The 72,089-nt window shown below is 36.3% G+C and overlaps 1 protein-coding gene across 1 annotated transcript; it reads left to right on the top strand.

Moving 5' to 3' along the window:
• Positions 1 to 30,943: 30,943 nt before the first annotated feature.
• LOC122734609 (desmocollin-2-like) lies at positions 30,944 to 70,704 on the top strand. Its single transcript, XM_043975557.1, is given in 19 exon segments — positions 30,944 to 31,012; positions 37,082 to 37,166; positions 41,572 to 41,771; positions 42,045 to 42,164; positions 44,905 to 45,060; positions 45,930 to 46,074; positions 51,226 to 51,392; positions 54,951 to 55,085; positions 55,895 to 56,073; positions 57,509 to 57,521; positions 57,765 to 58,024; positions 58,159 to 58,301; positions 60,114 to 60,163; positions 60,165 to 60,263; positions 60,265 to 60,343; positions 62,390 to 62,626; positions 63,131 to 63,255; positions 68,355 to 68,612; positions 69,468 to 70,704. Coding segments are annotated over 19 exon segments (2,718 nt in total). The 3' UTR covers positions 69,666 to 70,704.
• The last annotated feature ends 1,385 nt before the right edge of the window (positions 70,705 to 72,089 follow it).

Raw genomic sequence — 72,089 nt, 5'->3', positions numbered from 1 at the left:
TGAGTTATTGTTATTATTATTCTATCTATAAACATTAATTTAAATGTTGGTACTTCAAATATGAGCTCCTTGCCCAGTGACCAACACATGATTGTGCTACTAAAGAAACTGATTCATATCGGTCTTGACATTCTCTCTATAAATGAAATCAGAAGGCAAAGGAAACTAAGTGGGAGGGTGACTCATAGATTTTCATGGAGTCAAATGGAGTTGGTTTTCATCATGTATCCAAAGGCAACAGGAAACTTCATTTTATGAGTCAATTGGATGTCTTATTGTGGTATTCATGGCATGCATTTGCAAAATGAATGTGATGAATGAAGATACTTACTGCTTATTCAGCAATGTCTGTTACAGAGGATGAAGGAGAAAATTTTTCATTTATTTATTTATTTAATTTCTTTGGCGAGGCAATGAGGGTTAAGTGACTTGCCCAGGGTCACACAGCTGGTGTCAAGTGTCTGAAGCTGGATTTGAACTCAGGTCCTTCTGAATTCAGGGCTGGTGCTTTATCCACTGTGCCACCTAGCTGCCCACAGGGAGAACATTTTGATAAAGAACTCAATAAGATCCTGCAAATTAAGTCAACATATATTTTAAGATTCAGTGACTACAACACAGAGGGGGAGGATTGGGGAAAGTAGTGAAAATATATTGCATAACATGGTTTAATAGTAGGGAGCAAGAGAGTACAAAGACTTGTAGAATACACTAAAGGCATATTTCTATATGGTGTGAATTTATTATTCAAGAAAAAAATTAGTAGGCAGTAAGCATGGTGAGCACCAAATATTCATAGGACAATGCATCTAGAACTAGAAGAGATCTGAGTCTTTCTAGTTTAATCCCTTCATTTTACAGATGAAGAAACTGAGATCTGAGGTAGTAAAATGACTTGGCCTGGTCACACAGATAGCATCAGAGACAGGATTTGAATCTGGGTCCTCTGAGTATAAGCCCAATATTCTTTCTACTGTTCCATATTTATTTCTATATTATGATGGAGTTGTGATTTCTTCAGTGTAGATACTGTCTCTAACAGTGTGAATCCATCTCTACCTGCTCATCCTATGAGTTTTATCTATATCTTTCCATGAATCTTCCAAAATATGTCCATTCCTCATGCTGTAGGCATTCCTCTAGATGTCTAGATATAGTAGGGTTACCATCTAATTATGTCCTGCTATTGCTATGTTGGGAGAGCTAGGTGGTGCAATGGATAAAATACAGTGCTTGAAGTCAGGAAGACTCATCTTTATGAGTTCAAATTTGACCTCAGCACTAGCTATGTGACCATAGGCAAGTTTCTTAACCCTGTTTGCCTCAGTTTCCTCATCTTTAAGTAAGCTGAAGAAGGAAATGAAAGAAGAGTTGACACAACTGAAAAATGTCTGAATTGCTATGTGACTAGTTCATCTTGTTTTCTGGTTATATGTTTCTTGTATCCCACCTTTTGGAGCACTTCTCAAGAATAATTCCTATTTTTCATTCTTTTTCATTCTCATAATGGCTGCTTTAGTTCAGGTCCCAATTAACTTATGCCAACCTTCCCTCCTTCAATCTTTTCTTTCTCATTTCTCCTTTATACTTCTGACAGATTAATCTCTCTAAAAACTATTTTCACTGTGTCCCTTCATAGCTTAAGGGGCCATAATGAATCTCTACTGACTAATAATGAAATCTAAATTCTTCTGCCTAAATTTCAAGGCCTGGAATCCCCCTGTCTTACTTACTCCTCTCCCTGATTAAACTTTAGTTCCATAAATTTATAGAAAAAAGAACATATTCCTACTATTCCAAGACTCTCTTCCTCTAAACATTTTAGTCACATCTGACTCTTTGTGACCCCATTTGGAGTTTTCTTAGCAAAGATATTGGAGTGGTTTGCCATTTCCTTCTCCGGCTCTTTTTTTTTTTTTTTTTTTGCGGGGCAATGGGGGTTAAGTGACTTGCCCAGGGTCACATGGCTAGTAAGTGTTAAGTGTCTGAGGCCGGATTTGAACTCAGGTCTTCCTGAATCCAGGGCCAGTGCTCTATCCACTGTGCCACCTAGCTGCCCCTTCTCCAGCTCATTTTATAGATCAGGAAACTGAAGCAAATAGGGTTAAGTGATTTGCCCAGGGTCATAGCTTGTAAGTGTCTGAGACCACATTTAACTCAGGAAGATGAGTCTTCCTGGCTCTAGGCCTTGCGCTCTCTATCCACTGAATCACCTAGTTATCCCTATAGACATTGGTACATTTTTATAATCTGAGTAGGATTAAATTAATCCAATTCCTTCAGTATGGAATAATTGTTATTTCTTGGAATTTAGTATTTGGTAGTGTTCTGAGGGCTTATGGGCATTTGCTCAGGAACCGAGAATGATAGCTTTAAAAAAATTATTTCTTTATTGTTAATTAGTTCTAGAATTGTTTCCTCATAACTTCATTTATGAAATGCATTCTGATACCATGAAAAGCCCCTAAAATGCCTAAAGCACTGATTTAATAGATACATAAATATTGGTAGTTTTGGTTGTGTCATGTGACAAGCAAGGTGATCTCTTGTATGGATTCCTAGTGTGATGCATATTTACCCATTCAAGGAGCAAAAATTTTACTGTTTTATATCATGGGCATTAAGAGGATGTATTAACATAATTATTTTCAGATGTTACAAAATATCAAGAGATATATTGCTATAGTAAAGAGAAAGCTAACCTTGAAGTTACGAAAACTTGGTTTCAAGTCTTACCTGTAACTCATGCTGGTTGTTAGGATATGTAAGTCCCCTAACCTTTTAACTTCCCAGGCAATTCTTTAAGTTGTGATTAGGTGGGGCAGCTAGGTGGCACAGTGGATAGAGCATCAGCCCTGGAGTCAGGAGGACCTGAGTTCAGATCTGGCCTTAGACACTTAACACTTACTAGCTGTGTGACCCTAGGCAAGTCAACCCCAATTGCCTCACCAAAAAAAAGAAAAAAGTTGTGATTAGGTGCCAATCTGTATTGGTAGAGGCAGGTTTTCTAACTGAGAACTCCCTGTAGTAATGGAATTAGAGGTCTAGATGAAAAAACAATGCCCCCCCAAATGAATAATTAGTAGTAATGATAATGTCTCATATTGCGAATATTTCAAAATCCCTATAGTTCCAGAGATATACGATAGTTATTTCAGGCCTAGTACTAAAATCCTAAAGCTGAGAAAACCACAGAATTATGAAGTTTCTAAAATTAGTGGGTCACAAAGAACATTTCAGAAATATATTGATATCTATTAATTGCATAATTTTTATTTTGGAGAGATCTGAGCATTTGCAAGGATCTGAGAAACTGTGTCGTCATCCATCTTGTTTATCACATCATGTCGATACCTATTAAAGACAGCACTACCCCCAAGATGAGTGGCCATAAAGTTCGACTAGAAGCAATCATGTAGCAGTTGAGTCTCAAGGAGAGAAGAAATCAAATAAAGGTGATTGCCCTCATTTTACTTCATTATTAGTAACAAAGGAAGCATTTGATTCACAGAAACTCAAAACTGGGACTCCATGTATTCTAGTTCAATCAATACCAAGACTATGATCCAGTCTAAAACATTCCTAGTTTATTAGTTGTCTAGTATCTGTTTTAATACCTCACTCTTCATGAGATGGAACTCACTACTTTATGAGATGGAACATTCTATTTTTGGACAGTTCTAATTGTCAGGAAGCAGTCAGGGATTAAGAATGTGCATTTATTTCCAGAAAGATTAAAAAGTAAAGAAAGGCTGGCTGAATTATTACCTGATGATAAAAGGTATTGCTTTAACGTATATCTAGCTTTTTCTTTTAATGAAGCAAACAAAAGAGTATTTATTAAGAGAACCTACCATGTTTCAAGCACTGTGCTAGAGGCTTGGGATACAAAGAAAAAAAAGAGACAATCCCTAACCCAACACAGTTTATGCTGGAATGGGGGTGATATGTTTATAGAAAATAAATACAAATTGGGTAGGGGTGGAGTTCTTAACAATCAGGGAATCAGGAAAAGTCTCATGTAGAAGATGGTATTTCAAGAAAGAAGGGGTTCTAACAGGCAGAGGTGAGGAGGGAAAATATTCCTGGTATGGAGAATAGCCATTGTAAAGGCACAGAGATGAGAGAAAGGAGTATCATGGTAAGAATAGCAAAATAGCAAAAAGGCAAATACAACTCTAAAAATCTATCAAAATATTTTCTAATGCAGTGTTTCTTCAGAATGTGTGCTACCCATTGCACACATCTATACAACATTTGTTCTTCTCCATATTATTCACTATCAACTTAGTTTAAAGAAATTAAAATTAGAAAAGGGGACAAAGTATTTCCATAAAAATTTGTATATTTTGAGCTGTTTTTATAAGCTAGAATCATTTAATGATATGTCTTGCTGTTATTTAGGTGCTCATTTATCAAAAGTTGGAGTGGGAAGAGAAAAAAAGTCTTAACTATATACATATACTTCACACTATTCACATTTGCTTTATTTCTCTCATTCTTCCCACTTATTCATCATAGAATCTTTGATGTTGAAAGTAGCTCAAAAGTCGTTTAGTTTAATTCCTATCTGAAGCATGCATCCCCTCTATGATATTCTCAAACTATTCAAAATAATGGGTCTTTAGTTCATATGAACTGTTATTATATTTTAAAATTTGAATTTATACAGTTGATTTTTTTTTGTTTTTATACATGCAAGATTTTACCTTTGTCCTCATTAAATTTCATTTTATTAGATTATGCTCATAGTTACAACTTACTGAGATTTTTTTTTGTATTCCAGTTCTGTATCCCTCTCAACTTCACATACTTGCAAATTTATGTGAACAAAAGAGACAATGATCTTATTAACCAAATTACCCATTTATAGGATTATTAGCTCATAAATCTAGAGATGGAGGGGACCTCAGAAGCCATTTAGTTCAGACATCTCATTTTACAAATGGGTAAACTTTTCCGAGAAGTTTGCCACAGATCATTCACATAAGGTTGAACCTGTGTCCTCTGACATTAGATATTAATCACATTAGTCACAATACACATTTTATTATCTACTATGTGCTAGGAACTGTGTTAAGAACTGGGTATACAGAGAAAAGCAAAATATAATCCCCTTTCTCAAGGAGCTCACAATCCAGTGGGGGAGACAACACGTAAACAACTATGTACAAACCAGCTACATACTCACTAGAGGCAATAATCAATGTAAGGAAGATACTAGAATTAAGAGGGATTGGAAAAGGCTTTCTATACAAAGTGGCGTTTTAGGTGAAACCTCAAGGAAACCAGAGGAGCCAGGAGTCAGAAATGAGGAAGGATAGCATTCCAAGAATGTGAGAAAGTCAGTGAAAATAAAATGCCCAGAATTGGAACATGGAATGTCTTGTTTAAAGAACATCAAGGAGGCAAGTATTTCTGGATCACGTGTATTCACGTCAGGGGAAGAGAAAGCTATATGAAGAATGGAAAGGTGGAGGGTAAGGGGTGGGGGGCAGGCTATGAGGAGCTTTGAATGCCAAACAGAGAATTTTATATGTAGTCCTGCAGATGATAGGGAGCCACAAGAAGGGAGGGTGGCCTGACTGAAACTTCATTTTAGGAAAATTACTTTAGTGGCTGAATGGTAGACTGGAGTGGGCATCCGTGGGGTAAGCAGACCAACCAGTAGGCTATTGTAATACTCCAGGCATGAGGAAATGAGCATCTGCACCAGGGTGGTGGAAATATCAGAGGAGAGAAGGGTATCTGAGAGATATTACAAAGGTCTTGTGAACACATTAGATACAGGGCAGGTGAGAGAGAGTTGAGGAGTCAAGGATAACATCTAGATTGCTAGCCTTTGGGACTGGGAGGATGGTGGTATCCAATAGTAAGAGGGAAGTTTGGAAGAAGGAAAATGGGGGAAAAGATAATAAGCTCACTTTTGAACATAATAAAATATTTACTTAACATAATTTGAGATGTCTAATAAGGAGTTGGAGATACAAGAGTAGAGGTCAGCAAAGAGTGCTTTGATTTATTTGAGAATAATCAGTGTAGAGTTGACAATTGAATCCATTGGAGATAATGAGATCACCAAATGAAATAGTGTATAGAGAGAAAATCCTAGTCTCAGTGGAGCTAGAAGATGGAAGGAATGGGAAAGAAAAGATATAAGATCAAATCAAATTTGTTGCCTATAGAGCAGGCATTCTAGAGGATAAAGTGGAAGGGGTGAATATTTTTGGATTGGAACATAAGAGTTTAAGGGGGCACAGGTTGAGGGGAATGAGAATAAGGAATTGGGCATTGAGGCTTGGGAAATGAGGTTTAAATGATGACCTACAGAATTTCAGCAGCACTGGGATGGGAAGTTTGTTCATTATTAAAGGAAAATATTTTATCAATTACTCAGTTCCTTATTTTGGGATATTTTTATCTCCCCATTAGAGAAAGATACATAGATTTAATTTACTGCTACTTTAGAAAGTATTGTTAAAAACTTCTGTGATTCTCATGATTGCAATTACACAGGAAAGCAGAACAACAGGAGGGTGGCTCTAGGATACCATGGACTATATTCCTCAGGATCTGAAACTCTGTTGTGTTTCAGAATGGGGTGCAGATAAAATGTCCCAGATGCTAACTTTCATGCAGCTTGACTGTCATTGTGTCCCTCCCTCCAGGTTCATGTATGTTTCACCTTCTTTCCTTAGATAGGGTTTCACCAATTAGCTTGCCCCTTTGCTCCCCGCTCCATGTGGGTGGTGGTAGTGGTGTAAATACCCCTAGCTACAATCTGCCTACCTTTATCCAAGCCATCAAGAACATAGATCAGAGAATGTTAAAGTTTGAAGGAAGCATCTAAGTCAATGCCTTCATTTTATAGATGAAGAAATGGTAGCCAGAGAGGTCAGTGGTCTTGACCTCTTTGGTAGAAAGAGGTAGATTTAGATAGCATTGAACAAATCATTTCATCTCTAATTTGTAAAATTAGGTGGTAGAACCAGTGATCTCTAATATTCCTTCTATCTCTGAGTCTATTCATTCTGCATGACTTCTAAACCAGCTGTAATATTTTCTGTGGTTGTTATTTTTGTCATTGTTGACACATTTTCAGTACTTAGCACAGTGACTGGCACATAGTCAGCCTTCAAATGCTTTATCCATCTTTGTTAACCCTATCAAACTCATTTGTATGGAATCTTTCTAATTTGTAGTCATCATTCTATCACTTCCTTTGTGCTTCCAATACTGCCCCTTTAATAAATTATTTAAAATTTTATTCTAGTACTTTTTAAGGACTTGGTATCAAGTTTAATGCCCTCGAGTTTTTAGAGTTTGCTTTTTTCCTTTTTTTAAGATTGTAGCAAAATGTATCCATCCCTAGGGCTGCAACACCTTTCATACCCTTCACAGTTCCTTACAGATCTGAAACAGCTGTTCAGGGATTAAATTTTCCAGTTCTTTCAGTACCCTGAGATGGAATTATCTAGGTCAGGAGAATTGAACTGATTGAGGGCAATGAGGAGATCTCTTACTCTCTCTTTAGTTAACTTAGGTTTCAATGCCCTCCTAACTTTTTGTTGTTGTTGGTTCATTTTGTTTCATCCTATCTTGCCTGAGGAACACTATCCTTGATAGAAAAAAAAACGAAGCAAAATAGAGATTGAGAAGCTCTTCTTTCTCTCTGTCACCCATTACCATTGTTTTATCCACTCCAAGAAGGGCCTATCTCTTTCTTGTTTTCCATACCCTGCATGTCACTATAAAGGCCTCTTTTGTTGTAGATAAGTGTTTTTTAAAAGCTTCACTTCATACTGGGCTTTAGTGCTCCTGACATAATCTTTACACGATTTCACCACTTTTGTATGAGTTCTTCACTTGCTTATTTTGAACACGAACTTGTAAAATTTGAACTCCTTGGAAAGTTTTCCTTATTGGGACCTTATTGGTCCCTTTGAGTATTTGCCCAATTTCTTCCTCATTTAGGATAATTTTAATTTAATTGTTAAAATGATTTTAAGAGCTTTTCTACACACCTCAACCTGATGCCACTTTTAGAGGGACTTCACCTATTTTTTCCTCTAAACTTTGTAAAATTCACTGTTTTCAACTACAGGGTACATATTTTAATATTTTAACTTTGTCCAGCAATATATCTGTCACCGACTCCAAAAGTAAATAATAGTTTTCCCATAGGGTTCCTTTCCAGTGAAGGAGAATCTACTACAGCCCAACTCCATTTCCCTCCTAGCCACCTCTATTCATTAGGCAGCTTTTCCTCATTTCAGACTTCAATCTACTTCTCTCTAAATTCTACTTCTCTTGGCAGAACAAATCTAAGCCCTTTCCCACATGATAGACCTTTACCCAATTGAAGGTAGCTATCATATTTTCTCTTTTTTCTTCCATCCTCAGATGCTTCAATCAATTCTCACTTAGCACAAACTCAAAAGATTTTCATTATCCCCTGTTACCCTTCTCTGGACACTCTCTACCTTATAATAATAACATCAAGCACTTACATAGCATTGTAAGGTTTCCAAAGTGCCTTACAAACATTATCTCATTTTATTATCAAATAAACCCTGAGAGTTAGAAGTTCTTATTAGCAACATTTTATGGATGAGGAAACTCAGAAACTAGGAACAGTTTACATGGCTTGCCCAAGGTCACACAGCTAGTATGTGTTTAAAGCAGGATTTTAACCCAGATCTTGACTCCAGGTCCAGGACTCTTTCTGCCAGCTAGATGCCTTCCTTATCAATGTGCTTTCTAAAATGAAATGTCCCAAACTAAACTCTGAACATAATATATAAGATGTAGTCTGTACAGGGCAGGGTACAGTAAAATTTATGTATTATTATTTTTATGTATTATTATTTTTATTAATTATACAGCTATGTCATGAGGTAAATAGAGCTCTGAACCTGGAGTCAGGAAGACTTGAGTTCAAATCCTGCCTCAGGTATGTACTAGCTGTGTAACTCTGGACAATCTCTTAATTTTTGCCTGCTTCAGTTTCCTCCTCTGTAAAATAAAGATAATAGTATGTATTTCCCAGTATTGTTGCGATGTTAAAATGAGATATTATGTGTAAAACAATTTGCAAACATTAAAGTACTATACAAATGCAAGTTATTTTTATTATTGTTGTTGTCATTATTTTTATTGATTTCTTGCTTATTCTTGGATACTATGACTCCCTTAAAACAGCCTAAGATCTCATTAGCTTTCCTGGTTGCTCTGTTACATTGTTAAATCAGATTAAATTTGTAGTCCACTAGAACACCAAGATCTTTCCAGACAAATTGCAATTTAGTCATGCTTCTTCCATCTTTTGCTTGAAAATTTTATTTTTGAGGCCAATTTGGACTTCATATCTACTTAAACTTAATAAGTTTCATCTATGATTTTGCCTGGTGCTTTAGTTTGCCATGATCTACTTTTTTAGATTCTGAATTTATCATCATGTATGTTAGAAGATTAGTGTCATCAGTAAATTTGAAAAGTCTATGATCTCTGACTTTATCCAATTAAATTATTGAAAATGGTAAACAACATAGATCCCTGGAACACTTCACTAGAGACTTCCTAACCATTTGACAGTGAACTATTAATAACTATTTCCTTAGGTCCAACCATTTAACTAGTTTTTAATCAATCTAATTGTACTATTATTTACATATTTTTCTTCACTTTTTTTGTTGTTGTTTGTTTTGGGTTTTTTGGTTTTTTTTTGGTGAGGCAGTTTGGGTTAAGTGACTTGCCCAGGGTCACACAGCTAGTAAGTGTCAAGTGTCTGAGGCTGGATTTGAACTCAGGTCCTCTTGAATCCAGGGCCAGTGCTCTATCCATTGTGCCACCTAGTGACCCCTTCTCTTCACTTTTTAAAAACAAGAACACCATGAAAAATTTTATCAAAAATTTTTCTAATATGCAGACAATCTAATTTTACAGTATTCCTTTGACCCACCAGTTTAATAACTTTATCAGAAAAAGAAATGCAATTAATCTTGATGAATCCATGTTGACTCTTTGTGATCACTTCTTCCTTCATTCATTTGCTTTAATATGTTCTAGAATTTTACTAGGATTGTAAATCAAGCTCACTGGCTTATAGTTTATAAATTCTATTCTCTTTCCTTTTTTAAAAAAATTAGCATAACACTTGCCTTTCTCCAGCCCTGTTGTTCTTCTCCTTTATCTCCATCTCTACCTCTACTTTTCTATCTTTCAAAGATCACTGAAAGGGGCTCAGTTATCACAACACCTTTTAGTATGTAAGGATATAGTTGATTTGGGCCAAAACTACTCCAGGGCATGTAGGTGCTCTTACTATCTCCCTACTTATCTACTTATGTATCTACTCCTTACTTACCTTATTAAGTACTTTCCTTACTTATCCACTTACATGTCCACCCCTTATTATCCATTATATGTCATTTTCAATTTCAAAACTCACACTCAGAAGTGAAATTGGAATTGAGCTGTATTGCCTTCTGTCATCAGTTTTCATTCTAGTCACCCCAGTCAATGGTCCTATCCCCTTCTTTTATCTTCCTCTTTTCTCTAGCATAGCTCCTCCTCCATCTGAGATCCTTATCCTAGGTATAGGGAATGTCACTCTTGTTTTATGTGACCTTCTCCCACTGTATAGAATAGCAAGACAGGCTACTCATAGGAAGTGAGAGAGAAGTGATGAACAGAAGTTATAAGAAATGATAGCAAAGTAGATATGCTACAAACAAAGCCATTGCAGTTAAAGAGACTAAAAGTAGATGTAACATATCTATCTCACTCACTGAAAACTTGAAGAACTCAAGGTCAAAGGTCAGAGGGACCCTAACAAGGTAAGATGGCAAGAAAAGTAAAAAGAGCATCTCATCATGCCTATTCTGGTCTTCCATCTTCCCCTTGTTCAAAGAAAATAAACTAATTGTGTTGAGAAACAGTTTGAGGTCCTAAAGAGGACACCAAAAAGAAAAATAATATCAGCCTTAAATAATTCCAGTGGGCCTCAGAATTTAATCCATCTCCCATGTTGTCAAAGGTCTCAGGTCTCAAGTTCCTGAGTCTTTATATAATGACTAGTTTTACTGTATAAGTAAGGCAAATATTGTTTGCAATTTGGGTTTTATTGTCTACATTCTTTTATGGGCTTGAAGGAAAAGTAACTACAGGGGATTAAATAAACCAACCATTACTGCCTTTCCTAGAACTCTTGGGTTTAAAGCAGCCTCTGAACTCCTATGGGGCAAAAGATCTCTGAAACTAGGAGAAGTTGTGGGTTCATGGGTGAGTGGTAAATGTTTTATTATGTGTGGTTTTTATTGTTTTAATTGATTGCTTTTATTACTTTTATTGTTTTATTGACAAATGTAAAAGCACTACATGGCTCTGAATGTTTTCTCTATCCTTATGGAGAGGCACTCCCATTATGCCAGGAACGTGGGGATAGGGTTCAGTAAAGTATATCAAAGACAAGTAAAGAGGCAGGATTTTGAAGATAGGGTGGGAGCTAGACAAACAATTCTGATTGGGTAAATCCACACTAAAATGCCCTTTAAAAATACTAAGGCTTGGGGGCAGCTAGGCGGCACATTGGATAGAACACCGGCCCTGAAGTCAGGAAGACCTGAGTTCAGATCCGGCCTCAGACACTTAACACTTACTAGCTATGTGACCCTAGGCAAGTCACTTAACCCCAAATGCCTCACCAAAAAAAAAAAAAAAGTACTAAGGCTTCGTGACCACCTTCAAAAAAGTAGAGCTGAGAGGTAGAAGATGGACCACTCTCTAAGGACCATAGAGAATTTAGCCCTTCCCTGAACTTATGTTAAAAGGGTGATACTCTACATCCATTAGAATGTGGCAGGGACTTGCTGGGCTGTGATCCTGTGGAAAGGGATCAGGTAAATCACTAACAGCACCACTAGTTGGTTTAATAGATTTATTAGGAGGTTATTGCAATAGTCTGGACAAGAGGTGATATATATTAGGGCAATGAGTAGTGCTGCTAGTCACTTACCTAACCCTAGGCCATAGGAACGATCACAGCTGGGAAATCCCACCTTCCTGGTGGCTATTATGGTACTTCTGCTCTGTTAATCAGAAGAACTAGGGAAAAAACCAAGCTGTCTAGTGCCCAGAATCCAGAAGACCTTCTCTCTAAATCATAGGTTCCCTTTTTTGCTTTTGTACTCTGGAGACTTATGTATCCTGCCCAGAATAATTATTTCAAATAAACAGAATAAAAGGCATAGGATTACCAAGAAAACCAATGATATTGAAATGTAATTACATATATATATATATATATATATATATATATGTGTGTGTGTGTGTGTGTGTGTGTATGTGTGTGTATGTGTGTGTACATAGATATAGACAGACATAGAGACACATCTATCTATATATGTCTGTTTGTACATACACATACACATACACTTACACATACACATACATGTACACATACATATACATATGTTTAAATTACATGGACCCTAGGTGAAGACCCCTGTTGTATTTATATGCTGAGAGACAGCATAGACTTTGTACCTAGAGAGCCTAAGTAGGAGTTGGGAAATCCAGGTTCAGATTCCCAACCCTGACACACACTGGTGGTATTTCTGATTTGATCTTTTAACCTCTCAAAGCCTGAAGTAATCTCCACGACTCTGAGTTGTAGAATAATTGATGATTTGCAGGGTTAGAGAAAATTTCCACAGAAACACTTACAAAAACATATCTCTAGATCAAAGACTATCCCCTCCTTCCATAGGATCCCAGTCCCTTAGCTTCTTATGACACATCTGGGGGAGGGGGATGAGGAGTGGAGAGAGTTTTTCCTCTGGATTCAGGAAATCTGAGAAGTTGCTGCCATACTGAGAGCTAGAGTAATGTTAGGGAGACAATTTCTCCCTTTCATCTACTGCTTTATTTGGGTGGGGGCACAGCAGAGCTTCTTATAGTTTATTTCTCAAATACAAAAGCAGGGATTTGGCTTTGCATTTTTCTGTAATTTGATTAAAAGAAAAAAATTGAAAAAAGTGAAAAATAACATACTTCAATACACCAATATCAGTTCTTTTTTTGGAGGTGGATAGTATGTTTCACCAATAATCTTTGGGGATTGTTTTGGATTATTGTATTGTTGAGAAAAGTCAAGTCATTCACAGTTCTTCATCAAACAATATTGCTGTTTCTGTGTATAGTGTTCTCTTGGTTCTACTCACTTCCCAGTACATCATTTCATATATTTCTTTCCAAGCTTTTTTGAAGTCATCCTGTTTGTCATTTCTTACTGAACAGTAATATTCCATTACCATCATATACCACAGTTTGTTTAGCCATTCCACAATTGATGGACATTCCTTTGATTTCCAATTTTTAGCCACCACAAAAAGAACTGCTATAAATATTTTTGTACAAATAGGTCTTTTTCTCTTTTGGGGGATGTCTTTGGGATATAAACAAAGTAGTGGTATTGCTGGATCAAAAGGTATACACAATTCTATAGCCCTTTGGGCAGAGTTCCAAATTGCTTTCCAGAATGATTGAATCTTTTCACAACTCCACCAACACTGGATTAGCATCCCAGTTTTCCCACAATCTCTCCAACAACCAATATTTTCCATTCTTGTTATATCTGCCATTCTAATAGGTATAAGGTGACATCTCAAAGTTGTTTGGTTTTTTTTTTCAATTTTTTATAAAGATTTTTTTTTAAGTGAGGCAATTGGGGTTAAGTGACTTGCCCAGGGTCACACAGCTAGTACATGTTAAGTGTCTGAGGCCGGATTTGAACTCAGGTACTCCTGACTCCAGGGCCGGTGCTCTATCCACTGCGCTACCTAGCTGCCTCAAAGTTGTTTTAATTTGCATTTTTCTGATCAATAATGATCTAGAGCATTTTTTCATATGGTTACTGATAACTTTGATTTCTTTGTAGACTGCTTGAAAGATGTCTCCATGTACTTAAATTGAGTTAGCTTTCAGGCATCCTTTAGGTTCAACCAGCGTTAAAGCCTATTTCTTATGGGACAGCCAACTTTCTACACTGTAGTCCTTTACCTCCTCCAGTAAGTAATAATAATAGTGAGTATTTCTATAAAGCTTTAAGGTTTCTAAAATGCTTAACAAACATCTCATTTTATTCTCTTAATAACCATGGTAAATGCTATTATTTCCATTTTATAGATGAGGAAACTGAGGCAGACTGAGGTGACTTGCCCAAGCTCAAACAGTTAGCAACTGTTTGAGGCTAAATTTGAACTCAGACCTTCCTGACTCTAGATACAAGCCTCTATCCACTGTGCCACCTAGCTGCCCCAGTAAATAATCAGTTTTGGGCTTGCTCTTGACCACATAGTCCAGCTCTTCCTTGGATCTTTCAGTGATGTTCAGTTTCCTCCTGGGTGTCTCTGAAATCTATCCCTGTCATTATTTCCCAGGACCACATGACCTTGGGACAAGAATTCAGGTCAGACAAGCTCTTGGATCTGCTAGCAACAGACACATCACTCCTGTCTGCCACTTCCCGCTTTTTCTTCCTTTCCCATCTTTCCTCCTTTTTGGAAGGAGTCCAATGACAAATTCCATAAATAGTGCTGTTGTCTACTTTGGGAATATAAGGTCTTCAGAAGATAATCAAATTATATGCTCTTGGAGCATATAAGTTTATATTATTGCCCAACTGGACTTTTCTCTCTCAGGGTTCCTTGACCTTGCACATACTGTTCCCTTTCACCATTATTTCTTGTCATCAATTTCCCACTTACTTTGGAAATGGACCATTGGAATAGTCTTTCCTAAAAGGTCACATGGACACACAAGGGACAAATATGTAAAGATAGGGAGGGAAAAATGGAGGGGTTTTTTCATATCTGTACTTGAGAGATGGTGCAGTGGGGAGTTTTAAAATTTTAGCTTTTCATTTCCAATGGTTTTCAATAAGTGTACTCTGATGTATAATGTGAGTATGTATATTTAAGTCATGTTGAGTTAAGAAGGATATTCAAATCTTAATGGGAGGTAGGGACCCCAAACCAATTTTTAAAAAATTATGAAATGTTGTATGATCGTGATTTTAATATTATGAACACTAGTAATCTAGGCAAGTTCTGGGATGCAGGGAGTGCTGCAAAGAGATTCAGGCAGAAAACCGGTGTTTATGATTGTCTGGGGCTGGTTGCCCAAATTAAAAATAACAAAAACCACCTGGTCCCATTTGTTGAGTTCACAATCTGAAGGACTATACCAGACCTCACGTCTAGGAAGCACATGAGCATTGATAATTCACCCACTTCTTTTCCTTCTTCCAGTGTCCACCTAAGGGGGAGATACACTGATATAGAGGAAAACCACCCAGTTGCAATAGAAACCTCCCTTACATTATATTTAAGATATTGTAATAAAGTAGTTTCATCTATAATTTGTCACTAAATGACCATTCTTTATCTATTTGTAGGTCTTGTTATTAGTGCTGAATATGTATTTTTTTAAATTGCTTATATAACATGATTGACTCTGGCCCCACCTTTTCAAGGCCAGGCCTGTTATATTTTTCCCTCAGGTTCTCTGGTGTGTGTGTGTGTGTGTGTGTGTGTGTTTACTCTGTCAAATGTTTCCATCCCCCATTGGCTGTGTTCCCCTTATTTCTAGGGACTTAGCTTTTCAAAACTCCAAAGATCAGAGACTAAGTTCTCTTTACTAGAGGATGTGAGTAAAGGGATTGCCAGGATCCCAAAGAAGCAAATGAAGCAGAAAGTATAGCTAAAGATAATAAGCTCTTTTGAACTCCTGTACAGACAAACAACCTCCTACTAAGTGAGAGATTAGCTGACTGGAACCAGCAATAGAAATGCTCTATGTATAGAAACTATCTTGGACGCACAAGACCCATATTACACTTGTGATCATCATTTTTATAAGTGTATCAGCACCAAAATCTAAATTCCAAACAAGGCAATGAAATGCCTCAACTCATTTAGTTTAAAAAAGTTGACCATACCAAATTATTGTGTGATTCTGCAAGAGGTTTCCAATTTCTCCTTTACAACTTACTGATCCTTGGAGGTCTTCATCAGCTCATTGTAATGATTTCCTTAAATGGGAATTTTTGTTAATATATCCTTCCAAGTTTTGTTTTTAAAGCAAATTCTTTTGTTTTCAAGCCATATGGTTCTATTTACAGGATATATCCTGGGCTGGGAAGGGGGGGGAGAGGGGAGAAAAGGGTAGACAATGCTATTTTTTTTTTTTTTTGGTGAGGCAATTGGGGTTAAGTGACTTGCCCAGGGTCACATAGCTAGTGTCAAGTGTCTGAGGCCAGATTTGAACTCAGGTTCTCCTGACTCCAGGGCAGGTGCTCTATCTACTGTGTCACCTAGCTGCCCCCAGAAGACATTTTTAAAAATAGCATTATCTGGGGCAGCTAGGTGGCACAGTGGATAAAGCACTGGCCCTGGATTAAGGAGGACCTGAGTTCAAATCGGCCTCAGAAACTTGAAACTTACTAGCTGTGTGACCCTGAGCAAGTCACTTAACTCTCATTGTCCTGCCCCCCCCCCAAAAAGTCTTCTGTATATTTTTTCTAGCTTTAACATTTTTCTTTGCTGTCTTTTAATTGAAAGCAATAGACAACAATATATTGCTTTGATTTCTTGATACTTGGAAAATTTCTTCTTTAGTTATCAGTTTTAGTTTGACAATTATATACCTTGGTAAATCATAATTCAGATGTGTCTGCGCTATGTCTTATGCATTTGCCAAAATAAAGTACTGAAGAAGAGAAAGGTAATTTAAAACAGTTCTAAGGTTTCATTTTATACCCATCTGATTCACCAAAATTTAAAAAATGAAAGTGGTAGGTGTTGGAGGAGCTATAATGTTCGCTGTTGGTGGAGGTATGTATTGGTTAAATCATTTAGAAAAGCAGTTTAGAATTATACCAGAAAAATCGCCAAACAAATTTTTCCTCCTCTGCCCCTCAGTGATGACATTACAAGGCATATATCCTGAAGAGGGAAAGATTCTATATTTATGAAAATATTTAGAGCAGCACTTTTTTGTGGTAGCAAAGAACTGGAAGAGGAATGGGTACTGATTTATTTGGGAATTGCTGATCAAATTGTGGTATATGAATATATTGTGATATTTCATTACAATAAATTATGAATATGAGTAATCTGAAGAAATTGAATAAAACTTATATGAATAAATACATAATAAAGCAAGCAGAACCAGGAGAATAATTTACACAATCACCACAATAATAAAATGGGGGTGGGAAATGAAACCATGGTGATGAGAAGATGGCAGCAGGCTAGGATACAGAGAATTTGAGATTCCTTTAAAAAAACAAACAAACACCACAGAGGTTTGAGATGTATTTCCCTGCCCCTGCAACAAGAGATAGAAAGAGTCACTTCTAGAATCTCCCACCCAACCTGGAAAATCCATAGAGGACCTTGGAATCCTGAAGAAATATTGGGATAGACATGGTACAAAATAGAGGGGGAAAAGCAGACGGCAGAGTTTAAATGACTCCTAAAACTTTCAGAAAGGTCTAGCCTTCCCTGCTGGAGTTTCTCAGCATAGCTAGCCGCTCATTCCAGCTCAAGAATCATGGTTTTCTAGGTGGGACTAAGCAAACCAATTGGTCTGAGATAAATAGCTGAAGCTGACCTAAGCCTGACCTCAGTCTAGCAGAGAGAATAGCTTCTGGGTGTCTGAGGTAGGGTCTAGCATGACACCATTGTCCTTAGCCTGGCTGTAGAAGAAAAGTCCTAAGTAAAATTATGAACGATCCTTAAAATCAGTGTTAGGAACTCAGCACAGGAAGAATTGGAAGGGGGAGAACCCTAGGCAGAACCTACAGCAGAGAGAGATCTCAGAGCTCTGTGACAAGTAGAATTCCTCAGGCAAAGCCCAGTACCAGAGAAGTCTAAGAGTCACTTGAAGATGGGGCCTAGTCTGACCCACCATACTGAAGAAAAGACAGGTCCTGCTCATTCAATTAAATTGTAGAGCTTGACCCAAGGTCAGGTCCCTTGATGAACAGACCAAGGAAAACTTCAAATATCATGAAAAAATACCTTGATTTGAAAGATGTTCAGTGGGTAAACCTTGAAGAAGATAGTGATCCTACAACAAGACCATGTAAAGAAAATAATATGCCTGGCCACAGGGACTGCTAGAATACCTAGACAAAATACAATAAATAAGAGATTCAGAATAGAAAAGCTATGGAATAAAAAAAGGCAAGAAAAAAACCTCACTTGATAACTGAGCATTAGAACAGAACTAGAACAATAGACAGTAAACAACTCAAGAAGACAACAAGAAATACCAAAACAAAGCCAAAAGATTTAAAGAAAATCTAAGAAATATTATATCAGAAACAACTGACTTAGGAAATATTTTAAGCAGAAAAAAAATCTAAGAATTATCAGACTATCTAAAAATATGTTCAGAAAAAGGTCTGGTGATCATGATTCAGGAAATTGCAAAATGAAAATTACCCATAACTCTTAGAACCAGAAGGCAAAGTGGAAAGAAAGAATCCACTAGTCACCTCTGGAAAGAAACCCCAAAATGAAAAATCCCAGTAATATTATAGCCAAAATTAAGAGCTTCTAGGTTAGAGAAAAAAAAAGTTAGAAACAGCCAAAAAGAAGGCATTCCTCCATTAAGCAGTTCACAATAAGGATTACACAAGATTTAGCAACTGACATTATTATAAAGAAGAGAGCTTAGAATATGACATTACAAAAGGTAAGAGAGAAAAATTAACAAACCAAGGGTAAACTATCCAGAAGAATTAAGTAAAATTTTACTAGGAAAAAAAATGGACCCTTAATGGAATAGCAGATTTCCAAGCGTTTCTAATGAAAAGGTCAGAACTGAGTAGATATTTTGAAATAGAAATTCAGTTACCAAAAGAATCATAGAAACACCATCACAGCAGGAACAATGAAACATTTGTTTCATTTAAACAAATGTGGGGTTGAATTGTTCTCTTTATATAGTCTTAGGAGAAGCCAAAAATAGGAGAGATAGAGAAAAAAGGACAAAAGGGAAGGAAGTCATTATTGCATAATAGAGGTACATTCAATGAGTAGTATATAGTCATGGAAAGAGTGGAGAGAATGGATATCCCATGAACCTCACTTTCACTTGAATTAGATATAGTGAGACTCAAAATTATGCATATTTATCTCTCCACACCTTATCCTTGAGATTTCAGTATAGAAATACATTAAACTCAGAAAGAAAACAGGAGGGGACACAAAGGAGGGAATAGAGTGGTCTAAGAGAAAGGGCAAGATATATAAGAGAATGTTTATAAGCAAAACAAAACTCAAATGTTTAAAAACTCATTTAATGAACATACAGGACAAAACAACTGAAGCTAGAGTTGGAGTCAGAGGATATATGTTCAAATCTTGCCTACTTACTATAGGGGGCAGCTAGGTGGCACAGTGGACAAAGCACTGGCCCTGGATTCGGGAGTACCTGAGTTCAAATCCAGCCTCAGACACTTGACACTTGCTGGCTGTGTGACCCTGGGCAAGTCACTTGTGGGGCACTTTTGTCCCACAAAACAAAACAAACAAACCTAAATACTAATTACTTACTGTATCACCAGGGGCAAATGACTTAACCTCTCTAAACTTCTGTTGCCTCATCTATATAATGAGGGGCTTGTACAAAGTGACCTCTAAGGTCCTTTTTACCTCTAGATCTATGATTCTGGCCACTCTGGAAAGTTTTTTTTTTCCTAATTAGATTATTGAATTCAATGTCTAGGCTTACTTCCCTGTCTCTCCCCTCTCCCAACACTCCCCCCCCCCCCCCAGTCTCAGGTTAATTAGATTAACTGAGATTTCAGTTAATCCAATATTTGTATTCTTTGCTTTCTCTTCCAGATCTGTTATTTTCCCCTGAATATTCATTAGATGATGTTTTAGTTCTTTTAAATCCAGGGGTTGTTATTCAATTTTATTTTTGTCATTCCCTGATATTTGTTCAACTCCATTTATTCTCTCATTTTCCGTACCATTGATGCTTTAAATCCTTGAATACTACTTTGTGATTTGCCTAATTATTTCTTCCTCTCATTCTGTGTCTTTGAAAATACGTTTATCATCTTTTTGTATTTCTTCTGCCCTATCCGTTACTGAATCAATTTGTATAACTCAAGGAATTTTATCCTTTGAATATTTCATATTACAGAATATTTCATTGTGTTATAACAGGGGAGGGGTGTGTTCATTACAGGAGTCTATAAAGTATGCTTGGAGTCAGAGGACCTGGGTTCAAATACTAGCTTTGCCAGCTGCCATCTGTCACCTTGGTCATCGGTGGCCTCTTAGGGTTTCATTTTCCTAATTTACAAAATGAGGATGACTTTTAAGGTCCCATGCAGTTCTAAGTTTATCACCCTACATATGTTATTTTAGAATTTACTACCATTAACAAACATATTTTTTCTGTTCACTGATGGGAAGGTTAGAAGGAAATAGCCTGGAAGGCTTTCCTTTCAAACCTATAATCCTTAGAATCCCTAATTTCCCTTATGACATAGTTCAAGAACCACCTCCTCCAACAGACCTTCTTTGCACCCCCATCCCCAAACTCCACCCCAGCTCCTCGTGCTTTTCCCTTTAAGGCTACCATTTATCTACTCCATCTAACTTGCATATTTACCTTACATACTCTATTTATCATATATAAATATAATATGTATATTATTTATGTATTTAGTGTTTCATCCATTAGAATGTAAATTCCTTGAAGTCAGAAACTTCTTTTTCTCCTCCTCCTCCATATCATTTAGCATAGTGTCTGTCACACAGTAAGTGCTCATTACATGTTTGTTGATTATTTATGGGACTAAAAAGTGGGGGTCCTATCCAGAATCTAGGATTGGAGGATCCAAGGAAAGATTCTCTAAAATTCAGTCAGTGCTCTTTCTACAGCTTTCAGCCTAGGTGGGGAATAGTGGCTTGGTGATTCTTTGGCCAGTGCAAGGGATTGTGGTAGAATTTAGAAGGCAGGTAGATCACTGTCCTGCTCAAGTCTGACACTAGGGAGGAGGAACCTAAGGAAATCTCCACTCCTCTTGAAATGTGGTAGGTGGCTGATGCTGAGAAGTCATATCCAGCTAGAGTCTTCACCTTTGTGCAGGTCCTAGACCTTATCCAGTCTCCACTGAAGCCATGCTAGCCCAGCATGCTGTTTCCACTGTGCTGTGCCAACCTTCTCAAGGAAGAAAGCAGGGGGTAGATGGTCTCCCAGTGGTTGGAGGTGTGAGGGGATAGTCTTTAGGAAATTAAAATACAGGCATCACCATGTGGTTTCAGACTCAGGGCAAACTCTGTCTCCAGAGATACAGGCTAGTATAGCTTCAGAGACATCTATATTTATTACATCTCCTCATTTCTGGGTAACTTTTTCTATTTTATTACCCTTTTCTGCCCTTTCTCCTTTTTCTGTGGTATAGGAGGGTGATTAAGGGAGCATTTCTAAATTGTTGAGGGGAACAGGACAGAGTTAGAATCTTTGGGATTCTTATTACTCCATCATCTTACAGGATTTTCCAATATAGTCACTTCATTGCAAGGTTTTTTCATCTTCTGATTTTACCAACCAATCAGTTTTTAATTGAATTGAATTTACTCTCCTCTGACCCTTCTTCAAAGATTTAGATCTTCCACCTGAAGATTTTGGTATCTCTGATGAACATCATTACTCTTCTTTGGAATTGTGCTAAAAGATGACTAAAGCATCCATGGATACAAAAATCTCATTGCTAGGCCTATACCCAAAGGAGGCTAAAAGCAGAAAAAAAGGCCCCATAAATTGTATAGTGGATGGTGCAGGGCCTGAAGACTCATCTTCCTGAGTTCAAATCTGGCCTCAGACACTTACTAACCCAGGGCAAGTCACACTCCTGTTTGCCTCAGTTCCTCATTTGTAAAATGAGTTGGAGAAGGAAATAAACTATTCTCGTACCTTTGCCAAGAAAACCTCAAATGGGGTCATAAAGAGTTGAACAAAGGATTTTCCATTGATTGGAGAATCGCCAAAAAATTGTGGTCACATAAATCTAATGAACGATTACTAAACATTTAGAAAGGACAAATATGGGGCAGCTAGGTGGCACAGTAGATAAAGCCTTGGCCCTGGATTCAGGAGGACCTGAGTTCAAATCTGCCCTCAAACCCGTGGCACTTACTAGCTATGTGACCCCGGGCAAGTCACTTAACCCTCATTGTCCCACCCAAAAAAAAAAAAAAAAAAGGACAAATGTGATATATTCCAATTCAGAGTCAATATACATTTATTAAGTGCCTACTATTTATCAGACGCTATGCTAAGTGCTGTTGTTGTTTGTCCTTTGTACTCATAGATGATATTGGGATGATGTCATGACTTGCAGTGAATTGGATTTTAGTGAGGAAGAGTTGTACAAGGTCACCAACCTCCCTCTCTCCTCCAGAGCCATCTGGGTCAAGTGGCAAGCTATATATCAGGATGACTTGAGATGACTCTTTAAGGCCATTGGGGTTAAGTAACTTGCCCAGGGTCAAACAGCTAGTAAGTATCTGAGGTGAGATTTGAACTTAGGTCCTCTTGATTTCAGGGCCAGCACTCTATCCACTGTGCCACCTGCCTGCCCTAGGGATACAGAGAAAGGCATAAGACAGTCTCTGGCCTCAAAGAGCTCACAATTTAATGGGGGGAGAATATATATTACAAAGAAGCTGAAAGGGGAGAGGGTACCTCTTAATGAGATACCAGACCATAAAATAGGGCATTCTTGTATTATTACTGCAAATATATATCATATAATTATAACATATGATACATATATAATATATTATACATATATAAATATGATGTGCTTCACAAGATTGTTGGAAGGAAAAAAATCTAATTAAACACCATGTAAATATGAGTTACAATTGTTATTGTTGTTCCTCTCCCTCTACTAAATGATTACTGCTATCCTCTCCCCACTAAAGAATGTAGTTGACTAATTTATATACATATATAGTAATTAATGTTTGACAAAGATGCCTTAATCTGAAATCTGTAAAAACAATAAAAATAATTAGAGATATTTTTGAGATATATTCTGGCACTTTTTTATACTTGCCAAAATCAACATGGAAGCAAAATGTAAAATGAGTAAGAAGTAAGAGAAAAAACTGTCTAATGAGGATTAGAAATCTTTGCAGTTGCCAAATTTACAGGCTGGAAAAATGTGAGTAAATATTAGCTTTAATTCACATAGTTTACTTATTGACTAAGCATTTCAAGGTGCAACATGATAAAAATATTGGCATATTCTATTTATTTTTAATTTTTTTGGTGGGGCAATGAGGGTTAAGTGACTTGCCCAGGGTCACACAGCTAGGAAGTGTCAAGTGTCTGAGGTCAGATTTGAACTCAGGTCCTACTGAATCCAGGGCTGGTGCTTCATCTACTGCGCCACCTAGTTGTCCCCGCCCCCATTGGTATATTCTTATTCTGAAAATTGTATGAGATATATGTCATGGCTGTCACATAAAGAAAGATGATTTTGTGTAATTTAGTGTACTTAAGGAATCATAGATTTAGAACTGGAAAGGATCTTAGAAACCATTGAATCTATTGCTTAATTTTACAGATGAGGAGACTGGAAACCTGAGAGGTCAAGGGACTTGCCAAGGATCACATAATTTAAAAGTGTTTGAGGTGGGATTTGAAAATAAGTCTTCCTGAATTCTAGTACAATTCCTTCCTTGACTCCAGATGTTTCTCAAAGAGCACGTATAAAAAAGGGATCATCATTGTATTTTAAAACAAACCTTTATTTTACTCACCTCTAAAATGGTAATATTAATGCCTACAGTGACCTACCTCCCAGGGTTAATATGAGGGTTGTGAAGCAATCAGTCCACAGGCATTTATTGAGCACCTCTGAAGTGTCTGTTAGACCCTGTGCTGGTCACTAGGGATACAAAGGAAAAATATGAAACATTCCTTGCAGGAACATTCTGGAGAGCTATGTAAATATGTTTATGGAAAATACATACAATGTAAATATTTTACATAAAGAGCACTAGCAGCTGGGCATAAGGGGAATAAAATACAGTTTCATGTCAAAGGTTGCACTCAAGCATATTTTTGATAGTATTTTATTTTTTTCAATTACATGTAAAGATAGTTTTCAACATTCATTTTTGTAAGATTTTGAGTTCCAAATTTTTCTCCCTCCCTCCCTTCCCTCCCCACTCCCAAAGTCATAAATTAATCTGATATAGGTTACACATTACAATCATGTTAAATACATTTCCACATTAGTAATGATGTGAGAGAAGAATCAGAACAAAAGGAAAAAAACACAAGAAGAAACAAGAACAATAACAAAAAAGCAACAACAAAAGTGAAAATAGTATGCTTCAATCTGCATTCAGACTCCATAGTTCTTTTTCTGGATGTGGAGAGTATTTTCTATCATGAGTCTTTTGGCATTGTTTTAGATCATTGTACTGCTGAGAAGAGCTAAGTCTATCACAGTTGATCATCACGCAATGTTGTTGATACTGTGTACAATGTTCTCTTGGTTCTGATCATTTTACTCAGCATCAATCCATGTAAGTCTTTCCAGGTTTTTCTGAAATCCGTCTGCTCATCATTTCTTATAGCACAATAGTGTTCCATTACATTCATATGCCACAACTTGTTTAGCCATTCCCCAATTGATGGAGATCCCCTCAATTTCCAATTCTTTGCCACCACAAAAAGAGCAGCTATAAATATTTTGTATATGTGGGCTCTTTTCTCTATTTTATGATTTCTTTGGTATATAGACCTTTGAGCATATTTTTGAAGGAAACAGAATTTTAAGATATACCAGCTTCCTCAGGTGAGAAGAGGAGCCAAACTGTCCTCAGACTGAGCCTTGTACATCTATCTGTCTCTTGCTGATCACAGTGTGTTCCCTGAGGGAAGGTAGCAAGGGGCCAGGTATCTTTTATCTGCCCCAAAGCAATAACTCCAAAGCTTCCCTATTACCTCCAAGATCAAATACAAACTCCTATGTTTAGCATTCAAAGCCCTTCATAAACTATTCCTCTCCTACCTTTCCTATTTTCTTAGACGTTACTCCTGAGAATGTACTCTTTGATACAATGACATTGGCCTCTTTGCTATTTCACTCCATTTCTTGATTCCAGGCATTTTCTAAGGCTGTCCCCAAACCCTGAGATGTTTTTCCTCTACATCTCTGCCTACTGGCTTTCATTTACTGACTTACTTTAAAAGTCCCAAATAAAATCCTGTCTTTTATTGGAAGCATTTCCCAAATCCTCTTAGCTCTTCTGCCTTCTCTCTGTTAATCATTTCCTATTTATCCTGTATATAGCTTGTGTGTGTGTGTGTACACACACACACACACACACACACACATATACACACACATACATACACACATATAAATATACATATATGTGTGTGTATACACACACATATTTGTTTGAGGTCTACCTAATTATATCATGAGCTCCTTGAGGGCAGGGACTGTCTTTTTTCTCTTTTTGTATCTTCAGCACTTAGAACAGTGCCTGGACTATAGTAGGCACCTAATTTATTGATTCATTCTAGATATAAAGGACAAATACAAAGACGGGAGATAGTAGATAGGGGATGTTATGCATAGGGGGTATTCAGAAGTTCAGTTTGGTAGGATTATTGAGTGTAGGAAGAAGTATAATATAAAATAAGGGGAAAAATCACTGGCAGTTGCATCTAAGAGGAATTATTGAGGGGAATGGGTTTAGGACAGGGAGACCAATTACGATTCCACTGCAATCATACAAGTGAGAGATGATGAGGGCCAGGTGATTGTAGTGTGAGTAGGGAGAAGGTATTGGATGGCAGGGATGTTGTGGAGGTAGAAACAAGTTTTGGTAATTGATTGGATATGTGAGGTGAGGGAGAATGATGAGTCAAGGATAAAGAGGCAATTATGTTATGGAGTGGGTACAGTGCTGTATCTGGAGTCAAAACCTTAATTCAAACTCTCTATCAAACAGTGTGTGTCTGTGCTAGTCACATAAAATTTTTGTACCTCAGTTTCCTCATCTTTTGAATGAGAGAATTGGACTGGGTGGCTTTCCATATTCTTTCCAGGTCTAAATCTATAGTCCTGTAAGAAGCACTTGCACAATTGGGAATCTGGAAGCTTTGTTGTGCCTTCAGAAGAGGAACAGGTTCTGGGGCAAAGATAATGAGTTCAATTTGGGATATGATGACTTTGAGATGCCCATGTGCCATTCAATATCAAGAATCTAATAGGGAGTTGGAAATGTGGGCTGCAGGTTGAGAAAGGGGTAGTTATATAGATTTGGGAGCCATCTGCATTGATGATGATTAAATTCATGAAGCTAATGATATCACCAAGTGAGAGAGTGTAGACAAAGAATAGATGACCCAGGTCAAAGCCTTGGGGAAAAGGCACAGAGGCTTGATGAAGATGAAGAAACAGTTAAAGAGACTGAAAAGGATTAGTCAGATAGGTAGAGTCATCAATATAGGACAGTGCCATGAATACTCAGAGAGGAGAGGACATCTAGAATAAATTGCTTAGTAGAGTACGTGTAAAATAAATACTAGATAATTTTGATGAGGAAGGCATTAGGAACTGTAGCAATCAGGAAATATTTCATGAAGAAGGTCCCACTTGAGCAGAGTATTAATGCAGTCTAGAGATTCTAAGATGTAGAGATGAGGAGGGAGCATATTTTAGACATGGGGGCCAAGCTGGGTGAAGGCACAGAAATGGGAGATGGGATGTCTTGTATGAGGAACAATGAGGAGAACAGTTGGGCTGGGCTGCTGAATGAAGAAGGGGAAATATTTGCAACAAGGGTAGAAAGGTAGGTTCAAGGACAAGTATGAAGGGTTTTAAATGTCAAATAGTGGAGTTTATAGTTTAACCAAGAGGCAATAGTGAGGTGTTGTTTGATCCAGCAATATCACTGCTAGGTTTATATCCCCAAGACATCCCCCAAAAGAGAAAAAGACCTATATGTACAAAAATATTTATAGCAGCTCTTTTTGTGGAAATCTAAGGAATGCCTGTCAATTGGAAAATGGCTAAACAAACTGTGGTATATGATGGTGATGGAATACTATTATGCTATAAGAAATGATAAGCAGGATGATTTCAGAAAGGCCTGGAAAGACATGTATGAACTGATGTATAGTGAAGTGAGCAGAATCAAGAGAATATTGTGCACAGAAACAGCAATATTGTTTGATGAAAAACTGTGAATGACTTGACTATTCTCAACAATACAATTTATCCAAGCACAATCCCAAAGGACTATTGAAACATACTATCCACCTCCAAAGAAAGAACTGATATTGATGGAACAGACTGAAGCATGCTATTTTCTTTCTTTCATTTTTTTCTTTTATTCAAGTTTTATTGTACAAAATGATTAATATGGTAATGTTTTACATAATCATACATGTATAACCCTGAGGTGGCAAGCAATAAGATATGGGCTAAGGAGGGACAAAAATTGGAACCCAAAAGTATAAATAAAACTGTTTATTACTTTAAAAAAAAAAGAAGGAAAATGATGTGTTCAGACCTTCCCTTTAAGAAAATCACTTTGATAGATGGATGAAAGTGGAGGCAGTAAGATGATTGCATGAAAAGTGTTTTACAAACTTAAAGTAAGTTTGCTTCGCAAATTAAAAACAACTATGTCTACGATTATCATTGATTCAACACATTTTCATATGGCCACCTATTTTTAGTGTATAACACATATAAACCACTATAGTAGATTAAGTGAATCTGTTTCATATCTTCTTTTAAAAAAATCTACTTGATTTCAGGGAATTGAGGAGGGGACACAACAATAATAGCAACAAAAGGTCTGAATTAACTCAGGCTGAAAAGTGTAAATATATACCCAAATACAAATTCTTTGGAAATTACTCTCCACCCTTTCCTGGAATAAGAAGAAAAAAATCATGATACATCTTTGAGGCTATGGAGAGCTAGCAAGAGTTTGCAATCAATCTATTGTCAGAGGTATGACAACAGTCTGAATCGGTTTCTAAAATCTGGTATTTGCAAAGTTGCTCTGTGCTTCTGTTGAACAGTCACTCAAGGTAATGATGTCATTGTTAACTACTTGGGGTGTGCCCATGAGAGCAAGACTTTAGCTTCACGGTCATTAAAAAAAAAAGCACAAAAGGAAAAAAGACACAGCAGAAAGATATCAAACCATGCCTTATACTAATGGCCCAATGCCATAATTATTTACAAGTAAAATATTGATTCTAGTTTATGAAATGTGCCAAGAAAGCAGAGTATGGGACTGTAACATGAAATGAATAACGTATCCAGTAGTAGATTATTTTAATTTCAAAATTTAACATACTCATTGCTAACAGCGAAGCTAGGTGGGGCAATGGATAGAGTGCCAGGCTTGGAGTCAGGAAGACTCATCTTCCTGAGTTCAAATCCAGCCTCTGACACTAACTATGTGACCCTGGGCAAGTCACTTAACCCTATTTTCCTCAGTTCCTCATCTATAAAAATGAATTGGAGAAGGAAATAGCAATTTACTTCAATATCTTTGCCAAGAAAACCCCATGTGGGGTCAAGAAGAATCAGCCAGACTCAACAACAATAACAAACATTGCTAACAGATATTGGTTAAGAATATGTCAATTTCTGTTGAAATGAAATGTTTACCAATGCTGGCCACCATTCCAGACTTACAATTGTATTTTTTTTTACCCAAATAGGTTTCTTCCTCTACCCTTAAGTTAGAGTCAAACCAAAAAAATGGAATAGCAAGTCTCTGCCTTAGTAGTATGACTTAGGCCACTGTTTACAGTTTCAGAAGAGAAGTAGACTGGCCAGTACATTTCAGGACTTGAAAATTTGACTCTTCTCCTCTCCCCTCCGCCCCCCCCCCCATCTTCCCACCCTGTCTCAGAGCCAGCCTTGACGTAAACCCCACTGCTTCTTCCTTTTTTCAGTTTCAAATGACAATCAATTTGGTGCTGCTGTGTTCTCTTCCTTTAATCACTGGATTTGGTAGGAAGAGAGAAAGGAAACTCTCCACCATGAAAACAATTCCGTTCTCAGGAATCTAATATAGATACACTCTGATGTCTCTTTCCATGGACCATAACTGATCATAACTCTAACATGGTACACTTGATTTCCAAGGAAATAATATCACATAGTAAGATGTTTAACATAAGAATATTATGCTGGGTTCTGTGTTAATGCAACTAAATTAAAGAAGTTGTTCCATTTCCCTAGGTTCTAGTTTCCACAGCTGCAAAATGAGGGTTGTTTTGGATCCTGATGAAGCTTTAAAAAAATTAATTTGATTAATCTAATTAAATCTGATTAAGTGGAAAGAGCCCTGGCTTTGGATGCAGAGAGCCCTAAATTCAAATGCTCCTCCCTCCCCCATCACTACCTGTTATTGTTAACAATCAAAACCACTTGGCCTCTAAAATGGAGAGGCTGAATTAGATGCCTCTAAGATTTAAATCTATGACCCTTTGATGCTATTTGCAAAACACTACTAGATACAAAACACTGGAAATACAATGACAAAATAAACAGCCACAGTCCTCTAAGAGCTCCTAGAGAGCAGCATTTTTTTAAAACTTTCTTTGTATACCAAACACTTGTTTATTGACATACAGACCTACACAAATTAACTTTCTACTAAAAACAAAAAAACAAAACAAAACAAAAAGATCAAGGAAGTCAGGAGAACAGCTCTAATACTGGCTCTACTATGAACTGTGACACTTTGGGCAAGCTATTTCTTCATTCTTTGCCTCATTTTTCCCATTTGTAAAATGAAAGGGTTGGTTGAACTCGATTCTCCACTATCCTCGATTTTAAACATTTATTTATGAACTACAGAAATCTCTGGTGTCTTTTTTTTAGTCTTCAAGTTCCAAAAGCATGAACTGCACCCGGAAGCACAAGGTGAAGACAGGTTCCTAGCAGCCAATACCAGAATCAAGTGGTCCACAGCCCGCTGCTAGGACAGAAAGTCCTTTTACCATAGAAAGCTTCTGAACTAAGGCACACCTGGGCGAACTTAAAGGATAGGGAGTTAAACATTGGAAAGAGGAAGGGGGAAGGGGAGGCAAAGAAAAGGGTGGAGCACCGGAAGGTGGTGAGCCAGGTAGCCAGCCTTAGTGACCGCCCCACCTCCACTCGTTTACCACCTAACGATAGTCTTTTCTATCTGTAGATACCTGTGCTAGGGGCTGGGCGCCTTAATAATAGGGGGAACTAGAGTGTGTGTGTGTGTGTGTGTGTGTGTGTGTGTGTGTGTGTGTGTGTGTGTGTGTGTGTGTGTGTGTGTGTGTGTGTGTGTGTGTGTGTGTGTGTGTGTGTGTAAGGTGGGGAAAGTAGGTGGAGCCTCCTCTTCTGAGGGGGAAAAAAAAGACCTTTTTCTTGATAGGTAAGTGACAGCCAAAGGGAGTTCCCAAGTTCCCACCTGTGGCTTTCTGGGTGACAGGAAGAGTTGAGAAAATGCAAAGGAGGGGCCACTCATTGTCTTTCGGAAGCTTGGAGGCCCCACCCCTGGGTCGAAGAGAAAACCCCCTTGGGCAGAAAGGCCGGAGAGGCTAGGAAGCTTAAGAGAAACTAGGAAGAAAAGTTACACCCCCGGTGCTCCTCCTCCAGCTGCAACTGCCACTTCTTCCTCCTCACTGCTCACTCTCACCTGGGCAGCAGCTGGGGCAGCAGCAGCAGCTACACCTGATCCAGCCCAGGCTCCCACCCGCTGCTGTCTGGCTGCCACCGCCCGACCCTAATTTTTCCCACCTGCCTGCCCTTTCAAGCCTGTCCCCTCCGCCTCAGAGTCCTCTTTACCCTTGGATCCTGCCCACGATGACAGCAGACGTACCGGGGCACTCCCGGGTTACCGCCGGCTGCCATCTGCTCCTGCTGACCCTCTTGGTGAGTTTGGCTGCGGATCACCGCGTTCATGGGAGGGTGCAAACACCGTTCCCAGCAAGCTCCTGGGGAACCCTACCAGGGGATAGACGTGCAGGACTGGGGTCGGGGACCCGCGAGGGAACTGGGGAGGAGGGAAACTGAGACTTAGAGAATACGGGAAGAGAGGTGAGCCAGGATAAAAAGAGGAATTAGAACCGGGATTCTGGATCTGAAGACAAACGGGTGTCTTCCTTAGATTTTAATCAGTTTAAGTGGCTGGAGATAAAAGCATCAGACTGCATCCCAAATTGTGGCCTCTAGGTATAGGGTGTGGATGAGCGCGTGTCAGTGTCTAGATGCTGCTAGGGACCTTGGAAGCCATTTGTTGCAGTGTCTTTATACAAATGGGGAAACTGAGAGCCAGAGAGGTGAAATGACTTGCCTAAGGTCATCCAAGTAGTACTTGTCAAGAGTCAAAGATTGAACCCAGGAACTCTAATTCTGGAGAGTTCTGATTCACTGCCCTTTATTGTTTGACTTCCTTTCTCTACTGCTTTGGTACTAAACCGGCCCTTGAGTTGGGGGCAGGGGTGGAGTGTCGGGGCTGCTGCTTGCGGCTTTTGACTGGAATCACAGCATTTGCTGTTGTTGTGCCTCTTCCCGAGAGTGTGGTAGTGGTCCTGCGAGCTGCTCCCTCTGAGTCACAGGTAAAAAAACAAAAACAAAAACAAAACTGTGTATGTTTGGGGTTCGGGGGAAGTAGCTGTGGGGATTTTGATTTTACTCTCGGAAGTGAGGTTACCACACATCTCATCCCCTCAACTTCCACTAGTGATTCTTCTCTCGTGCGGTTTTGGAAAGGGACTGCTAGATATGCTGGAGTGAGCTGATATAAAAGGTGACTTGTAGAGCCTGCGGGGAGAGGAAAGAGACAGGCTGGTAGAATTAATGGGGATTGGCGGACAAACGAGAAGAGAAAAGCTCAGCGGAAAGGTATAGAGTTTGGCAGCGTCCTAGATTTAGTCGCAGGAAATACTTTTTCTGGTGGAGCTTCAGGTTTTCAGGCTAATGTCTTCCTGAAAGGAGAGTGAATCCAGGAGCATTCACAGGTAACTGACCTGTGTGATTTTATCTGGAGAACAGAATTCAGGATCAGGGATTTGCCAATGGGTTTTGGACATGCTGAAAAAAAGGAGCGAAGGACTGATTAAGAAATGAATTTAGACCACCTGAAGAGCTGTGTTTATAATTTTGGAAAAGAGCCAATTATTGAGAGAACCATGTGAGGAATAGGCGTGGGAGTAGCCCTTCAACAGCTGAATTACTCAGCTACTTCTCTAAGTTTTTTTATACAAGTAGATATGGTCTACTTATAACTTTACCAGTTTTTGAATCTTGAAACGAGAATATTTGTGTGACCTGTTAGAGCTTGTTAGTAGCTCTAGAATGGTTAGGAAAAATTACCTAAATAATTTTTTTCTACATGTAACCACTTGTATGGATATATATTTCATCTTTGCAGTAAAGTTTGTATTAACTCTCAATTTGTACACCTTCGAGGGGTTATTATGTGTACAGCAATGTCAGATCTCAACGTTTTTAATATGTTCAGAAAAATGTTACACTTATTGGCGACATGCAATATTTGTCATACTATTATCTTACTCTCCATGTCTTCTCTACATTATGTAATTTAGAAGCATTATCCATGGTTAAAGGTAGTGTATTTAGCATTATATTATATTATGTTTATTATACTTGGCAAATGGAAAGTAGTTCAATTATATGTGAACATTGGGGATTTTCACTCATCCATAAGAATTCAAATAAATATTACCTAAACTTTGGGTTCAATTCAATCTCAATTCAACAAATATGCATTTTGTCCTCTATACAGTAAGCACTGTGCAAGGCAACAGTGATACAATGAAAAAAAATCTCTATGATTCAAAAGGATTTTATCTTCTACTGGATGGATACAAGGATGTAAATAAGAATATAAGGAAGGGGGAGAGAGAATGAAAACTCCAGATATATAGAGGAATTTATATGAAATTAGATTTTAAGTTCACTGTGAGCAAAGCCCAGTGTCTTTTTTTTTCCTTTTTTTTTCTTTTTCTTTCTTTTTTTTCCCTAGTGTCTTGTTAACTTCTTCCTAGAGAAAGCTCAGGAGAATCCTTTTGGTGGCTTCTAGTCTGAACCCTGGATTCCTAAAGCATACATATAATCGAAGACTCAATCACTTGTTGAACATTCAAAACCTGGCCATGGGCCAAGTGTGAATTATTTGTTTTTGTTTTTGTTTTTTGTTTGTTTTTTGCAGGGCAATGGGGGTTAAGTGACTTGCCCAGGGTCACACAGCTAGTTAAGTGTCAAGTGTCTCAGGCCGGATTTGAACTCAGGTACTCCTGAATCCAGGGCCGGTGCTTTATCCACTGCGCCACCTAGCCGCCCCCAAGTGTGAATTATTTGAATAGCTTAGACTGATCTCTTCTCTTCTACCCCTGAATTCTTCCCACATACCTTCCTCCCCTTCTCATCTTTGAGGTTTTGTGGCTTTGACTAGGATGAGTTGAGTTATGACAGGTTTTGTTATTGGAAGAGTAATATGAATAGCAAAGGAATGACCACACCCCGTTCTCCACCTAAGTTTGGTGGTGTTCTCTAATGGGAAAGTAGTGTCCCTTACTTTACTCATGATTTCTGTCAAAGTGTAAACCACTCCAGAATCTCAAGGCAAAATGTAAAGTGACTCCTGACAAAAGGCTAGGGATCTTATAAGCAAAAACCCACAAAAGCAAAACCAAAAAGCACCAAACAAACAACCCTCCTAAAGTTATGTTAATTGTTGTTCAACTTAAATATGTATTTTTTTTTTACCAAGTTACAATATCTATCCACAATGGAGATGATTAGAATCGTAACATTTTAGAGCTAGAAAGAATCTTGGAGATCATGTAGTCCAACTCCTGTATTTTATAGAGGAGAAAACTGAGGCCCAGAGACGTAATGATGCCTTAGGTCACACAGCTAGGTGCTTGAGCTGTTCCTAGGTGCTGTTCTCCTGAGTCCAAATCAAATGCTCCTTCCTTTATTCCCAGGTTGGCTCTGAAAAGAGCTCAATTCTTAATTTTATAAAATAAAATTAATTGCTAATTATATGGTACCTTTCCCAAGGAGTTCAAACTGCTTCAGGAACAGTTACTTTTCAAAATATACCTTTAAACTAAGAGACTATTATTATAATAACTTATTCCTTTTTATGGCTGAGGAAACTAAGTATTAGTAGTACCAAAGATTATGTGCAAGTTTCTTTAAAAAGTGTGCCCAAAAGAGATCCCCTGAGTTTTTGATTCTCAGCCATTCAATGTGTAATTGTTGTTCAGTCATTAAGTTATGTCTCATTCTTCCTGACCCCTGAGACTATACTCTCCAGTTTGGTTTGTTGTTTTTGTTTGCAAAAATACTGAAATGGTTTGCCATTTACTTTTCCAGTGGAGTAAGACAAATAGAAGTTAAATGACTTGTCCAGGGTCACATGGCTATTAAGTGTAACTAAACTTATATAAATGTGAGAGATTATTCTACTTTTTCTAAAATATTTGTGTCCTTCAAAGAAGATGCATGCATGCATAGCCCTGAATAATATAGTATACACTGATGCAGTTACATATTGGATAGTAAACTCTATCATAGATGAGTTATAAGTACTAAAGAGTTGCCTGAGGCCATGAGATGTTAACTAACTGATTTAGGATCACTAAGTTATTTAAATATCAAAATGGAGATTTTAACCCAGGTCATCTTAACTTTGAACCTAATACTTTCTACAGGGGCAGCTGGGTGCCATAGTGGATAGAGTACTGACCCTGGAGTCAGAAGGACATGAGTTCAAATATGACCTCAGACACTAGATACTTACTAGCCATGTGACCCTGGACAAATCATTTAACCCTATTGTTGTAAACATCTGGGGCCATCTCCAGTCATCCTGATATATATCTTGCCACTGGATCCAGATGGCTCCGGAAGAGAGAGTGAAGCTGCACAGTCCTTCCTCACTTAAATCAAATTCAGTACAAGTCATGACATCTGTCATAGTCCTCTTTGAGGATGAAGGACAAACAACAACAACACTTTCTACTAGGTTATAGGACTTCTAAGAAGTAGTACCTATTCTATGGATAATGAATGATTCTCAAACTATTGCCATATTTTGTTTTCTTGTGTTAATGTTGTCGTTTGTACCGAGAGATAGAGATGCTTCACATAATTTAAATTGATAAATGGCTAAATTATGGTAGTGTTAGGACTATGAGATGGCACTTTTAAAAAATCCATAGAACTGCACTTTGCTGAGCTTTTATATAGGGAATTTTATATAGAAAATTGTCCCTTATTTCTATTCTTAACATCAATGATGATACTCAGAGATCTCATTGCTAGGCCTATACCTAAAGGAGGCTAAAGATGAGGGGGAAAAAGGAACCATAGGTGGTGAACTGGATAGAGTACTGGACTTGAAGTCAAGAAGACTCCTGTTCCACTTCACCACACTGCTTGTGTGATCAGATCTAATCCAATCCAAGGATTTATTGAATGTCTTCTGGGGGCAAGGTACTATGCTAGGAGTTGGGGTTGCAAAGACAAGGTGGCAAGCAGTCCTTGAGCTTGTTGCTGTCACAAAACTTTCAAAACAAAGAAAAAGTAAAAAAAAAAATGTTTGTCAGAAAGGGCTGTAAATTTTTAGACAGGACAAAATTCAGTAAATTTCCAAGTATACTTTTTTTTTGGTGGGGCAATGAGGGGTTAAATGACTTGACCAGGGTCACACAGCCAGTAAGTGTCAAGTGTCTGAGGCCGGATTTGAACTTAGGTCCTCTTGACTGCAGGGCCAGTGCTTTATCTGCTGTGCCACCTAGCTGCCCCCTGAGTATACTTTCAGCTTCCAAAGTATTTGAGACATCTCCCCATGTCTATATCCAATATAACATTAGTTCTGATTTTGCGAGGCAGCTCATACAAATTGAGAGATTGAAAGTGACATTGCATGTCTGTATCTGGCTGTTTGTCCTTTATTCTGGAAGAGGACCACGATATGCAATGAACTGGATTTAAGTGATGGAGAGCTCTTCAAGGTCACCAACTTCACTTTCTCCTCCAGAGCCATTTGGAGGCAAGATACATATCAGGATGACTGGAGATGGCAGTTAGGGTTAAGTGACTTGCCTAGAGTCAGACAACTAGTACAAGTATCTGAGAACAAATTTGAACTTGGGTCCTCCTAATTTCAGGGCCACTGCTCTGTCTACTGTACCACCGAACTGCCTGTATCTGTCACTAAGCAGCTGCTAAACCACAGTAGTGTTGGCCACCATCTTTGGCACATTATTTCCTTTGGGGTCGTATTTAGTAAAATTTTTTTTTTAAGTTAACCATGGAAGGATCCCAATTATAAATAAAGAACTGTTGTACAGATTTTTGTTCTTCCACATTCATCCAGTTTTTAAACATTTACCACATTCTACTGTACATTTATTTGTATAACACTTTATGTTTTTGGACATGTTTTCATGATTCTCACTATAACATTCTGAGGTATGCAGGGTAAACACCTCTGCTTTACAAATGAGAATATTGAGAGGCTGTGATCAGCTAGAGGTCAAATTGCTATTAAGAGGAGGAGACCAGAATTTAGGTCTTCCTTTTCCTTCCTGCCATATACTTTTCCAGGTATGTCCCTCCCAAAAACTGTCCTCCCATTTTAGTTTCTTCAAGTGATTGAATTGGGCAGCTAGGTAGTGAAGTGGATAGAGTTCTGGGCCTGAAGTCAGGAAGACTCATCTTCCTGAGTTCAAATCTGGCCTTAAACACTTAACTAGGTGTGTGACCTTGGTCAGGTCACTTAACCCTATTTGTTTTAGTTCATTATCTATAAAATGACCTGGCAAAGGAAATGGTAAACCACTCCAATATGTCTGCCAAGAAAACCCAAATGGGGGTCACAAATAATCAGACACAACTGAACAATAACGAAAGACCTTTCCTTGGATAGATGCAGATAACAGTTAATTTTGATTTTCTTTTTAGGCCTTGAGTTTTTCCTGTGAAGCCTGCAAAAGAGTGACACTTACTGTTCCTTCTAAACTAGAAGCTGATACTTTTGTTGGCAGAGGTAAGAAAATGAAGGAGAAATTTTTCCTGAACCATAATTTGGTATATTTTCTTTATGATGTTTGAAGGCAGGAAAACTGTAATGTGATAGGTCTTTGGAGTTAAGATGGGAAACAGAAACAGATTTAAATGAGTATAATTTTCATAAAATATTTGTGCTTCATAGTTTAAGGATTAATTTTGGGGGTGGTGAGTACTCTTTTAGAAATTTTAGATCTCCTAGGTTTAGCTTCTTTACCACCACCCCTTAACAATTTTAAATGAAGTACAAGTTTCAAGGTACTCGGGGTTTTTTTTTGGAGGGGAAGGCATGATTTGGAATTTGTAATAAAATAGAAATTTAGTAAATTTTATAAATGAGATATGGAAAAATGACTACCTTTCAAAATTTTCATTTTAAAAATGAAAAACATTACTTTTTAAAACTTTTGATTGGCATGGGGGAACACATTTAGTTTAGGTCAGTAACCACAAACTCAAATTACACTTTATGTAACACATTAGATGATTTACTGTAAGACTTCACTGGATTTAGGGGTCAGAAGACCTGAATTTGAGTCCTGGCTCAGGTTTTTATTAGCTATGTGACTTTGGACAAGTCACTTAAAATTTTAAAACCTCAATTTTCTCATCTGTAAAATGTATGATCATATTATTTGTACATACTGCCTTGCCAAGGAGTGTTTTATAATTCAAGGGCAGTGCAATGTGAGGGGTTTTTGTTCCTTGTGGTTTTTTGTTTGTTTGTTTTTGTTTTTTTGAGAAGGAAGATAGGATTTAATTCTGACCTGTGATTTTTATCAGTACAGGGAACTCTCAATTTGGAAACTCCCTTTACTAAATATAGATAAGCAACTGTTCTCTAACACATTTTTAGTTGTCTGGGACAGCAAGAAGTTAAGGACTCATCTGGAGGGTCACAGGGCTGGTTTAAGTCATAACTGAGTCTTGCATCCTGGTTGTCTGGTCTTAGAGGCCAGCACTACATGCACCCGGGCTATTTATTTATTTATTTGACATTTTTTTTGTTGTAGATATGGTTTTATGGCATTGTAAGAAAAATTTGAGTTTAAATATGTTGTCCTAGGAAAAAAATTCACTTCACTAAAAGGCTATTAAGTATTACTTCATTATTTTTTTCTATTCCAAAGAACACTTGGTGCTTAATACTTCACCTAGACTATACTATAAGAGTTCATCTACATTTCTTTTTTTTGGCATTATTGACACAAATGAATAAAAAATTTGTGAAGTGTTTTCTATATACAAAGTACTGTTATCACTGGGTATATAAATAGAAAAGCTAGACATGAGGACAGTTTTTTTTTTTTTAAGATCCTTATGGGCTTCAAGGCCTTAGGCTATTGTTTCCCTGCTATATTAGAAATCCCCAGTGAATAACCCGAAGTGCTAAGTCTCTTCTGGGGAGCCCCCACAACATTTTGGATCTTTTTGAAGGTTTGTTTTTTTCCTTTAAGCTAACCTGCTTGTCTTAATGAGATGAGTTTAGATATTTAGATTGATCTATATGCTGCAGGGTTCCTGAGGAGATTTTGTTTATGTGTTTCACAGACCCTTTGGCAATTCCCTCCCTCCCTCCCCCTCCCCCCCAAATGCAGGTAGAGTTAACTATGTATTATAGGAATTCGGGGGATTCCTCAGAACTGAACTAAAAACAAACAAAAAAAACACTGAACTCAGCCTGCACACATGGGTCTAGCTAGAACAGAGGGGCTGCTCATATAGAAAAGTCAAAACTATATCCTTTCCCTTCTACCTCTAGCCCTTTGGAGTAGGGCTGTGTTTTTACGTAAGAGTCAAGACAAAGCAGATAAGCTTCTCTCCTAATGGTGAGGGTTAACTTTTAGTGAACCCAGGTCTCTTCTCCCCATTGGGTATACTCTGTTGGAACCAGACTTGTCCTCTGAGCAGAGAAGTTTGATTTTCCCTTTTTCCTTCTTTCTTTACTGTCATTGCATCAGGAGACCTTTGCAAGGCTGAAAATAGGCCTTAACCTATTCGATATGACTAATCTTTGGAATTAAGAGTAGGAACCAGAGGGGCAGCTAGGTGGTGCAGTGGATAGAGCACTGGCCCTGGAGTCAGGAGTACCTGAGTTCAAATCTGGCCTCAGACACTTAACACTTACTAGCTGTGTGACCCTGGGCAAGTCACTTAACCCCAATTGCCTCACTAAAAAAAAAATTTTTAAAAAGAAGATGAACTTTTTGTCAATAATAACCATTGAAAGTAACAAAAATACAAATTAGCCCTAAATCTCATCTTCTATGTTTGCAGTTAAAGTGTCACAGTGATAGATTATGGAGTAGAGAGTACCAAGAATCATTGTTATTAGAGTAGCTACTGACATTGTTAACTGTTGTGGTACTCTAAGCATAGGATATTTGTTCTGTGACCGGCGAGTTGACATTCTACCAGCAGAACTGAATAACAACTTGTCCCATAAATAAATATATGAAAAAATATGCCAGTATAAATAAAATCAGAAAGAAGTAAATGGGACTTCTATGGATAGACACAATGTGGGAAGTAAATAGATTTAGTCAAAAGTTGCTAACAGGCAACAAAAAGAATCATTTTATGTGACATTTGGTCATCTTACTTCAGGCTACTCATAAGTAAGCAGACCACCATGAAGATAATTATAACTTAAAGACCAACATCTACTGAAAATAATGGAGAGAAAGGTAGTTTCTATGAAGAATTTGACATTACCCTCCACTATGTCAAAACTTGCATTTATGTACATGATTTTATTGTGAAGTCAGGGCACTGAGCAGGACTGTGAAATCTATGTTGGAGGTAAATCAAGAATGTAGTGAGAGGAAGGGTTAACAAGATCCAAGCTCCAGGGAGCTGTGGGGCTTCCCAGAAGAGACTTCGCACTTGGGGTTTTAAAAGAATTTGAATATTGCTTTGAATTTTTCCTCTATGAAGAATTTATAGAAATATGGGAAAAATGTTAGTGGTTTTTTTTTTTTTACTAGTAACAATTGAAGGCATACCCACAGCATTGGGATCAAGGATCCTTTGAAGCATTGGTGGAGTATTTTAATTCTACATTGAGATCAGAGGTCTCATTCCACTAATAGCAGAACATCTGATAAATTGCTACCCTGAAACTTGCTTTCCAATGGATAGCCTAGGCTGACTTCTGACCAGACAGGAAAAAAAAAGACTTTTTTTTGTTGTTGGCAGTTTAATAAAGGAAACCTTGGGGAAAGTGGTACTCTCATCACCATTATCATAGTCATCATTTTCTTAATATTGATTAGTAATTAATATCTTTTGACAATAACACCAACTGCAAAAATAATATGATAGGTGATCCTAATGTTCTCCAAAAGTTTCTCCTCAAGGCCAAGAAGGAAAAAAAAAAACTTTGGGGATACAGGAAAATGTATACTTGCATATGTTTCTTACTTTTCCCATTGCCCCACTGATCTATTTTTTTCCAAAAAACTTCTTGGAAGCATTAGGAGCAGATGTTATGCTAGCTTACATTATTGTAGCTCTTCACAGTTACTGTAGCATATTCTTATATGTTTTCACCTTTGTCCCTTTGATTCTACCTTACAGCTCTGTGCTTTTCCTACTACACCATTCTGCCTGCATTTTGCCACATCTGCATGTATGGCACCAGAGTCCTCAACATTAACTTTGACTCTTCTTCTCCATCTGTTCAGATGCAAAGTTTTATTGATTCTAGCTATGAAGCCCTCTTGCACATTAGTGTTCTCCTTTCTTTTTTCTCATGCCTTTGTTACCACCTGATGGAATTTTGGGAAGAGTCTCCGAAAAGTATTTTGTGCCTTTGTTCTATCAACCTGGGTTCAATGGCAACCTCTGTCACTAACTGGTTGTGTGAACCTGAGCCATTTACATACCCTCCCAGTGCTCTGAGCCGCACTCTAAGACTAGAACTCTAAAGAGGATGCCAACCTGCAAAGGCTGAAAGAGTTTCCTTAGCTGAGTCCCTTGTAATAAAGATATTGTAGATTCAGTCATTAGATGTAGTTAAGAAGAAAAAAGATGGCAAAAGGATCATGAAACGAAGGATGAATATAAGAAATATTATGGAACTATAAGAATAATATCAATAGGGGGAAAGTGCAAAATTTGCTTAAGCTTGCAAAAAGTGCCAAAGTCACCATAAGGTATATCAGGAACAGAAAGAACAATAAGGGACAGATATATTCATTCCTTAGTTGCCTTGTTAACAGAGAGAAAGAACTATACAACTTGAGCTTAGCTTCCATCTTTTCTATGAAGGAGAATGTTCTTCAAATAACTCATTATGCGATAAAAGCCACATGATTTCTTATAAAAATGTATTTTGCTTTTGTTTGCTTTTTACAAATTATTGCCATTTGTCTCTCCTGCAGTTAATCTACATGAGTGCCTTCCATCTGCAAACAAAATACATTCAAGTGATCCTCACTTCAGAATTTTCAAAGATGGTTCAGTGTATACAACCAATGCTGTTGTGTTGTCTCCAGAGAAGAGAATTTTTACTATTCTACTTTCCAACACACAGAAAAGAGAAGAGAAGCATATAGTTGTCCAACTAGAATACCAAAAGAAGGTATAAACAAATGTATCAATATTTTCTTAATATGTATTATTTTCTTTTTTATGATTGTTGTCTCTTTATTGGTGAATTATACCTGTTGTCTACCTGTGAATGTTGTTGACTTTTGGCCAGATTTTTCCAGTTTCCATCTTTTCATTTCTCCTGTTTCACCAGTCTTGCATCTCATTCTTGGTTCTTATGAAACAAGTTGCTTAAAGAGAGTCTAATGTTTGGGAAAATAGCTGTTGATTTCACATGTGCCTTTTCTTTGTTTTCTAAATCCAGGTACTGAAGAAAAGACATTTGAAAGAAACAGTCCTTAAACGTGCTAAGAGAAGATGGGCTCCTATCCCTTGTTCATTGCAAGAGAACTCTTTAGGTCCTTTCCCCATGCTTCTTCAACAGGTAATTACATTTTTACTTAATTCTACAATTCTTCATATCCCTTCAACTTGGACACTGACTTTTCAATCACTTAAAAATATCATAGCTGCCCTATTCATAATATGTGGTGTGTGTTTATGGACCCATGTATTTATGCACACGTGACATAGATATTTTTGGATTTGCTTTTTGGCAAAGCTTTTTGCCACCTTTCATAACATAGTAAAAGCTTGATTGTCTGGTACCTGAAACTTCATAGTATGACAGTGACTCCCTGAAATCAACAAGAAGCCTCAGAGAATGGACACTGTCAAGAATAATAAAATGCAAAATTTAAATTGTATATATTTTGATTGTTTATTAGAGAAAGGGAGTGCTGTTATTGACTGGCAGTGAATATAAAAGTTAAATCCTGTGTTGTAACAGAAGAGCAGAAAAGAATTTTTCAAAAGGAGAGAACACAATAGAGAACAAAAGAAGGGTGGAAATTAGGTGAGGGTAACTTGGGATCTTGGTGTAAGAGAATGAGATGGAGAAATAGTGTGAATAGGAAGGGAGCATAGATGTGTATTAAGAGAAGTATAAAAATTTATGCAAAGGCTAAGCAAAAGCTCTTATGCAAAATCCTACTTGGTTTAATAAACTTTGAAACCATTACGACATTTAGGTAGTGATGTGGTAAGGTATAATGTGTTCCTTTGTGGGCATATATACTGGCAAGCTAAGACATGATATCACAGTGTGTGTACACATACATAGATACATATATAATATGTATTATGTACACATGCATAACCATATTCACAAATATAGTTTGTGCATGTATATATGTACATGTACATATGTACATGTACACAAGCCTAGTATGGCTGTAGCCTACAAATCACTAGAAAGTCCCATTTTAATATGGGAATTCTCTCATCAAAAAGTGTTGCTATCTTTGAATAAATGCCAGTTGGAAAAGCAAAAGATTTTTAAAAACAAAGGAATTTGGGTTTGAATTATATGTATTTTCTGAAAGGTAATTATAGAATGTCCAAGTTAGACATAGTATTGGAAGGCAGTAGTATATAAACTCCTTGAGGGGAGAGACTCATTTTTGTCTTTGTTTCACAGCACCTAGTATAGTTCTTTGCACCCAGTAGGCATTTTGAAAATAGATGTTCCAGTGTTTTAAAGTATGATCCCACATAGTCTGGGGAACCTAAATATGCAGAAAGGTTTTGTGGCTCTTTTATAGAACTTTGTTCAGGGATACCCTATGTTTAGAAACATTTTATAGTGTTGCCGAAACTAGTCTATTTTGATGATACTTACCCTTGATGGTTCCAGTGAATAAAATGCCCCCGGGTTTAAAAAGATTAAAGACAGATTGACTGCCATTACCTGTCTTAATGCTATGTATGGGTTCCCATAAAATATAACCTTTAATGATGGGAAAATGTAATCATCCTAGAGGTTTCTAAGATACTACACACTTACCTAAATAGGAAAAGGTTTGCCTTTTTTTTTTTCTGATTTGTTTCATAATATTTTATGTATCTTCAGTGACTGAAGGATCACCTCAACAGTATACGGTAACCTGAAGAGGCACTCATTGTTAGATAGTTGTAGGATTCTCTTCTTTCACCCCTCTTCCAGTGATCAGAGTCAATTTCTGGAAATATTTGAAGTATCTTATTGAAATAAGAATATTATATTATGTTTGAAATCTTTGGATAAATGACATCAAGAATATGCAGTATTGTTACAAAAGAGATTTTGTGAGATGACATCATGCTGATGTCACAAAAGACTTTTCATCTTGTTCTTATCTAAACAATACAAATTTTAATATTACCTGTGCCCACTGTGTTCTGAGTACCATATTAGATGTTAGAGATAGAAATACAAAATGAAACTGTCTCTACTTTCAAGGAGTTTACATTTTATGTTGTAAGGATCAAATCAGTTAGTTTATGTAAAGTGTTCCACCAACCTTAATGTTCTAGGTAAATTATTATTTCTTTGGAATTATTTTCTTGTGTCACTTAGTAAAAACATTGCCAAATGTTTATGTTTACAACATAGTACAATATCTGATATTGATGATTTTCTAATAATTTAGCAGCCAGTGGTCTTTTGCAATGATATGATAATTATAATCTGACTGATAAGATGTAACAGACATATGTTGTGATATCATTCAAGTCATTTTCCAAGGCATCAGTGAAGCAGGATACAAACTGATACTTGAGTGCTGTGGCATTAACTCATCCATAAATCACTTCACTGCCATCCTATTTAAAATATTTTTCTTGTGGATACAACTGGCTCCCTGTACTAGTCTTTCACCTGACTTCATGTTTTCATACAACCATTATTGGAAGGAAAGTATGTAATGCATTTTAGAAATTATCTATTAAAAAGTTTGAAGTGAAAAATTTTACTAGAGCTTAACTACAGGTATCTGGAATCTTAATTGTATAAACATTCTGGACAAACAGGTGTTGCTGTACAACTCTTATTTTTCTTATTTGGTAACTGGCTAATCTTTCAGTTTTGTCATTTTAAAACCTATTATCATTTTGTTAATCATCAGTATTACCTTTATGTTATCACTTTATTATATTTCTAATACCTTAGAGATTATTACATGGCATTTTTTCAAGATCCTTTTTTCATCAAATATAATGTGATAACTCACAAGATAATATATTGATCGATAGTATGCTTAGTCCTTTCTCATTTTATCTTGAATTTTTTTATTCTTTTCTTTTAGGTCCAGTCTGACTCAGCACAGAATTACACAGTCTATTATTCAATCAGAGGGCCTGGAGTTGATCAAGAACCTCTAAATTTGTTTTACATAGAGAGAGATACTGGGAACCTCTTTGTTACTCGCCCTGTAGATCGTGAGAAATGTGCATCTTATGGGGTACATGTTAAAATTGTTAATTTTATGTCTAATTATAGTATTTCTACTTTCCTGGGTAGACCATCTCTTTTTTCCTTTGGCTTGATGAAAAGACAAACTTTTCAACCTTTACAGCCCTCCAAAAGTAGAATGGGCTACCTTGTGATGTGGTGTGACCTTCCTAATTGGAGGACTTCAAAAAAAGACTGGATAACCACTTTGGGGGCATCTTTCAGCTTTCTATTCCTCTTCTTTCAGTCTATGTAAAATGCAGTTTTGACTTGACGGAATTAAAAAACAACAACAACCCACAATCCAGCTGCTTATCTAAATTCTTTTAACTGAGATATCCAAAGCTAACTTAAGATTATGTTTTTGTTGTAGCCATTTTGAAGATAACTTTAAAATACCCAAACAAGTTTTAATTTATTCATTGTTTCCCAGAACTACTATTTTTCTTTTGATTACATTTCTAATTTGTTTTTACTTTTGTATTATCTCACATTTTCATGGACTTTTCAATGAAAAAGAGCCCCTTATTTTATATTCAAATTTCTTGAATATATATTTCTTTTCTCTCTTTTTTCTCTTAACTAAAACAAAGCATGCTATATAATTTGTTTTCTCTATTTTATAGATTCTGACCATTTTTATGCATAATGATATAGTTTCATAATTTCTATATGTCATATACATTGTAAATACTAAGTAAATGTGTGTTGAATATAACACTAAATATTTTACCATTACAAAAACTCATACATTTTAATGGTGTAGTTCTTTCTGACTATGATTTCTATAATCTCTAAAACTAGAATCATTAGGTTTTGTTATATTTTATATTAATGAACTAAAGATATGGTTTATTTCTCTTTTTTCTTTAAAAATAGTTAATTGCCTATGCATCAACTCCAGATGGTTATTCTGTAGACCTTCCACTACCCCTTGAAATCAGAGTTGAGGATGAAAATGACAACTACCCAATTTTCACTGAAAACCCTTATCAATTTGAAGTTTTTGAAAATTGTGGGGTTGGTAAGTGCATGTTTTAACATTGAAATGTTTAACATTAAGTTGGAATGTATTTCAATAACAAGTATTATTCTAAGTATAAGGAAATACACTTAGGAGAAAATACATATTTTGTACAGTGGTGATTCTGTGGTCTGAGACTCAAGAAAGGGCTCTTTGACTAATCAAAATGTCTACCTAATGAGTTGTAGTAAGATCAGTGAACAAATATTGGGCACTTCAGAAGTTTACCAGACATGACATTAACTTTTTTCTTTAAATTTTCTTTTGGTCTATAGCTGGAATTGTGTTCTTTTCTTGTTACTATTACTTAATAAAGATGTAATTGAACTAGAACTATCTAGAGAACATCAAGTAAACTGATGAAGGGAAATAGATGCTTATGAGTGATATTGTCCCCAACTAGCATTATTTGGTTTGGAAAGACAAATGCTGAAGGACAGGGATATCAGCAAAATTATAATGTTATTAAGTATGCATATATTTACCAAATACTGAAATAGCAGTAGGAGGTAACCCCTGAAGCTTGAAAGTGCTTAGAGAAAAAAAAAAAAGGAAGGATTTTTTTTTTACCTGACATCAGTAAACTTACAGAAATCAAAACTCTAAAAAATAGCATTAGTTTAAAAGTATAATAGGTTTCTTAAACTCAATTTAGTATTGAATATGTTACATTCAGTACAGGGCTAGATTCTTCTTTTTTTCCCTTTTTTATTTAGAATTTTATTTTCCCAAATTATATGTAAAAACAAATTTTAACATTGATTTTTAAAACTTTGTGATCCACATTCTCCTCCTCCCTCCCTCTCCATCCCCCCCTTAAGAATTCCAGCAATTCAATATAGGTTATGCATGTGTAGTCATGTAAAATATTTCCTCATTAGTCAGGTTGTAAAAGAAAACAAAAAAAAATAACTTTAGAAAAAGGAACTAATAAAAAAATTATTTTTGATCTGTATTCAGATACCATCAGTTCTTTCTCTGTAGATAGATTGAATTTTTCATGTCCTTCAGAGTTGTCTTGGATCATTGCATTGCTAAAAACAACAGTCATTTATAGCAGACCATCTTACAATACTTCTGTTATTTTGTATACAGTACATTTCACTTTGCATCAGCTCATCTATGTCTTTCCAGGTTTTTCTGATAGCATCCTGATCATCATTTCTTATAGCACAACAGTGTTCCACCATAATCTCATCCCACAATTTGTCCAGCTATTCCTCAGTTGATGGGCATCTTCCTAATTTAGAATTCAACTTTTTATTATCTCCTTTCGGATATCAACCTAATAGTGGTATTAGTGGGTTGAAGAGTATGCATGGTTCTATAGCCCTCTAGCCATAGTTCCAAATTGCGCTACAGAATGTTTGAATCAGTTTACAACTTTACCAAAAGTGTATTAATGTCTCATTTTCCCCATATCCCCTACAACATTTGTTATTTTCCTCTGCTGTCCTATTATCGATCCAATAGGTATGAAATAGTACCCAGAATTGTTTTGCCCTGAATCTCTCCAATCAATAGTGAGTTAGAGCATTTCAAAAAATATGACTATATGTGGCTTTGATTATATAACAATGCTAGATTCTCTGAGGGATACAGAAGTAGAATTTGATAACTTGTAAGTGTTTATTCATTGTATGAATGAAAAGGCATTAAGTGCTATGTGCTGAACACTCTTCAGTTCTGTAAATATAAATACAAAATTGTGATAGTTCTTACCCTCAGTAGTTTCCATCCTAATTAGGAAAACAGCATGCTTGAACAACTTTACCAAGAAAAGTGCCCTGTAAACCCTAAGTACTGCATCTCAATGTAAATGATGATTGCTAGTGTTCTTATTATTAATGAACATGAAATAATTTACAAATAGTGCAAGATAATATTCTGTTTGTTATCGCAAATAGTGATTATAGAATATAAGCACAATAAGAGTTCAGGGAAAGGAGAAAGCTTATTAGTGAGCTAGAATGGTCCAAGAAGACAATAGGAGATAGAGTTTGACTTTGGCCTTGAAGAATTGGTAACATCTTGAAAGGAATTCCCTGGGGGAAAGGCATTCCAGGTGAAGGGAAATAACACGAGCAAAATCATGGAGATATGAATAAATATAGAATATTTATATTAAAAATGACTGTAATTTAATACTTTCATTTCACAGTGAAAGATTTCCTGGGAAATAAGGTTGGACTGGAAGGTTAGAGCCAGGTTTTAGGAGGCCTTAAAAAGTCAACAAGAAGGATTTGGGAAATGAAACTAGTAGTAGGAAGCCACTGTAAGTTTTTTGAGGGAAGAGGAGAAGCATTTATCATATGCCAGGCATTATGCTAAGTGCTTTGCAAGTATTATTATTTGATTCTCATGGTGACCCTGTAAAGTAGATGTTGTTATTATCCCTTAAGACAAATAAAGGTTAAGTGACTTGCTAAGAGTCACACAGCTAGTAAGCAACTAAACTCAGATTTGAACTTAAGTCATTCTGACTCTAGGCCCAGAACTCTACCTACTGTTCTACCTACCTGACAAAGCATTTATTCATTCATTCATTCATTCATTCATTCATTTATTCATTCATTCATTTGCTTTTGTTCATTCCTTTATTCGTTTCTTTGTTTATTGTGGGGCAATGAGGGTTAAGTGACTTGCCCAGGGTCACGTTGCTAGACTGACAAAGTTTTTTGAGCAGAGAAATAACATAAAGAAAATACCGTTTAAAGAAATTTTGTCTGACAGTAATCTACGTCCTATGGATTAGAGCAGAGGTCAGCATATAACCTTGGTCCATGGCTGTTTTGTATGTCCCTTAAGCTGATAATGTTTTTATATTTTTAATGATTCCAGGAGCAGAGGAAGGAAATAAAGGATAACAGGTACAAAGCTATTTCAGTAATTTAGGAATGAGAATTGTCAGGGCTGTGAGTAAAAATTGGCAATGAGATTATTAAAGAGAGGATGAATCTGTAAAGCAAGGTTTAACAAGAGTTGGTGGTTGACTGGATATAAGGAGCAAAGTACTAACCATCCACAAGCATTGATTAAACCCTGATTATGTTGGGTGCACTGTTTTGGGTGCTCCAGATATAAAAACAAAGAATGAAATAGTCCCTGCTCTCAAAGAATTTACATTCTGTTGAGGGGAGACAGTATGTGCATGTATAAGTATATACAGAATCAATCAATCAGTAAACATTTATTAGTGCCTACTGTGTGTCAAGCACTATGGTAAGCACTCATTATACAAAAAGAGACAAATGTGAATGTGTGATGTTTAAAATCTAAGTGTGTGGTCACCTTAAATTAGAAGCTTTAGCACCGGTCTTTGGGCATTAAGCATTTATTAAAGCATACCAGGTACTAGTAAAAAGAGAATACATGGAGTTCAGAAAGTTAAGAAAAGGCCTATCTAGCCTAGAGTTCCAGCCTGGTCTGGTTGTTCCTCAAGTCCTCCACTATGAGCCTGCTTCAGTCACATACTGCTCTAGCAAACTGAGTGTGGAAGCTTTTTATAGGTCCAGAGGAGAGGTGGTCCTTACACACTGCTTCTAGCTGATGGGTCAGTGTCATCCAAACCCACTGGCTCACTGGACTTGAGGGTAGTCTTGTGTTGATGTCATAGTCCACAGCCTCTGAGAACACTCCCTTTTGGGAGTCAGCCAGGTGTGGCTTTAATTGAATTACCTTTAAGTAGGTTAATCAGCAAAGTCAATCACTCTCAATCAGTCTCACTTAATTCAATCAGTTCTAAATTAATCTCAGGTGGGGCCTTTGGGTACCTGCCAAATCCCATTATTTTCTCACAAATGAAACATATAATGTAGTTCAATACAAATTACTTAAGGAAGGAAGCACATACAAGAAGAGGGAAGGGGAAAAGCTTCATAGAAATGGTCATTCATGAGCTGAGTCTTGAAGAAAGAACGAGATTCTATAATGTATAGACAAGAAAGCATGTGAGCCCCCCAAAATGCCAAAGTTTTATGCCTGGATGAATAGAAGTACAATGGTGCTTTTTATAAAGAAAGGAAATTTGGTAAGAGAAGCCAGTTTGGGAGGAAAGTTGAAAAAAAGTGTCAAATGTTAGTTTGAAGTAATAGAGGGACGCATGAGTGAAAATGTGCATTAAGTTTGGGGCCTGAAGTTTGAATAAGGGGTCAGACCTGGAGATGTAAATTTGACAATCATTGATAAAAAAGTAGTAGTAATATTTGACATGTTTGCACTATGCTTTATATACATAATCTCTTTTGAGCCATGAAGTTGTGACTTGCCTCATGTTAATAAATGGAGGTACAATATGAATGTCCAGCTTGATTATACATCCGGTCCTCTATCTGATTTGTCATACTTCCTCTTCAGAGAATCATAGAACATTAGAACTTCAGGAAACATTCCATTTTGCCCAATTCTTTCATTTTACAGATAGGTAAATTGGGGCCCTTAGTAGTAGTGACTTGCCCGCGGTTACTCAGTAAGCCAGTGACAGAGTCAGGAATTGATTATAGGTCTTCTAACTGCAGGATGGGTTCTCTTTCTATTCTGCTTCTTCCTCCACTTAGGTATGAAGATAAATGAGTAATAATAATTGCTACTTATAGGGCATTTTAAGATTTGCAGAATGGATTACAACACATTATTTCAAATGAATTTCCCAATAACAGAAGTAAATAAATAGTATGGTTATTATCCTCATTTTCTTGATGAGGAAACTGAGGCTTTTAGAAATTGCATAGTTCACATATTGTGACATAAGCAATAAGTGTCAGAGATAGGATTTACTACCTTAGTCTACTATAACAATAATAAAATTTTTAAAAACCCAACAACAAGCATTTACACAGCTCTTTGTAAAGCAAAGTACTTTACAAACATTTTCCTATTATCCTCACAACAACCCTGAGAGGTGAGTGCTATTATTTTCTGTATTTTATATATGAGGATACTGAAGGAGACAGAGATTAAGTGACTAACCCAAGGCCACACAGCTAGTAAGTGTCAGAGGCTAAATTTGAACTCAGGTTTTCCTGTCATCAGGTATAACACTCAGTGTACTTTGCCACCTAGTTGTCTCACTCCAAGGTTGAGTAGTTTTTGCACTGCACCATGGAAACATGTAAAGTATATATGTATTAAAGATGCCTTTTCAATTTGTAGGTACAACAGTAGGTCAAGTCTGCGCCACAGATGCTGATGAACCTGACACGATGCATACTCGTCTGAAGTATACCATTATAGAGCAGCAGCCACCATCACCTACATTATTTTCTATACACCCAGTCACAGGTGTTATCACCACAACATCATCTCGGTGTGACAGAGAGGTAACTTAAATATTACAAGACTAAGTGCCCCAAGAGCAGACACTCAGAACTTGTTTGGTGTTAAATATGTATTAGGAATATTTACCTTGAATTTGAGTAATTTAAAATTTAAACTGTACTAGCAAATTCTTTAAAATTGTAAAAATTGTATTAGCAGAATTTGTGAACCCAAGCTGTGAATCCTTTTAAGATACTAATAGCTATTTTTTAAAGGTTTAAATTTTTTTGGGATCAGTTATTCTACAATATGTACAAATTATGACAAGAAATATCATTTTCTAAAAGTCAAGGAAAACTGATGCGAATACAAGAATACAAATATGCTTCATGAGTCACAAGCTATATGTTTTATAAATCACTTGCTTTTTTGCTCTATGAAATAGATATATTTCAGAAAAAGTCATTATAAGCAAAACCCACTTTATCATTGATTTCTATTTTAAAATCAGAGACGTCTTTCCCATTGAAAAGATTCTTTTGTGTTAAAAACAAAATCTCAACAACAACAACAACAACAACAACAACAAAAAAGCAGTCATCAATTTAGAACCAGAAGGAAGCTTTAGAGGCCATTGAGTTTAATGCTTCATTTTATAGATGAAGAAATGGAGGGACTGAAAGGTTAAATGATTTGCCCAGGGTCACACAGCTCATATGTGAAGGAGGATTTGAACCTAGGTTATCCTGACAAACCCAGTGCCCAGTCCACTATGTAATACTGCCTCTCATCCAGGAGAGGTGAAATTAGTTTCATGACATGTTCAATATACTTCAAAACAAAACAAAACAAAAACCCTTTTCAGTGATTTCCTAACACTGATGTTTATTTTTTCCCTCTGTTGCTCTCTATCTTTCTTCAACCCTTGGAATTTCTCCAATACCTGAGGATTTGTTAAGATGATATTAGAACACACATTTCAGCTTCCTTCTTTAGCCTTGATTTTCACAATTCCAATAAACTGTTTATTTTAACCTTCTTAGCCAATACATATGCCTATTAGCAACACGCTCCATTCTGTAAATGCTTTTGGTTTGAGACTTCAGATTCTAGAAAAAATATAAATAGGTCATGTCTTTTTCAAATATGTATATCTGATGGTGTGGTGATGGAAAGGGTTGCTATGTGTAAGTTGTATGAGTTTAGTAAGGATCGGGATAAGGAAAGAAATGCTACTCTTATTCCAGTTAGTAAAGAAAATCTTTGTAGAAGACATGGAATTGTAAGAGTTAATTTAATTAAGGAAAGGAGAGGTTGTTGTGGGAAGAAAGGCATTTTAGGTAGAAGATTAATTTGGGGAGGGTGTTTACCCATACAAGTTCTTACCTGATGAAGTCAGTAATCTTAAGTAGCATAATTCAGACATTAAAATCTTCATTTTACAAATTAAAAAACATGTTTAAGAAGGATGAATGCCTTGTATAGTGTCACATAGCTAGTTAGGACAAAGGTCTCCTCACTTCTTTTGCTTTATTTTTTTCCCCAAACACAACACAATTTACTTTTAATTAGTTAGGTGAAGCAGAACTTGGAAATCTGGGATCTCTTTCATTGTACAATGGAAAGTCTTACTAAGATTTTGTTTTTACTGTGGACTTGATAAAAGCAGTCTCTCAGAAAGTCAGTTTCTTAATATGTAAAATGGGAAGTCAAACTCAACAAACATTTTCTAAGTAACTACTTCTAGAGATATTACACTAGGTGCTGGAGATACGAAGAATTAAGACAATGTGCCTTATCTTTAAAGAGCTTACAGTCTAATAGGTAGCATAAGATGTGTACAAATAAATGATATACAAAAGGAGGATTTTAGTGTGGTGGCAGCATCCAGACAGTGTTATGAGGAGAATTGAGGAAGGAAAGATCATTTTTATTTGATGGGGGAGGATAAGGAAAAGGTGGCCTTGAAGTTCAAGTTTAGCCTTAAAAGAAGAGAGAAATTTCAAAAGGATGGTTTGAAGAGGAGATGGAGATCCAGGCATGGCGGATGGCATAAGTGAAAGCATGGAAACTGAAAAGGGCAGGATGAGAAGGTGGGAAAATGAATAGACCATTTGGAGATACTATTTGCTTGGGACTAAATGTCCTTCTCTGGGAATGGGAAATTGTGAGTAAGCTCAGCTGGTAAAATTCAAAGGGGTAATTCTGGGCTTGATCTAAGCACAGCTTTCATCATTGCTTGCTTCCAGTGCTTAACACAGTGTCTGGCACATATTAGGTGCTTAATTATTGACTGACTCCTCCAATTCAGGATTATGTAATGGCACTGAAGCAGCATGAATTATGATGCTGAAAAAATGCACACCACCACTTACCACAATGAAAACACAAAGGGAGAAAAAACATGAGCACTGTAACTACATTGTTCCAACTTCATTCTTCCTACCATACTTGTTCCTGCCACACTCTTCCCCATAACCATATTTTGGCATATTAGTGCTAAGATATGCTAATCTCCTTCGCATTTTCTGGCTGCTCTAGATATCTTGGCACAAGTGTTAGTACAGTTAGCTGCCGTTTCTTTACCTTTTTCTGAAACTCCTGGCATTCTGAAAGCATCCCAGTTACTTGTTACTTGTGTATCCCATTCTTCCTACATTTTTGAGAAGATGGATTCAGGTTGTAGAGTGTATTGAATGACAGAAAAAGGGGTTCATATTCCCAAAGGGAGTCATCACTGATTTATTTTGACTAGGGGAGTGACATGATTAGAACAGGGGCATTGGAAAGATTATTTGACCAACAGAATAAAAAATGAATTGGAAAAGATAGAGTTTAGGTTGACAAAAAATCACTTATGATATTTTTATGATATGACAAAAAAGGGATAAAGGTATGGTATGTTCTCAAAGGAAGTAGAAAGATGAGGAAGGATCCAAGAAATATCTTAAAGGTAGAAGTAGAATAATTTACATTTGATTTAATGGAAGGATAAAAGTGTCCTTTGAATTCAATGGGAGCCTTAAAGGTGACTGATGTTTTGAATCTGGGTAATGGCAAGAATAGAGGCACCATCATCAGAAATAGAGAAATTAGAGGGAAAGGATTTCTTTTTTCCAATTAGAATAAAATAATATTTTATTTAGGTGTTAGGGAAAGGAAACCAAGAGAGAAGTCCTTGGACTTCTCATGGGGAGAAGGCATGGCAGAGAGGTGAGGTTCTCTGAGATACCTATCTCCAATACATTTTTTTTTTTGCAGGTTAATGAGGGTTAAGTAACTTGTCCAGGGTCACACAGCTAATAGGAATCAAGTGTCTGAGGTCATATTTGAACTCGGGTCCTCCTGAATCTAAGGCTGGTGCTTTATCCGCTGCACCACCTAGCTGTCCCTGGTAAAGGATCTCAAAGGCATAAAAATGCCTGCTTCATTTATATTATAAAGTTGTGGGGAGAATCAAATGAGATAGTGTATGAACCTCAGAAAACTAAAAAGCATACTCAAATTTGTATTATAATGGTAATAATGATAATTAATCATGTAGTGGGAAAATTGGATATTTAATGTATATAGAGTGATCCTTTTTTACCCCAGTAATAAACACTTTACTTTATTTTCAGGTTGTAGACAAATACAAATTGACACTAAAAGTACAAGATATGAATGGTCAGTATTTTGGTCTGTCCAGTAAGACAACTTGCATCATTTCAGTTGGAGATGTGAACGACAACTTGCCGATGTTTACAAGAAACTCTGTAAGGGCATGTCTTTCTCAAATATAACCTCTTAAACAAATGTTTAATGCCATTGTTAAATACTACTACAACCCAATTTGAGTCATACTGTCTAATATAATACAAGATTTAACATAGGAAAATATTCACAAACTTGGGTAATAATTCGGTTGTGGTTTTTGTGGGGCAATGGGGGTTAAGTGATTTGCCCAGGGTCACACAGCTAGTGTCAAGTGTCTGAGGCCGGATTTGAACTCAGGTGCTCCTGAATCCAATGCCAGTGCTTTATCTACTATGCCACCTAGCTGCCCCTTTGGTAACGATTAGTAAGAGTTAAGTTGCCATTTGGATTACAACTTGAGTTATTTCTCCATCATAATTAAATTTAACACAATTTCAGTTTCAAACAGGGCTAGTCCTGGACAAATTTTTCTTTTGGGTTGTCTTTCCATGTCTTTCCCCCTTCATTTATTGTCTTTTCCATCTAGTATTTTTTTCAGTTCATTTCTGCTTATCATAAAGCAAAGCATCTGGAAAAAAAAATAACTTTGTGTCTTATGCATAGGTCTAGGAAGAGATAGGTTTTGATGAGAAGCTAATCTTGCCCCCTTGAGACCATAATATCTCTCTACCTACCTTTTTTCTAACATGTAAGACTAGGATTAGCAAAGCTTCTAGCCTGTAACTCAGGGATATGGACCATGGTTTGACTCATGTTTTATATGAGAGAGAAAGAGAGATTTGGGAATTGGGAAAAATCCTTTTGACTTCCTTTATTGATAGTATCTTTCTATAGTAATATTTAGTAATAAAATGTTTTCTTTTGTCAGTATGTGACAGAAGTAGAAGAAAATAAAAAAAATGTGGAAATACTTCGATTAACTGTAGAAGATAAAGATTTGATTAACACTCCTAATTGGAGGGCTAATTATACCATTTTAAGGGGTAATGAAAATGGAAATTTCCACATTGTGACAGACCCCAAAACCAATGAAGGAGTTCTCTGTGTGTTAAGGTAAGAAGGTTAAAAAAAAAAAGAATTCATTTTGAGAAGAAAAAAATATATCTAGTGCAAATTAAAGATTCATTTTTGATAGCTATAGGAGAAAAATGTTCATATAAAGAATAAAATTATTATGTTTGAATCATAGAATTTCAGACCTAGAAGGAGATGCTAGAACAATGAAGTTCACAACCTCTCAAGAAGTACAGTTTTCATCTCTAGAACTCTGACAAAGTGTCATTTAACCATTGCTTGAACACTTCCAAAAATGGGGATTTTAGTACTTCATAGAACAGATTATTCCATTTTAATGGTCTTGATTGTTAGAAAGTTTAAAAAACCAGTTATGGCAAATATGACTCCTTGCAATTTTACATTTATTAATTCTTGTTTTAAATCTCTGGAACTATATGGTTGATCCCTCTTCCACATGATAGCCTTACATGGTTGAAGAAAAGTCTGCCTCAAATCTTTTATTTAGGCTAGAAGCCTAAATGTTTATAATCAATTTTTTCATATGACATGATTTAGAGTCCCCTCATCACCCTGGCTATCCTCACCAGTGCTTATTCCTAGCTATTTTGTCAAAATCCTGCTTAAACTACTACATCAAGAATGGAACACAGTACATCAGATGTGCTTTGGTGGGGGACAAAGTATAAAGGAATTTGATCTGGAATATTGATTCCATTTTGTATGACTTCTAACATTTAAAAAAGCTTTTCTGAAATGTGAGTTTTAAGTAACTTCCCAAAGTAAAAGGAAACGTTGGTTCTCTTCCATCACGAGGAACCTTTTGCTAGATCAGAAGGCAGACTTCCCCAATGAAGAATAGGGTAGTCTCCATAACCTAAGGAAAATTTACCTGGGCTGACCTCTACCTTTTAAGGGAAGTTCCCTGTCACCTCTTCACCTCAGATAGGATTCCATGAGCCTGTTACTCACATTCCATGAAAGTTTAGGGAAGAAATGTTGTGGCCCCCTTTATATAGGCTCATATTAGCACATACAATTTGTAGATGAGTTTTTTATTCTCAACCTCAGTGAAGACATAAACACCTGATACTTGCTTTTTTCCCCTAAGGAATGTGTTCTTGTGGAGTCTAGGAACAATACTGTAGCGGAAAGAGCATGGGATTTGGAGTCAACAGTTTTAAGCTTAAGCATCAACTTTGCTACTTATTACTACATAAATGACCTAGGACAAGTCACAATATTCCGGGGGACCTCAGTTTTCTTGTCTGTAAAATCAAGAGTTTAGATTATGTATTCTCTAAAAGTTCTTTACAGCTCTGCATCTATGATAAAATCATGTAGCTTCTCTAGTTTCTTGAAAATTGTTTATGATCAGAAACTGTGGCTTGTTCTTGCCACCAGCTGAGCATGAGGACCAGGATGATAAATCAAACCCTTGGACCATATTTGGCAATGCTTAATGGAGGTTGAAACCCAAAGTATTGTGGTTGAAATAGGAGAGAAAAAAGGGAGAGCATTCTTTATTATTTGATATCACTACTCCTTATTCCCTTGATGTGACAAAGGAAATTTGGGAGAATATACCAGCATTTACATAGCTCAAAAATCACTTGATCTTCTAAACTGGTAACTGACATTGACAAATAGCAGCTTGAGCATTTTGACAAATAAGTGGCTGAGCTTGCATAGAATTGACTGATTTAATTGCTTTGATTTTACAGGGTCTGAATTATGAGGAAGCACGCCAGGTGGTCCTTCAAATTGGTGTAACAAATCAGGCTCCTTTTTCTGGATCTGGTGGTTCGAAGACACCAGTCATAAGCACGACTACAGTTACTGTTAATGTTAAAGACCAAGATGAAGGGCCTGAATGCAGCCCTCAAGTGCAGACTGTTAATGTGAAAGAAAACATAGCACTCGGGACACAGGTCAATGGTTATAAAGCCTATGACCCAGACACTAGAAGTAATAGTGGCATAAGGTATCGATAAGTTTATATTGAAATAATTATACATTTATTTTATTTCTTAAATTAGAAAATGTTATTTATATCACAGTTACTTTGTAATGTTTTTGACATTTTGTAAGATTTTGAATTTCATTCCTTATTAACAGGTATAAAGCAGTAAATGATCCACAAGGATTGTTCACAATTGATGAAACATCAGGTTCTATCAAAATTCTTAGACGTTTAGATAGAGAGTCAAATACCTTCAGACACGGTTTATATAATATTACAGTACGGGCAACAGACAGAGGTAAGAATATTAATTTTCTCCCCCTAAAAACAAAATAGTCCAGGAAAGAGAACAGAAGAAATTGGTACATGTTATCAATACTTTGCCTCTTCAATGTCCTACTTCCCCCCCATTCCCTCCCTGGGGTAATAGAAAAATATTCCTATAATAGGTTAATGATTTGTGTACACTTGTAATTGAATGTTTAATATTAATAAACCTTGTACCATGTCCTAAAAGAAATACAGTGTCTCAAAAATCTTGGTGCTTTACTAGCTTGAAACAGTACCAAGACTTTTGAGACATCCTGTATTAAGGGCAGCCTTCAAGAGCAAAATAAGTCACAAAAGGACTTGTATAGGGGCAGCTAGGTGGCACAGTGGCTAGAGCACTGGCCCTGGAGTCAGGAGTACCTGGGTTCAAATCCGGCCTCAGACACTTAACACTTACTAGCTGTGTGACCCTGGGCAAGTCACTTAACCCCCAATTACCTCACTAAAAACAAAACAAAACAAAACAAAAAAGGACTTGTATATTTGGCAGGCTGGAGGGTGGGGAGTAGGTAATCAAGGTTTTTGTCATTGCTAGTCTACTAATAATAGGCTGAAAGGATATGGAAATAATCTTAGATCATAAAATTGGAACTGAAAGTAATGTCAGAAATCATATCTTTAGACCTAGAAGGAAACTTAAAGATTATCTAGTCCAATGAATTTAACAGAGGAAGAAATTAAGGAAGGAAGTAACTTGTCTAAGGTCACACAGGTCTTCCCAGGTTTCCTCCCTGCCATTTAATCCATCCTGTATCCTACTGTTAGAACTAATCTTCTTAAAACTGCTTTGATCAGGTTGCTTTTTATCTACATGGTAAAGTTCAGGGCACTTAGCTGGTCATTAAGTCCCTTCCTCTCCCTTTTTATAAGTTTTTTTTTTTCAATTATTCAACTGATCAAACTGCATTCCTTGTTTTGGTTTGCTTGGTTCTTGAATATGCTCATGCTGCTTTACCCACTGGAAATGATCTATAACAGTGGTGTTAAACTCAAATAGAAACAGGGCCAGGGGCAGCCTAGGTGGCACAGTGGATAAAGCACTGGCCCTGGATTCAGTGTACTTGAGTTCAAATCCTGTCTCAGACACTTTACACTTACTAGCTGTGTGACCCTGGGCAAGTCACTTAACCCCCATTGCCTCACCAAAAAAAAGAAAAGAAAAGAAAACAGGGGCCATCATTCCATACATAAGGATCCCTGTGGGCTGTGTATCGACTTAGCTTAAAATGTAATGTTGTCTATGTTTTATTGAATTTTTATTTATTCTGTTAAATATTTTCCAGTTATATTTTAATTTGGTTTGGGCTACACTTGGCTGTTTGCGTCACATATGGCTTATGGACCATGTGTTTTGCCACTTCAGATCTCTAGCTTTGATGACCCATCCTTCCTTACCTAGCTCAAACTTCTGTAAACTCTTCTTTGTCCACCCCCAGCCAGAAAAAGTTGTACCCTTCTCCAAATTCCTATGGGAATTATTGATTGTTCAATTCATTGATAGTGATCATTTCTATTTTGTAATGCCTCTGAAGGAAAAGACTGTGACAGAGGCTTTATATCTTCCATTAGCAAATAACACTGTATTTTCTTGTACATAGTAAGTTCTTAAATATGTTAATTGGATTTGTTCACCAGGAAATCACTAAATGCTAAAAGATACATTATATTTTAATCAGATAAGACAATATATGGAATACCCTTGTGAACTTTAAAGTGCTTAATAAATGTCAGCTGCTAATATGTTATCATCATTATTGTTACTATTATTAATGTATTCTAGATGACAGAACATGTACTGGTACCCTGAGAATTGTCCTTGATGATGTGAATGGATAACGGTCCATCCATAGTTCGAACAGAAGTAACAATCTGCAAAACGCAGATGGGCTCAGCAGAGATTGTCGCTGTGGATCCTGATGAACCTATCAATGGGTCCACCCTTTGAATTCACCTTGCCAAGCAATTCTGAACGGGTTGGTGATGCAATGTGGAGACTTAGCAGAATCAATGGTACGTATCCATAAATGATTTCTTTTAAAAGACTTTATTCCATGGACATAATCAAAATAGGTAGCATTTATGTAGTGCTTTAATGTTTGCAAAGCTCTTTACAAATATTATCTTATTTTAGCCTTAACAAAAAATCCCTGGGAGTTGGGTACTATTATTATCTCCATTTTACATATGAAAAAATTGAAGTAGATATGTTAAGTAACACAGCTTTTAAATGGTCTAACTTAGGGTCTTCCTAAATCCAGGTCCAGTGTTCCATTCACCTGTCCACTTAGCTGTAACTAAATCTTGATATCATTGCCCATTTTGACTTCTTGTTTGCAGTACAAGGACAAGATACTCATAAAATTTATAGTGGTGATTAGGCAACATTTTCACTTGTTCTGAGGTGCTATCCTCTTTAGCCCATTTCAAGAATCCCTGAGGATTTCAGTCACTTCTCCTTGAATCATCCTGGTCCGAACAAAATAATCATCCTAAAACCCAGGTCTAACCAAGCCATTTTTTATTATATTATTTCCTATTGTTTCTAGAATAAAATATAACTTACTAAACTTAGTATTTAAAATCCTTCATCTGGACATCTTCTGGACAGACTGTCCTGTATGTTTAGAATGTGGTCCTTCTTTCCTCACATCCTTTTCTTAGAATCCTTACCAGGTTTCAAGGCTCAACCCAGATGCTACACCCTAAGTGAAACCTCTCTTTGTCCCCTCTCATTTGTTATGCTTTCTTCACTCTCAGATTATTTTGCATTTATTTAGCTATGTATATGATGTATTCACCTACTAGCAAATCCTGGAGGGCAAGGTTGTTTTTGTCTTTGTATCATCCACAATTTTTGATATGGTCCCATCATTTTATTGTTTTAGAGGTACTTGTAAGGAGGAAACTCCCTCTAATCATGTAGATCATTAGCTGTTCTACAGTTAAAGTAATAGAGAGTTGTTTGGGCACTGAGGTGTGAAGTGACTTGCCTAGGGTCACTCAACTAATATGTGTCAGAGGGCAGACTCGAATCCCAGGTCTTCCTGATACCAAAGCTGGTTCTCTCCACTGAACTGTCATTCACATAGTCAGTACTTAATAACTGTTTGTTGAATTGAACTGAATCAAAGGAACTTATAAATTAGGAAATTTAAATATTTCAGCACTAAATGCCCCAGCATATATAGATGTATAGATGTCAAATTTATTTTCTTGGTTATATCAAGGCTAGGGAGCTAAGTGTGCAGTGGATAGTGCACCAGGCCTGCAGTAAGACAGAACAGAGTTCAAATCTTCACTTAGATGTTTACTACCTGTGTAAACCTGGGCAAGTAATATGTTTGCCTCAGTTTCCTCGTTTGTATGTAAAATGGGGATAATAATGGCACCTATCTTACAGAGTTGTTGTAAAGATCATGTGACTTAATATATGTGAAGAGCTTTGCAAACTTTAAAGTTACTCTATAAATGCTATTACTATTATCATTACTAATGATGATGTATATAATAAGTAGATTAAGACAGAATTTCAAATTCCTACCATATATTCAGCTTCTAAAGGAACTAAAGGATATTAAAATTAAAACTGGGGGATATTATAGCTATTTTAAAGCATTTTAGGGGTGGTTCTGTGGGGAGAAGTTTTAAATTTATTCTTTTGGCTGCAGAATGAAGAGCAAAGGATAGAAGTTACAGAAAAGTATAGTCTTGATATAAGAAAAAAAAGGGTTATACCTTGGGAAATTACTGCCTCTGAAGATAGCTGCTCTTTGAAGGTTTTCAGGCAAAGGCCATGTGACCACTTGTTAGATATGTTGTAGACGGAATTCTTTTTTTCAGGCATAGATTGTACCAGTAGGACAATGAGTTCCCTTCTAACTTGGAAATTCTGTGATTCCGTCCTGGATCCTTTTATCTTCTTTTCACATCCCAACACTTGTATTTGGCATCATGTCATTTGAAATATCATTATAGTAGTTGATGAGAGTTCCTGAGAGAAGTACAGATGTTTATCTGAATGATTTATAAGAAATACTGCCTTTTATTTTCTTTCAGATACTGCTACACGCATATCCTTCCGCAATGATCCTGCATTTGGGTTATATGAGATACCTATTACAGTGAGAGATAGACTTGGACTATCTAAAACCAACACAGTGAATGTTAATTTATGTAATTGTGTTGTTCCAAGTGAATGTACAAGTCGTACGGCTCCAATTCATGGTGCAAATGATGTAAGACTTGGAAAGTGGGCCATCCTTGCCATGATACTGGGTGCAGCACTACTGTCTTGTAAGTATTTTTTCTTTACCTTAAATGTACAAAATATCCCTAAAAATAATTGTAAAGTCATTCTGAAAATGAACATTTTATTTCAAGTGTACATATAATGCAGCAACCACATATAGTTCTGTAGCCAACCAATTCCTGAGTATTCACTTAAAGTATGAAACAGTACATATCATGGCTTTAGTCTGAGAACAGCGTCATTTGTCATTCAGGGCAAAATTGCCTATGATTTGAATTTATTTATATAGCAGATTTGGAGAAGTTTTCAAGATCTTTTTCTTGAAAGGAATGATTTTATTTATGTACAAAAATATTCTCCCCAAAGTTAATCTGAATAAATTTGAGAAAAAATTCTGGTTTATAAATAGCTGACTGAATCAGGTGAAATTTGATTCATTAGGATTAACATAATTAAGTTAATAGCTTTAACTCTTGTTTTCTGTGTGTCACATTGCTAAAGCAAATAATGGACTCAGATTGTCTAAGTGGTTCTTTTCTCTTCATTAGGTATCCTATTTACATTAGTTTGTGGAACTGCTGGTTCCTCCCAAACAAAAAAAACCTTCCCTGAAGATGTGGCTCAGCAGAACCTTATAGTGTCAAATACACCGAAGCCCCTGGAGATGAACACAGCAGTAAGTGGGCTTTATATTTTAAGAACAATTATTTAGCTACAAAGGTTAATTTGGTATTATTTTTTTCCACACGAAAGTCCTATTGATAACCAAGAGGTATTATTCATCTAATAATATGTCATTAGGTGTCTTCTGTAAGGGGCTAAAATTCTAGCTAGTCTGTCTAAAATATCTAATGAGTGGTTGCCAATAAATATATAAGCTTTAGCAAGAGTTAGACTTTTAAGCATTTATTAAGGAGAATAAGGAATTTGGTAAAGAGGGAGAGAAAGGCCTAGATCATCTATCTATTAAAGGGAGAGCACATTTCTAGCTCCCTTCCCCACCTGAGTCCTGACAAAAGAGAGCGAGAGAGCCAGCCTCCCACAAGCACAGTGACTTTGGCATCACTTCCTGATGTCAAAGAAAAGCTGCATGGCCATGCCCTCAGAGGCCTTCTCCTCATGGTGGAGCTTTCCTACAGTAAGTCTTCAGCAGGTGGCATCATTCTAATCATTACACTTCACAATATGTTTACTTTTCATAATATGGTGTTACTTAATAATAAAACAATCCTCAGACATTCAATTTAACTATTTAAGGCCCTCCTGCAATGTTTCCTTGTGGTGTTAAGGTGACCATGGAACTTTGAAGACTATTCACAGACTGTGTTATTGAGTACAAGCTCTGTCAGGTTCTACTAAGTTCAAAAGGTTGGTGTGTGGACCCAACTATGGACTCACAGATTCTCCCTATACTTTTTTTTAAATTTATTTTAAATTTTTTTAGTGAGGCAATTGGAGTTAAGTGACTTGCCCAGGGTCACACAGCTAGTAAGTGTTAAGTGTCTGAGGCCGGATTTGAACTCAGGTACTCCTGACTCCAGGGCTGGTGCTCTATCCACTGTGCCACCTAGCTGCCCCCTCCCTATACTTTCTAATAAAGGAGTTGGCAAAGTAATTTATATCCTGTAAACCTTAGGCAACCAGAAACTTCATTTCATGGGACATTTGGTGATCTCTCCATGATAGCTGCATGATTACTGAGTAAACATTCAGATAATTACAGCTTGGCTACATATATTGCAAAGGATGATGAAGTAGAGAATGTCACAAGATATTCTATGTAGTTAAGGTTTAAAGTGTTCCTGGTGACATGTAAAAGTGGGCACAGAAAGATGATGAAATTTTTGATATAACCTATTGTTTGGGATTAAGAAATTAACTAAAGTAAAGACTGGTAGACTACTTAAGTCTTCTGTAATCCGGTTTAAACATCTCCATTTCCTTGAACTGATCATCATATAACATTAGTTTGAGAACCTTTATTATGCTGGTTGCCCTTCCTTGCATTTTATCCAGCTAACCAATGTCCTTTTTAATTTATTTTTTATTCATTTTGAAATTAAATACACAAAGACAGAAAAAGAACATTTCCATGTACACAGAACAACATAAAAATAGGATTCACTATAAAACTATGAATTTATATTTCATACTTTCAGTGTCCATCTTCGAATTTGTTGTCCAGATGTCATCTTACTAGGGCAAGTCACCTCTTTGTTTCTGGATCCTATACTTATCTTACTGGGATCTAAGACTGAAATAATATTTTTAGGTGAAATCTCACATTGATTTACAGAGCTTTCAATCCACTTAAAACTCCATATTTTTTTTAAAAGATTAACTTTTTGTGCCCAGAAACTGCTTATACTTTTGAAGTTCATTATACCAAGTGTATAATTTACATTCATCTCTATCAATGGTTTGGCCCAAATTTGCTAGTCAAGACCTTTTGATTCCTGTATCTGTCATCTAGTATATTACCTATTTCTCTCAGTCTTTGTGCATTATATAAATGTGAGAAGAATGCCTGTGTGTACTTTCATATTCATCATTGATAAAAATCTTAAGTAGCACAAGCCTCAGCACAGAAATGGAAGTGCCCTACTGTAGAACTCTTTCCCAGTTTTCATCAAACCGTTAATGGCTACTTTTTCATTCTTGCATTCAGCCAGTTCCAAATATACTTAATTGTGCTTTTTTTCAATCCATGTTTCTCCAAATTTGTTCACAAGAAAAGCATCAAAGACTTATTAAATGTTTTGCTGAAATGTAGGTAAGCAAAGCTGTAGCATTCCCCGGCTCTATCAGTCTAATAACACTATTAGTTCAGTGGGATAAGTTTTTTTAGATTTCAAAATAATCTGGGTATTTGTTTTCTTTCTTAAAATTGTATGGATATCTTTTGTTCTTAAAGGGCTTTTATTTCTAAATATATCCCTTTCCTGTCTCAGACCCAACCAACTGTCCAATGTGTTGAAGAAAAATAAAGAAAGAGAAAAAGCTAACACAACATGTTATATTCTTAATCAAGTCAGGGGGGTGTGGGCGGTGTTGCCCTTTAGGATCACTAATTCCTTTTCTTTCTGTAATTTTTTTTAATTATCAAAAATTTGTCTTCTCTTCCCTCATTGGAAGAAAAAGAAAAAATGTTTTAGATATTCGCTAATCATATCTCTAGTTATTCTTCCTATATTTTGCCTAGAATTGAAGTCAAAGGCTACTTCTATTTTTTGAAAGTAATTTTGACCCTTTTCCAGATCAAGTGACTTGAACACATGGTTATCAGATGTAGTCTTCCCTATCTCACTCAACTTGGTTATCTTCTCCTCTTGGCCATTTTTGTTGTGTCCTTATTCCATCCAAAGACTATTCTTCTTGGTAGAAAAACAGATGCAAAATGGTAATTGAACAATTCTGCCTACTCTCACTTGTCAATTGTCCTTCACTCACCCTCCCAAGAAGCTTATCTTTGGCCGCAACTAGTTAATAATATAGGAGTCATTTCAGAGTAAACTATATCTAATCAGGTCATTGACAAGCAAAGATAAACATTTAATTCCAAGTTGTAAGAAGGGAAAAGTATGAAAAAATAATTTAGTGATAGCCACTCTAACATGACCCATTTAGACTTCTTATTGACTTGGGAAAATGGTAAATTATGAAAGTCAGGTATTGATTATATTATAATTTTTAAAGTTTAACAAGTTCAAATCAGTCACCATGATGAAGAGTCAGGAAGAAGCTACCTCAGGCATCTGATAGTTCGTTTTTTTTTTTTTTTTTGCAAAACTGAGAGAAAAAGAACAGCCATGGGTAACATTGATAAAGAATTTATGCTCATTTGCAAAATATTATGGAGGAGGAGAATTATTATGGACAAAATCACTTCATAAATAGCAATGAAACATCAAAGTGGGTTGGGGGTAAGGACTACAAAGCACTCTGTGTGAGACCCCACCATGATATTCAGAGCATTTGTAGTTGATACTGGACAGAGGACAACAAATGGATGTATAGTAAAACACATTCAGTAGCTTATTTTGGTTTCTATGTGTTTAACAACAATAATATCCGACTTTTATATAGCAATTGAAGGTTTGCAAAATGCTTTACATAATTACTTCATATGAGCATGGCTATCATGTCTAGTAGGTACTACAGACATTCTCATTTCATAGACAAGGCAACTAAGAAGTTGTGGTATGCCCATAGTCACTAGGCTAACAAGTACCACAGGCTAAGTTTGTACCTAAATTTACTCATTCTAAGTCTAACATTCTATTATGCCCTCTTAACTTTCAATTATTAAATATATTTTGATGAATAGGAGGAAAAAAAGAATGTCAGAGCATGAAGGGTTTTGGTCATCCTACTATCTAAAATTGTTATCAGGACTTTAGTGTAAAACTGATTTCATCAGTGAGGAACTCTTGGTGTGGAAATTCCTCTCACTGATAGATTATCATTTGTTCTGAGTTAGTCTGAGTTGCCTATAGTGCTGAGAGGTTAGGTGACTTATCTGGATCATACAGCTAGTATGTGTCAGAGGCAGGCCTTGAGTCCAAATCTTCCATGAAAGTAGGGACTGTCTTGATTTTCTGTTTGAAGACTCATCACTTAGCACAGTTCTTTGTATACAATTATTATTTAATGCATGCTTTTTCATTCATTTTCATTCATATATTCCTTATTAACTCTAGGGCCAGTGCTTACTCTATTACAAACACTACATCTTTTACTAGTTGATTTTGAACTTTCTCAATTGCAATAGTACATCTTTACATTTAGAGTTTACATAATCATTGCTTCTGGTTTTGGGTTTTTTTTTTCAAAAGTTAAAAGTAAGAGGTCAGTCAAATTCAACAAGTACTTGTTCTATGAAAGGAACTTCCCAGTAGGTACTAGGAAGATAATAAAAATGAAGAAACTGGCCTTGACCTCCAGAGACTCACTAGTTGTGGGGAGATAGTCACATAAAACTTTTTAATATAAGGGAAAATGTGATAGGTTATATAAAAAACCAAAAACCAAATCTTTATGGGGCATTTTATGAGAAATGACAAGGAATGCTTCTATATCTGCTGCATTAATAAGTGAAAAGATTTCAAGTATAGCAAGAGAAATTTATGTTAAGATGTCTCTCTACTGATTCTGAGGGGTGAGACCTGGGAATAATATCAAGGGAAACTCGAGAATCTTCTCTGAAGGTTTTAAGAAAAAGAATATCTTTCCAGGATACAGTGATTATTGGTTTTTATGCCCCCAAAGAGGGGGACAGACAAGATAACACCTGTGTTTAAATGCCTTTCAGACTTGGGGCATCATGAGCCAGGGCAGAATGGGTGTCTATTCTTTTGTTTGTTTGTTTGTTTTTTTAGTGAGGCAATTGGGGTTAAGTGACTTGCCCAGGGTCACACAGCTAGTAAGTGTTAAGTGTCTGAGGCTGGATTTGAACTCGGGTCCTCCTGACTCCAGGGCCGGTGCTCTATCCACTGCACCACCTAGCTGCCCCAAGAATGGGTGTCTATTCTTGATGAACACAATGCTTTACACCAACTAAAAACTTAATAAATGTGTGCTGAATTGAACTCTGTGTCTTGTTTTAGTGATCTTATTTCTTTAGACACTAATTCCAGAAATGAAATTATTTCTGGAAATTTAAGCATTTACAAATTAGAAAAAATAGTATTATCTAAATGACAGGTTTTCTTCCATGTATCTTTGTTCACTTTCTTCCAAACCCCAAACAAAAACTCTTCTATTTTCCTTCAGTATTGCACAAATGGATTGACTACACAGAATGTGAGCAGTGGTTGCACACTGGTATCAGGAGCAAAAAATGGGCAAGAGTGTTTTGAAATGATGAAAGGAGGGCATCAAACTTTGGAATCCTGTCAGGGAGGACATCAAACCCTGGATTCATGCAGACACCATACCCTGGATCCTTGTAGGGGAGGACAAGTTGAGGTGGACAATTGCAGATACAATTATTCTGAATGGCAGAATTTTACTCAACCCCGTCTTGGTGAAGTAAGTCTTCCCCATTCTTAAAAAAAAGATAATATAGAATACATCTAAGTTATGATTCTTTAAATAATGAACAGTAGGTTTATGAGTCAGTAATATAAAATTAGCTTATGACTTCCTTAAAATTATTAGCCTTTTACACAGGGAAGTTACATTTCTTCCTTTGAATTTTGGTTGATGTGTGTGTGTGTGTATATATATATATATATATATATATATATATATATATATATATATATATATATATATATATATATACATATATATATACATACATACATATATATATATATAGTGAAAAGCATTAATAGTAACTTACTCATTCCATTTATATCCTTGACTTCTATTTGTAACTTTTTTTTGTAAATTATTCCAGTGTGTAGAGTTTGGGGAAACAGAGTTTGAAATCAAGCATGATAAATGTAGTACTTAGTCTATTTTGTAACTTTTACCTCTATTAAAAAAGATATGAGCACAGATATTAGCTCAATATTAGTTAATTATTTTTCTTTGTTGTGATTTATCAAGTAATCATAGAAGAGATATTATATATAAAGTTTTCTGAAAACTTTAAAATATTATGTCAGCTTTTATTGAACAAGAAAATTTGTATATGTGCATGTATGTATATCGCCTCCTTTATGATTATTTAGAAGCATGCTAAAGACTGATTTTATAGTATAATTATGTTATATAGACCAATCATGTGCATTTTTTGTATGTAGGAATCCATTAGAGGACACACTCTGATTAAAAATTAAACAATGAAAGGTAAATCAAAGAAATAATTTTATGTTACTAAGCTTAGGTGTCTAAAAAATAATAATAATGTTTTTTTTTTCATTTTCCCTTGTGCAGAAGGTGCAACTGTGCAATCAGAATGAAGATCAGACCCATGCTCAAGACTATGTCCTTACATACAACTATGAAGGAAAAGGCTCTGCGGCTGGTTCTGTAGGGTGTTGCAGTGAGCGCCATGATGAAGAAGGGCTTGAATTTTTAGATCACTTGGAACCCAAATTTAGGACTCTAGCAGAAACATGCATGAAGAGATAATTGTCTTTCTATAACAATTCAGTACTGGGACTTGGAGTGGAGTTGTTTTTTTTTTTATTTTTTGGAGAATTCAAAGCTGGGATATTTTAAAACTTGAATGCAATATATTATAGGTTTTTATTCTTTATTTGTGAAAAGCTGTTTTGCCAAAATGCGTGTTCATATCTTAAGTTAAGCATAAAAACTTCCCTATGGTCACACTTAAAACAAAAACTTGCCTGTCTTTCTTAGAGGAGATTCACAGGTAGTAAAATGAATGAACTTGGCATTCTTTACTAGTGAATAGTAAAGGCACTTGGCAATTTGTAAGATTGCCCTAGGGTTATTATAAATATGGTCATATTTTGTTAGTTCATGGAAGAACATTCTGAATTAGTAAGTCTTTAGTAAGTACCATTTTTTTAAAGCACTACAGTTTTATTATTGTTAAGGACTTAAAATTACAAATTTTAGTAAAGCTCTTTTTGGAGGCCCTCCTTTTAATCATTACTTTAGTCACTTAGCTTATCAAATGTGTGTCAGCACTGGTTAATTGTGAGGATGCTTAAAAACTGTTTCTTCTTTTCTGTAGTCTTGATAACAATTTGTTTAACAGAACCATTTTGAGCAGTGCATAGATAAGCCTCAGCTGAAGGACTTTCCATCTAAATTATCACTTATGATTTAATGGAGTCCAGGTTTCTGATGACTTACTCTATAAAAAATAATAATCACTGGATCTACATTTAATTTTTCGACTGCCATGGAAATGTAGATTTCAAATATATTTTTAAAGTAGTTGCATATTTTTGAAATTTTGTTTTTGCAGTGTTTTTTTCTTTGATATAATCTATATATCCTAAATGTTCTCTCCTTTATTTAAAATGTTTAGCCTAAAATAGCTAAAATTGACTAGAGGAACCAAAAGTTTCTAAAAGTATTCCCCCAAATTCCCACCCCCTTTTCCCTAAAAACTTTATTTTATGTTAAGCTATGTTTTCTTGATTTTTTTTTGGAAATGTGTTATTTTACTTGTATCAAATGCCTCTGGTGACTGTTTTTCTATGTCTTTTAGAGTCTTTAATATTTCCATTAAAACTATAGAAATAAAATTACTCTATGCTTTCAAGAGAACCAACTTTTTTATGGAGAGACAAAAACCAATATGTGGGTATACAGAGTTTAAAATTCAGTCCAACAGTTTATTAGATGCCTACCTTGTAGAAAACATTGTGATAAGCAATAAGGTAAAAAATGACAGTTCACTACCAGAATAATTACATGCATCCAAATTCCTAGAATATAAGGTAGAATGTGACAGCAACAGAATAGAGATGAAAATAAAGTTTTCTAAGAAAATTTTAGACTAGAAAGAGCACTTTCAGCTGGGCTTATTGAAGAAGCAATCATGGTTAAAGGTTTGCCTGAGCTGAACCTTGAAGAATTCCAACAAATAAAAATGAGTATGCATGGAGAATGGGGACAGTAGATCAGACAGGGAACAACCAGTTTGGTGTAAACATGGTAGATGTAGAAGAGAAAAAATGTGATATGATGCTGGAAAGACAGATTGGAGTCAGAGTGTGGGTGGTCTTAAATTTAAACCAAAGGGGAATGTATGTTATTTTATTTTTTAAAAAATTATAAAAGTGTTTTATTATTTTCCAGTTACATGTAGAGATAGTTTTCAACATTTGTTTTTATAAGATTTCTAGTTTCAAATTTTTCTTCCTCCCTTCCCTCTCTCCCTCGCTCCCCAAGACTGCAAGTAATTTGATATAGGTTACATATGTACAATAACATTAAACATATTTCTGCATTAGTCATGTTATAGGAGAAGAATCACAGAAAAAAGGAAAAACAATAGCACCAAAAAAAAGAAATAGTATGGTTCAAATCTGCATCCATATTCCACAGTTCTTTTTTTTTTTTCCTGGATTTGGAGAGCATTTTCCATCATGAGTCCTTTGGAACTATCTTGGACCATTGGTTTGCTGAGAAGAATCTACAAGCAACTACTTTGGTTCAGACAAGTGATTCAGAAAATTAGAATCTTGTATGTCTAAAGCAAAATATAATCCACTTGCCTCTTTTCCCAAGAGAGCAAGCAATCAATTGGTAGATGCTGAATAATCTAGCCATCATGTGGAAATAAAGTAAGGTTACTTTCAGTCAAGTGATTTAAAGTGAAGCATTTATTAAGCAAGTTTTATATGCCAGACACTATACTAAGTGCTGGGAATACAGGGAAAGGTATTTTATAATACCGGAAGAAAAATAAGTATTCTGAGAAGAAAAAGTGGGTGGGAGATAGAAAAAAGCCTTTGCATTTAGGGAAGAGTTCTTTAGTTAGAATGTAGAGTTTGTGAAAAGGAGTCATTTGAGATAAGGTGTGTTAGAGCTAGAGAGTAGGGTGTCTTAACAGACTGAGGAGTTCATACTTGT

Source organism: Dromiciops gliroides, chromosome 1 (assembly GCF_019393635.1).
Source record: "Dromiciops gliroides isolate mDroGli1 chromosome 1, mDroGli1.pri, whole genome shotgun sequence".
NCBI classification, from domain to species: domain Eukaryota; kingdom Metazoa; phylum Chordata; class Mammalia; order Microbiotheria; family Microbiotheriidae; genus Dromiciops; species Dromiciops gliroides.
The sequence above is the reverse complement of the archived record's forward strand: the minus strand, read 5'-3'. Positions and strand labels throughout refer to the sequence as shown.